The sequence below is a fragment of the Chrysemys picta genome, chromosome 3 (genome assembly GCF_011386835.1).
Source record: "Chrysemys picta bellii isolate R12L10 chromosome 3, ASM1138683v2, whole genome shotgun sequence".
Lineage (NCBI taxonomy): Eukaryota > Metazoa > Chordata > Testudines > Emydidae > Chrysemys > Chrysemys picta.
Window position 1 is genome coordinate 169853183 of NC_088793.1, and position 72089 is coordinate 169925271.

General features: G+C 40.9%; 1 protein-coding gene across 1 annotated transcript; it reads left to right on the forward strand.

Moving 5' to 3' along the window:
• The first annotated feature begins 3005 nt into the window (after positions 1-3005).
• On the forward strand, positions 3006-48116 carry PKDCC (protein kinase domain containing, cytoplasmic). The gene is made up of 7 exons (XM_005301259.5): positions 3006-4125; positions 20792-20914; positions 24004-24275; positions 28927-29006; positions 30360-30467; positions 43773-43946; positions 46844-48116. The coding sequence occupies exons 1-7, from the start codon at positions 3445-3447 to the stop codon at positions 46927-46929; spliced, it is 1524 nt and encodes a 507-aa protein (XP_005301316.2). The 5' UTR covers positions 3006-3444; the 3' UTR covers positions 46930-48116.
• Positions 48117-72089: the final 23973 nt, after the last annotated feature.

Below are 72089 nucleotides of genomic sequence, written 5' to 3' on the forward strand. Positions count from 1 at the left end.
ATTGGTTCCCCGAGTCTGAGAGCATTTCCATCCTAGGGGAAGGTACCGCCTCAGTTGTAGCAAGCAATGTGGCTGGATCCTTTCTATACTGAAGTCGAAATAGCTATGCACTTCAGTGGGAGGAAGATCTGCTCCAATAGGTTTGCCTTAGTAGTTCAGTGTTTTGTCCTCTAGAGAGAGATGAATCTGTAACGTTGAAATCCCGGGAAAACAAAGTAAGAATTTAGCCCACCCCTCCTAAACCTCACTATTTTCACCGGACAGAGTCTGTCTAGGCCCTTGAATGTTACTGAGCAAATTATAAACCCAAATAAAACTGAGTTGGTACAATTAGTATATACAGGGTTTCCTTCTGCTCTTCGTTTCTCCAGTTTCATAAACGCTCCAACTTTACTCATGTACTTACATCTTTGGAACAAATGGGAAACATTGGTTTAAAATCAAACCTATCATAAAACTGCGTAAAAATGATATTTAAAATATTTCTGGACGAATGTGAATTATTTCCCCATATAGCTCTGGGAGAGTCTTTTATTTCTGCCGTAGAGTGGGTCCAGAGACTTGACATTGTGGTCGGAGATCTTTGATTGGTGATTGCTTAGTGGTTATCTGATCCGGAATGTAGATGGGTCCAGGTACGCGCACGATTCTCATTTATATTATTCATTGCAATAAATTAGCCCCAGATCGAGCATTGTATAGCATCGGAGACAGGTGTGGCTGACAGATCAGAGTGGGAAGGCCCTGCATTAACCCAGGTACAATATATTTAGTTGTATGCGAGTTTCAGATGCCTAGTATTGTAATGTAATGTAATAAAAAGGAATGGATTCAAAGGTGCTTGTGGCCCGCACATCCCATTGAAATCAACGGGAGTGGCAGGCGTTCAGCGCCTTTGAAAATACGGCCAGTCGTTATTATCAGAGTTATGTTGCAAGACATGATCACGGGTCAAATTCTGCTCTCACTTACATGACTGGGAGCAGGCTGTGGTATCACTGAGGAGAGAATTTTGTCCGGGATGACAATCAGATAAGAATGGAAAGAATAAAAAAAATGAGATACATCACGCACCGTTGGGGTGTTTTATGTCTTGTTACTTGCCATCCAACCACACAAAGCTTCACCCCGTTGCTGTGTCCGGCAATAAGCTTGCCGCTGACTGAGGGTGTGTTGCTGGTTGAGCATTCAGTTGCAACGAACAGTAGGTGGCGCTTAACTGATACAGTATTTATCTGGCTTTTGCATGCGATCTCCTCCCAGTCTCCTTACACAGCTCAGTTCTGCTCACATACAAAGGCTGCAATGGCCACAGAGCTAACGGGACAGTATGGCATGAGAACACCGCGAGGCGTTCAGGAAATGTGCTGCAGGCTATTTAATGGCTTGTTAGACCCACACCTATTTCAGACAAGGTCTCTTTACTGGTAATTTATTGTCCTCATTCTGAGGCTCTCACCATGTTTGACATTAACTCTTCCATTTGCTCTTGGTATTATGTTTCAAGCCTGACTGTACAGCCACTATTAAAATATGTCAAAATTAGGCCTCATTAAAAGCCATTTGATCTGCTGGCTGCTTCTCATAAACTTGTAATTCACCCTCAGGACAGTTTTATTACAAGTGACTGACGGTTCTTAGTTAAACCAGTGATTGAAAAGATTACATTGTAAACGTAAACTGAATCTTTTAAACTCTCCCGATTATCTTGACTATATAGGCCTCTTATTAATATATCATGTCTCTTGAAAACAGTATTCCTTATGAGTCAGCATGCAATCATAGACTCAGTATCACGTGTAACACATGCAACAAAAATGGACAAACAACAGGCTTTGGATTTTGATTAATTACAAGTCATACAAAGTATATTGCTTTACTTTCTACTATCACCGAAAATAAATGCTTTCAAGCATCAGGCACACGCGCCTGTGAGGGTAAACGGAATTTTTGTAGCCGATGTGTATTATCTAAATGACTCGTGCTTTAAATGACCCCCTTCCTTTATTGGAAATGGTTCTTCTTTTTGCATCCCGGTGAACTTTAGCTCGCAGTCCCCCCCCCCCCGACTCTTTATGGCTTTTCTTTTGTTGATGTGCTTTTCTTTGTGACGTTTCTTGGGCCGATTGTATTTGTTAATTAGTTGCTAACAGCATCGTAATGTGGGCTTGATGGATAACCATGTCATTAGCACTCACTCCTGCAATTCACATCTCCAGCAGGGCAGGGGCTACCCCATGTTGAGACCATGATTTGTAGATCTAGTCTAGAGTGACACAGCTAACCTATCTCCTCCGTTGCTTCCAGTTTTCATCTCGAAATCACATCCCGCTGTTCTTATATTATCAGTAAACTTATGATTAGCCAGAGTTTGATCCTGCCAGAGGACACAAGGCCATTACTACTTCCTGGGTAATGTTGTACCATCTTATTGCGTTGAGAGAGAAAATATATACACCACCTCACGCAGACATAATGAATTAGATGTTATTTATCTTATTCAGATTGTTTTATTTGTAAGCTAACCAACTGCAAGAAAATATGTGGAAAATTCATCGGCAAAATCTTCCCTTTGTGTGCTTACCCGCACTTCTGTATTCCTGTGCGAGCTGCTTTCTGAGCTCCCAAGCACTGGCTTCTCAACATGTGACTGGTGTGATGCCAGTTCAGCCAGCGCTGTCAAACTGGGAGAATGGGAACGAGTGATCTTGAACAAACAATTAAGGGTGAGATTTTAAACGTCTCGCTCAAATAAACACCCACCAGGGTGGAGGGGCGGGGTGAGATAAGCCTTCATCACTAGCGGGGGAGATTTTACTAATGAATCCCAACATGAAGGCGCCTCCCTCCCACAGCAGCAAGGAGCCGCTGGCAGTTCTGGTTCCGCTAAACCTGCCTCCTCTGGCTCAGAGGCTCCTGCCAGAAAAGTGACTTCACTAATGCTACCCCTACCCCGGCCCCCGGGTGTGGGATCTTGTGTATAGCGCGGTTGGCCAGCCCAGCCCATTCCCCACTCTGCAGAGCACACCGTTATCATTTCGGTCCCGCCTATTGCCTGGCCGTGCACGGGAGCAGCGGCTGAGCCTGGGAGTTGTAGTCCTGACTTCCCGGCTATCAAGCGGCGGTGGGGAGCGTCATTCGAGAGACTACGTTTCCCAGGGCCCCCTGCTGCTCCGCCGGTCCACGGGCCGGGCTGGACTGTCAATCAGGGGACGTCAGCGAGCCGAGAGCGCTCAGGGTTATTATCCCCCCCCACCTCGCCTCCGGGTCCGGCTAATAATCCGCGCTCCAGAAGCTCATGAGCAGGGAGGCAAGTGTCAGGCTGATGTGCCTGAGCGGGGCGAGGGCCGGCGGGGCCACGTGAAGAGGCTGCGGTCCCGGGGAGCCTTTTCCGCCCAAACCTGAGCCCGGGGGGGGGGAGAGCGGAGAGGTTGGGGCGCTGCGATGAGGCGCAGAAAGATCGCGGTGGCCGCCGGCTGCTGCCTCTCCTTCTTGCTGGGCACTTTGCTGAACGTGTTGTTCATCCCGGGCTTTGATCCTCACCAGCAGCAGCCGCGGCGCGGGGTCACCCCGGCGTTTGCGGGCTCGCCTTTGTACTGGCCAGCGGAGGACCGCGAGAGCCAGCGCTTGGAGTTAGCCCGGCAGATCAGGGAGCGCTACGAGGAGGTGGTCCGCTACCAGAAGCACCAGGCGCCCGCGGCTGCTGCCAGGCGGCTGGTGAGACCGCTGGAGCGGCGGCTGATGGACCTTGCCCAGCAGCGGACCTCCTCGGAGCAGACTCTTCGGCTGGAGAAGGGGAAAGCGCCGCAGGCTGAAAGCCGCGGGGGCTCCTATCCCGAAGCCAAAGTAGACCTGGCTCTGAACCCCCCTCTGCTGGGGTGCCGAGACATCCACAATGTCACCAGCCTGCATTACTTGGGCTCCGGCTACACCAAAGCTGTCTACAAGGTCGTCCTGAACAGCACGCTGGCCGTGGCGCTGAAATCGGTCGATTTTGGGGGGCACGACATCGAGAACTGCGTGAAGCAATACGCGGCGTTAGAAGATTGCTACCGGCTAGCCTCCTACAAAATCGTCAAGGAGATGATCCTCTTGCAAAGGCTGCAGCATGCCAACATCCTCCAGGTAAGCCCAGGGGGCTGGGGCGCCATGGGGGTCGCTTGGGCTCTTTGAAAGGAATTACAGGTAGCTTTTGCAGATCGGCTGGACGTGACACGGTAGACAATGGTCATCTTTAGGGCTTCTTTAAAAATGCCTGGGCTTGTACCAGACAGCGAGTGAAAACCAGCCGACGTATAAGATAGGATGTGGAAAAATGTGTCAAGGGTTTATTTCTCACCACAGGCAACCTGTTGGCGCTCTTCATACCAAGGGAATAAAAGTATGTAGTAACCGCAGAGAGGGGTGTATATAGGGTGGAGCTGATTGCATTTGTGATCTGTATGAAAGAACAAGAAAGCTTTGATCTTGATATACCTATAACACTGCTGTTCCTGGCCTTGCGTACCGAGTGATTATAGTACATCGAATAAATAGTATTTGACTATCACTAATGTCAGCCCAATGGGTCGAAAAATGTTATCTTGTGTTAACAAGCCTCCCTCTAAATACAAATGTAACATTCTTTGGACAAGTATAGTTATAACATCCTTTGAGACTAATGTTTATCGAGTCAAATAAGTTACTTTAGTTAATGTTTTCTAAAGATTTGTAGATATTAGTTCATCACATTTAAATTTTATATACACAAAATCCCTTCTGATCTATCATCTATACAGATCTATAGATTCTGCTCTTTTCTAACAACTCTTTACTTATAATACGGAGAAGATAGGAAACCTTTATACACAAACACGCTCAACAGACATACCTGCACAACTAAAGATATTGACTTCCTCTCTGAAGTGATTCATTCTGCCAGATTTACCCTGGCCTGTATACCAAAGCAGTGGGGAAAGATTAGGAATATTATACATTTTCATTCTACTAATTGGTGCAGAAGTAATGTCATTATGGGAGAAGGCGTATAGCTACGCCTGGCCTAGTAGCCTTTTCTGATTGTTCTTTCACCTAAGAAAAAAAAAATAAAAAAAAAATTGTGATGTTGGAAAGCGAAGGAAGCGTAAGAAGATACATAAACTCCCTCAAAATACGTACAATAAAATGCTAACACTAATCAATACAAACGACAACTCCCCTCCCCCCCCCCCCCGAATATTATGGGAATGGAAACGTGATTGTTCCTAACCTGGCACTGTGGTCGTTATTTAGGTTTATTGTGTAATTTATCGTGTGAATCTTAAATACACAGAATCCTGGCAAATAGAAGATTAGAAGGAGTATTAACTGTAACAGGGCTCAGTATTATTCTTACTGTACACTGACATTACTCCACTTGCCAAAAATGTTGCATCGTGCGACTATTACACCTCCACATTAATTTCAATGTGCCCATTTGGATTGAAATTCCTGTTGAATTTCGCACAGTGTGTGGAACGTTGATGAAAAAATAAAACAATATTAGAACGTGCGTTCCCCGTAGCTACTTTTTAAAAGAAATCAAATAGGCAGTTTTTGATTTCTTCGGTAGCAAAAGGTACCAATTCCCCCATAAGAACTAAAGGTCGAAATGAACAGAACGGTCAATCTTCATACACTGGAAAGGCCAGATGCCAGTTTAATATCGCCTCTTCCCCATGAATACATGCAAAAATTGGGATTGGGAAGTCAATTTCTTTCTTGATTTCCTGGGATAAAACTGGAGAAAACATTTTTTGTAGCTCTAGAATAAAAAATCAACAACCAACTAAATAAAGCGTTTGCTATTTATTGCCTCCATGCTGCCAGGTATAACTAAACAAAACACATAATGAAAACAACATCTCGCACACTACACTACAACTTCTGTTAGAGGTTTTCAGTTACTCCATATGATGTAATACATCCTCATAGGAAGAAATTCAAACTAAGCACTGTAGTGCAGACTAGGATATCGATAATAGCTTGACAGTAGGAAATAAACTCAATTTTTAAACATTGGTTTTCAAGATTTTTCTCTTATTCCGTAGAAAGCAATCCAGTGTTTCTACAAGTTAGCAAAACTGATGATTTATATTAAACATGTTAGAATTGCAGATTCTCTGGTTTCCTCGATGGGTTTTAATGATCGTGCTGTATTCCTTTCACATGTTATTCAAATAGATACTTTCATCGTATGCAGAGAATAATTTGGAAATAATTAGTCATCTTCACAAAATGGAAACCAAACTTCTGTCCTGCATTATCTATGCAACGAGCAACAACAACAAACTTCAGTGTTTACACATGTGTAGACACTAGGGTTCCTTTAAACTGGGATAGGCATTATGGAACATCTTATTGAAAAATCTGCTCGCGATCAGTGATTGCTTTTTGTAGCAAAGACTAGAGGAAGCGCTGTCAGTTAATTCCCCTGTTTGCTGAAGGCTGGTGGACCGTATAATAGGTAAATGAAGTCAATCTTCTTCATGTCACATTTTCCTTGTGAGCAGTCACGTCATGTAGAAAGTGAACGAGAACAAACACATGAATAGACGCTTCTAAAAACGCCAAGTAGAAAATACACGCCCAGCCTCTGCGCTGGGAGAATGTTCTAATGAGCAAAAATCCCTTGTGTTAATTATGTTTTCATAAATGACATGCCATCTAATTACAGAATAGATTAAATTTAAATCAGAAACATGTTTTCCGTTTGGCTCCGATTCTTTCTTTATTATTATTTTGGCTGCCCGCTGTCTCCTCAGACACTAGCAGAATTTCCTTTTGACTTGGCTGCTCTGATCAGATTGCAAATGCGCTAGAAAAGAGAGCTGCGAAGCCACGTACATCGCTGCCTTTTTGTTTACCCTAGTCCATTCATTGCGAATAGCGCGGGGCGAGGTCACTGCCGTGAGTGAACACTAATGTTTAATAAGACCTTACCTTGCAAAGCGACTATTAAAAACCCGACAGACTTTATCTAGTCACAGCTGGGCAGGGGTATGGTCCAGGAACAGATCTGTAATGTCATACTGGGGGTCATCGGGGCACATACAACGGGGAACAGTGAGCGTTTTCAAAACCAGCCTGCTATTTTTTGTTGTGTCTATTCTAAAATCCCCTATAGGGCATGGTCCTGCATCTGCTGACGTCAGTGACAAAATTAACGCAGGATTAGGCCTCTAACGCTTATATGGGTTTAGAAATCACTATCTATAAATTTCTGCCGGAGACAGAGGAAAGAAGCTCAAAAGTCATCATACTTTCCCCAATCTATTCTGGTTTTTGACATAAGCATCAATTTTAATTAGAGGAAAAGAGTGTAAAGGACCCAAACCATTTAACTGATGTCAAATTCACTATAACACAACGGTGTGTATGTCCTAATAAGAAAAGCTTTTTCTTAGTTCATTTTCATCGGGGGTCTTCATCCGCTGTAGAAACACAATTGAGAGTGCTCAGTTTGTCCTCAAACGCCTTTCACTTTCTGCCTGCATGCAATGTATCCATCAATCACCGAGTTACTTCCCTAGCAAAATGGACAGTCCGTTTCTGCGTTAGAGAGACAAGGTGGGTGAGGCGAGATCTTTTACTGGACCAACTTCTGTTGGTGAGAAAGAGACGCTTTGACACCCACCTTGTCTCTCTAATAGCCCGGGAGCTACAGGGCTAAAACAACATTGCTGCATACAGATAATTACTGCGTTGCCAGTGCTACTTCAGTAGATCTTAATTTAGCAAAATACAAGACTTCTGCCTACTGTTCGGCTTAGTTTTTAAAAAGAATTTCCAGCTTCATCATCGCTCCCCCTTAGTCGAAAGAGTTGTGGAGACCACCTGAAATGACTCCCCAGCCAGCAGCAGCTTACAGTCCCTCTTGGGTAAGGAACTTTTAGCGATCTCAGACATGGGGAAAAATTTTTAATACGCCACAGCTTAGCCCGGCGATTCTGTTAGCTACCAGGGGTTAGCTGTTCCTGACGACTCAGATAGGCTCACACTGGGTTTTCAATAGCAATGTGTTTACTACGGAGTTTGACATCACTGTAAACCAGCCATAAAATATTGCACTTTTGTTTCTCAAACTTCCCCTTCCAATTATCCCCCCAACACACAGTGAACACTTAACACCCCTAAGCCAGCTGCGACCAATTATTAGCACGACTCGGGGCTGGAGCTGCTCAGTGCTGAGCTACTTCAACTCCAATTGACTCGCTCAGCCCTCTGAAACAGCGTCCCCAAATAGCTGTACTTTAGTATGAAAACAGAAGCCACCTTCACGCTAACTGCAGCTGGTGATGGCGGTAAGGGGGGGGAGGGGGGCTAGAAGGGGCGAGGGAGAAGAGAGATCTCCCCCTCTTTCATAGAGCCAAACACGGACCGATAAATAGCCCCCCCGCCAAAGAACCTACTCACAGAGATGCATAGGGCGGTGTGCAATGTTATTGCTGCTAAGTGGCTTTCCCTGCACTGTACCCTTAGCGATCTGGCACGGCAGCGCATGCCCCCACTCAGGCCTGTATGAGGGGCTATCTAGGGTGAATATGCTTGTCTTTCTCGGGGGAAACCCAGCGTTTCTTTCCTGGAGGTTCAGTCCCAGGAAAGGGGATTTTCCTGTAAATCTCTCGCAGCTGACAGCCTGAAGTGTAGTTTGTAAGATAACAGACTTGTTCTTGACTGTCTCTGCAGTTCCCATTCTAGCCTGTCTCTTGTCAAAAGCAGCTTTGGTCCCATCCCCTTTAAGGCATCCTTTTAGAATACCTGATTAGGGCACAATATACGTATGTGGAAGTTAAAAAAAAAAAAAAAAACCTTTCTCAGCTCGCAGCCCCGTCCTCGCACCACATATTGACACGTTCGTCATGCATGGAGCCTGTTCGGGCCAGGCGCCAGATGTGGCACATCCAGCTATCAAACGAAACGCTGAGAGCCCGGACAAGGGAGTGTGGGTTAGTGTTAGATACAGGGGTTAGCTGGTGTTAATACAAAGAAAACAGGAGGTGCCTGTCGCTTTAAAGTGTTTGTATTGACCGTCTCTGAGTCAGGCTTGGTTTGTCCGATGGGGCATTGCCTCGGGATCTGGGCAGAGGCGCGGATTCAAAGGGCAAGGCTGGGAACTTGTCAATTACACACACACTGCTCTAGATCGCTTCCTATACACATTCCTGCCGCACACCAGCCATTGTGATAGGCAGGTGCAGATGAAAATGGAACCGTATTTGGTTTGGAGAGGGAGAGAAGGGGCTAGTTCATTAAAGTTGATTTAATAATGAGGGGCATTGGGGAAGAGGGGGATTTGGGTCACTGATTTATTGTAACACAGGATTTAGCAGTCCACTAATTGCTTTGCAGTCGCTTTCTATCAAGTGCTGTGGCGGGTCTCCTCTTCCTTTCCCTCTCCGCGGTGGTTTCTTTTCTTAGAAAGTTAAGATATTTATTTCTGAATCCAGCTTTTCCGGGCAGCCGGGTTAGTTTGCTCTAATTCCTCCCTCCAGTCTGTCTGTATCTAGGGAAGGAAAGCAAATCAACCACCATTTGCTGTTAATTTCAGACAATGAATACGATTGGAAAGACCCTGGCAATGTTTGATTTACTGTAATAATATAATTACAGCCCTGTAGATCTGAATTAAGGGTGCTGCCATTCATGAGTATAAACAATCTTTTGACGGGTTCTCCCCTTACATTGCTGAAGACGAATGGAAGGGAGTGAAGGTTTGAAACTGACATACGTGTTTTGTGAAACCGCAAGATTGTCTTTGTAGGTTTTTAGGTATCTTTATAATCACTCATAGCGCAATGCAGTGTGTGCTACTGAAAAAGTCTCCACGTCAACCAAAACAAATCTTTATTTTATTTAAAAAATAATGAAAATAAGTGATGATACAGTGGCGGTGGGGTGGGGAGGAACAGCCTTGAATAGCAGCTGATAGCAAACCAGAGGCTTGTTGAATAAGACCAACCCCCTTTTTTGGTTTGTTTGTCAGATTAGTGTTAAAGCAAATACACTTTAAAAATTCATGATCCAGATTATGATTTTATCCCATTTTAAATCTGGAGTAATTCAGTTGTCTTTAGGGGAATTATTTTGGATTTACATATGGGTAAGTGGCCTTGATTATACTCTGAAGATGTATCATGTTAGAAAACATGGGATTAAAAGATTTTGCCTTTGGCGCGGACAAATCCAGTGGTGTTTGAAAACATTTTAGGTGGTCCTGGCATGGGCTATTATAACCAGCTAACACATTTTTAAACATTACTGGTTCCTCTTTTAAATAGGATGTAAAGTCACGTTACCATCGTGTTAGTTAACTTGTTTTCTAACATGCTGCTTTTCCTCAGCATAGACAAATCCAGTTAGCGAGGTCAAAAGCAGGACCCTTATTTTTAGTTTGAGAATTAAAATGTTGAGGTCTCAATATATAATCTGGTAATTTTATATGGAAGAAAATAATTTTTCCAAGTGGTAAATTAATTAAACTGCATTTCTAGCTTAAATGAGTTGACATGAATCATCTATGGAATCTTCAGGTCATATTATATCATGTTGCTTCATTCGGAGTCCACACTAATCTTTAATTAACAAAACTTGCATACTTGGCTAGGGTTGAACTGTAGTTGTGGGGGGAGGGTCAGATGCTCAGGAAATCCTTTGTTGTTTCAAGAAAGTGGGGTCCAGTGGAATCAGGAGCTCAAATCATGAAACACTTTTGTGCTGGTAGCGGTGGAGAATACTCGGTGATGAACTGAAGAGCTTTTTATTTTTATTGAAAAATTGAGCAACCTTCTGAGTAGACTGTAGTGTAGTGTCAACGAAGAGCCCAGGCAAGATGGTAGCTGATCACATGGGGAAACTGTCGTTATGAAATTTCGAGTGGGAGAGGAGCATAGACATTTTCCTTCAAAACAGAGCCCCTAATTAGAGAGAATTAACCTGCTAGAATGAGATCTTGGGATCTTATTATGTGCTTGATCTGCATCCCTAGATAAAGGGCACAATATAGCTCCAAGGGCCTATCTACACTGGGAAATTTTCTAACGGCTGTTAACCTGTTTTTATTAGAGCATTTTAAAGACATTTTAAACTGCCTGAAACCAAGTGCACACCAGGACTTGGATGGTTTTAAAATGAGTTTAGCTGAACAAGTTTTAAAACTGCTCAGAAACTTTTCCCAGGGTAGGTAGGTACTTGGGGTAACATTTTCAAAAGCATCTAAGTGACTTAGGAGCCTAAATCCCCAAAGTGATGCAGGTACATAGAAGCCTAAGTCCCAATGACTTTCTGTGTCTGGTTGGCTCCTAAGGATTAGTCCACAAAGGGACGTAGGCATGACAACACCTAACCTCTAGGCACCCAGCTGCCTAGTGGAATTCACAGCTCTAAGTTAGGAGCTCGGGCTCCCCTATACAAAGGTGGGGGGAGTTAGATGCCTGAGAAGGGGAGACTTGGCTTCTGGTTTGCTGGCTACTGTCTATGCTAGCCAGTAGGAAATGCCGAGGAGAGGGGTGGGGGTCTGAGCCCCATGTCTAGTTCCACTCAGGATTCAGAGCAGTGAATCCTCTCCTGGAACGAGGTTCCTAAGCCACCTCAGCTCTTTCTCAAAAAGAGAGAGAGACCCATCACATTATTGCCTATAGCCAGGTGGTTAGGGGGTGCTCACCTGGGCTGTGGGAGACCTGTTTCCAAACCCCTACTCTGCCTGATTTGGAGCAGGTCTCCCCTATTGTTGCCTTGGCTATGTGGCGTGCTGAGGTGGGGCTCTCTGTCTCTTCTGGTGAAGCTGATCTATTTTGTATAACAAATGAAATATTTATTGGAGCAGGGACCTACATCACAGGCACGTCCCCTAACCATCAGGCTATGAAGTCAGTCTCTCTTGAGCCCAGTTAATATTTATTTATTTAATACACAGGGGAACAGCTTCAGCACGACAGGTTGAGAGCACTCTCGCCCTAGAATACCCAATAGCCTCATGGTTAAGGCACTTATCTGGGAAAGCTGGGTTTAAGTTCCTGCTTCAAATCAGCCAGAGTGGGGATTTGAAAACAGGTTTCCCACAGCCTGCATGAGAGCTCTACCCATTGGGCTGTCAGGTATTCTGGGACATGCATACTCACGTCAAAAAAGTCTAGATTTGGTTGTCTTTTGTGCGGGTAAGGCATGCTCGGACAATACCTACCAGATTTGCTCACCTGCTCACCAACCACAATTGAGGTGCTTAGGGAATTTAGGGGTGAGGTGGCGTCTGAGTGGGGGTTTTGAGGCTCTCATTGGTGCCTATATTTTGTATTTAAGACCCTGAAGTGGGAGTTAGCACTAGATCCACAGGGAGATGTAGTGACGTAAGCACTTTTGAAAATGTTACCCTAGGTGTAATGTGGGGTGGCAGCACCGGATCTCTTTGTAGGGTAAAGAGGAAAAAAGCAAACAGTGCCACCTGTTGATGGAGACAGTTTGCTGCAGCTCCAGTATGCCTCCACAGCCCTGGGGAGCTCGGGGTGGGAATGGAGAAGGCCAGGGGGAGCAGACAGATGCGGCTTGGCGAGGAAAGATGAATTACACAAAGTACTTCTTTATTGCAAGAGTGCTTCCCAACAGGCCCAGATGTTATCCTGCACTTTTAAGAGCGAAGAAAGGATCTGTTAACAAGAACTCCAGTGCTGTTGGAAGCACAGAGCTGATACAATTGCAGACCAGCCATAACTATTCATGTCATTATTAGACAAGCCATATGCCTCAACTCTGAAGTGTCCAAATAATATTTTCTCCCATTGAATTGCATGGGACTGTAGAGGGGATTCAACTTACATAACTGTTGGCAGGAAGGGATTTCCATGAGGCATAAACCATAGAATTAGTTAAAGAGCTACACCCTCATTACTCACTTTCAAATACATCATTCATAAAACTAATCCCATTAATTTGTTGAATGATTTCTCTGATTGTTCCTCTGTGTTATGTGCCATGTAAATTACCCCAAAAGACTCTGTTTTGAATTTCTGGCTCCTTTATGGGAGCTGATGATTTGCAACCTCATCAGCTTTCCCTGTCTAGGATCTTGGCAGTCTCCTCTCTGTGCAGCATTGAACAGAGACCAATGGCACCATTTCACCTTTTGCAAAAATCACCTTTGCTACTTGAACTTTTCAGAGAGACACTGCACGTATAAAGCTGTTCAAGTTGGTGGGTATCCTGCCCAGGACACTATGTTTCAATAAAATATAACATTTTGTATAATGAGGATTCCAAGGGCAAACCTGCTTTATTACTTACCAATCGGGCTAATTTGTAAGGTAGGTAAGTACTATTGTCCTACTTCTTTTATTAGATAGATAGCAAGACTGAGCGAAGTTACATAACTAGCCCAAGGCCACACATCGAGTCTGCCCCAGCTGGGGTTAGACACAGGATTTCCTGGCTTCCAAGGTCCCATGTAGCCATGTTGTCTCTTTAGATCTGCATCCTGCCCTTGATCAGTGGGTGTGTCTACATTAAGTTGAGGAAAACTTGTCTCGTTCATACTTCCTGTCATGGTTCTGTAAAGGGTTTGGCCCTCCTACACTAGCAATTATTAAAATCCTTCTGCACCAGTTCAGAAGGAACACTTCCTGACAGCTGTTGCAAACAAACAATTCAGTTCCTTAGCTTCAATGGCACTCGATTGCACAAAATGGTTTGTAGCATCACCCATCCTTGCAATGGTTTAACCCACCCACAAGCGCTATTTTGATAGAATTGTTTTGGTGTATCCACGCACACCACACACACTGTAGTTGTAACAGCTGTAGTTCTAAGATGCCTGTAGGGCCTAGCCCATAATACCCACTGCTGCTGAGGGGAGGGGGTGGCTTTAGAGTAATTTCTGCATTACTACTTTGTGGGAGGGCGTGGGTGGGAATTAGCCAAACCAGTATGCTGCCACCCCTGTGGTAGCCTTGTCCACAATGGGGAGAGAGACTATTGTAGGGTGCACACTTGAGGAGCATTTGAGGAGACAAGGTGTTGTACATACAATGTATGAACCAACCAGTGATATTTTTAATACCTTTTCACTTAGGTCCAGATTGTTAAAAGCATTTTTGTACCTAAAGATGCAAATAGGCCTCTAGTGAAGTGTCTCAGTGCCTAATTATCATTTGAATTCTCCTCTTCCATGTTGCCTACAAAAAAAAAAACTGTATGGGGGTTAGGGTGCTGAGACCACAGCCTCCATCTGTCAATCTGTATCTGTCTGTTGTCTCTTACTTACTTAGATTGTAAGCTTTTGGGGGCAGGGACTGTGTACAGTGCCTAGCACAATGGGGTCCTGGTCCATGGCTGGCACTACTACACACTATGGCAATACAACTAATCAATAATAATAAAGGAGCAAACTGTTGTCTTTTCTCCAATCTCTGCCTGGCCACTCTAGCTAGGCAAAAAGAACTGCCAGTGGAGTATTTGTGGACCTAGGCCTTGAAGGCTTTATATTGTTTCTGGCTAAACTCAGAATGATCTATGATCGGAAGAGCTGCTTATTCTGGGACTTTGCAACTGCAGACCAACTCTGAGTTAAACAAAGCTCTCTTGAGGGAAGTAAGCCCAGCAGTGAAGAAGACAGACACTTAACTCAGTAGAATTATACTGAAGGGATCAGTTTTAATATGGACGGGTCTCATGAACATTTCAACAGCATTGTCTTGCTTGCTGCTTCAGAACAGAAAACGTACAGAGATTAATCATTTAAATAGTTGCATAATTTAGAGTCAAACTTCCACACAACCCCACCAAAGGGGATGGCAGTCATCACAGGTGGAAGTCAGGGTAGATATTCATCCCTATTATTTAAGGTATGGCTTCAAATTCTGCCCTCAGTTATACCTGTCCATTCCCATTGAAATCATGGTTTGATTAGTAGTCTCGTTGACTTTAATTGAGATCTTGGCAAGAGCTTACATGAATAAGTGTTTTCCTGGGCTGGACCCAAGGGTTGTGCAATGCAGTGTAAATTTACAGTGCTATAAAGAATTTTTTATAATAGAACTATTTCATTTTGGAGTTTAATTGTAATGAAAATGAGGAGAGAGAAAAGGAGAGAGAACTTTTGTAAGTCTTTTATGTTTACTGCCAAAATATGTGCCTTACAGGTTTTGTGAGTATAATATATACATATACACATGAATTTCATTTTTGTTCTGCTTTCTTTTGAAGCTATTAATATGGATGGTAGCTATGATGACATTTGTGTAACCTTTAGCTCTTCTAGTGTGCAGCACTGTTAATAATGGTAAAGTTATTAATAAAAAAAACCTCCTAAAGATAGTTGTGAGTAGTTAGTTTAATATATAAATTATCCACTGCTTGCTTACAATTTCCATCTCTAGCCTGAGGCAACAGGAAGAAATTTTGCCTCTTGTCTTTGACAGCCAGCTTTGGTCCCAATCCTACAAGATGCTGAATGCATCCAGAATGGTGCTGAGTGACCTCTGCTCCCTGCGATTCCTCTGTATGTTACATTTACCTACGAAGATTAAAATTAATTAAATAACCTAACCATTTGCCATGTAAAAGCACTCACCATGTTTACAGATGCTTTTGGATTGAGGAGGGGTGGCAAAAATATTTATAATATACTCCGTAAAGTTAGAACATGTTTAAAATGTGAGAGAAAAAACAGATTTTACACCAAAGTGAAAATCCTAGAGTATTTATTGCTAAGTAACAGCTATGCATCATGGCTGTTCTTGTATATCCCTCCTTGGAGGGACTGGCCTGTTGCCATGGCAACAGAGGGCATGGCCAAGGTGTAAGGTGCATGTAAAAGTTGATCCCTGATTTGTCTTCCTTTGGTCTGATGCCATTGGAATGTCAAAGCATTCTACAATCGGTTCCTCGTATTTAGCCACTAGGCGCTTGATCCAGTGTTCAGTGATGTCAATGGGTGTCTTTCTATTGGGTGAAATGAGTGTTGATTCAGGCCCTAGCTTACTACTAGACTGGCTTTCAAATGTCCAATTCTGGACTAATTTTCAGTTTGGCTAGGTGTGCATATATATCTTTGAAAATAAATACCTTCCGTGCGCACTGTGCCCACAAGCTCCTGTGCGCACTGTGCCCACAAGCTCCAGTATGCACATGAACAAGAAAATTTTTGTCAGTTCATGGCCAAACTCTGCTCTTACAATGGAATAAATCTGCAGTAACTCCAGTGAAATCACTGAGGTCTGAGTGAGAAGAGAATCAGAACTAATGCTGTTACTTTAGCAGTTACCAACTCTCACAATTTCATCAAAGGTGATTATTCCTTTTTCCCAGAAAGCTTGAGCTCTGGGAGTCATGTGATTATATGAACAATCTCAGCTTTTATTACAAAAAACAAGTAAATTTATAGCCCTCCTGGTTACAGAGGAAAGCTAAAGGAGGGGATCCTCAGGGCTCAAAAACTAGAATGCAAATCCATTTTATCATTTTTTTAACATCTCATGATTTTTGGGCCAGTATTCTCTTCTTGGGGGCCAGACTTCTGATCTTTTGATATTTCAGGCTGGCAATTGCTTTAGGTTTACACCAGTGATAGAACATAATCTGGCTTTATTTTGTAAGATTTTCAATTGTACCATTCCTGTCTGAGCAAATTGTATAAATGAAAAGTAACACTTTTGCTAAGGCTTTCTCTTGACTTTTTTTTTTTTTTTTTTAAATCCAGCTTTGGTGACTACACTAATGCGTGAGGGCCTGTTGTTTGCATATACTTACCCACTGATGACAGCTTAATAAGCTCCTTTATTTTGTGTTTTTATTCAGTAAGCTTGTCAGCTTTTGTGCGCAGTCTGACCTCTGCTCCCCACCACCCCCTTTCTTGTCTGAAAGGGGCACCTCTGTCTCTATAATTTGTAATAAAAGGCAATTCTAAAGGGATGTGAACTGACTGGCAGTACAGACATGAAATCTTACAAAAGAATATAACTTTCTCAGGGGCTGACCCTGTATTCTTTAGGCATCTAAAACTCCTGCTGAAGTCAGTGGGACTTTAGGTGCATAAGAAATACAGTCTTTGAGAAAATCTAAATAGTTAATGAAGAACTCAGTAAACACACCTGCTCTACAGGGATTATTGTGCACAATGTGACAACAGTTCAAAATTTCATATCCAGCTTATATTTTCCTAAGGAAAAAGAAAAGCATCCTAAGATAGTAACTGTTTATAGATTCTATACAAAATTATGTATTTGTAGTATTTCAATGTAATGGCTTGACATTTCAGACAATATTCATTGGATAATATTACTTTCCATACATTTAACTGAAACCATGCCATACTGGGGTATGAAAAAATAATATATTTGGAAAATCTAATATGTAACTAGATGATAGAAAAAATGCTATCCCTACAAAGAGAATTTCATTTGCTGACTTTCCTGATTCACTCTGCTTGCTCTACTTTTATATCTTTCCCATTTGGATAATCTTTTGTCTCCAGTTTCATTCAAATTGTCTGTGTGGTTATTTTTCCAAGTGCAGGTGGTTGATCCAAATATGTATGTATACAAATTAATTACTTTATTATTGGTAGTGAAAATGACATTGTCCTTTTTGGGACCTTTACAAACTAGATCGGACAAAAACCAAGAAAGTATACTTTGGGAAACAACCTTGCATTGACAGGAAGAAGGGCTAGATGATCTAATGAGCTAAATTTTTAAAGGAAACTACACGCACATCTGTATTCTGTGTGGTCATGCACATATAAATGGCCATTTTGGATACCTAATTATTTGTTTGCATCAGGATGTAGCTACTTTTTAATTTTTCAGTCACCACAATTGTACTCACAAATGTGGCCGTGTATTGCATTTGCATTTTTGCATTAGACCTCAGGCCTTCATTTAAAATATATTGAAATGTAGCTCAATATTTCCTTTCCATCTATGATTGCCATGCTCCAATGATTCTATATAACAAAACAGCAATTCCATAGCTAGAAATGTTTTACATAAATAATAGCGATAAAGAAGAGCTTAAGCCAGATGATCTATTTCTTTAGTTAGAATTATGTGTGATGAAGAAAAATATCAAATATTTTTTAACGTATTTAACTATGGACTTAATTAAGTTAAATGGACTTATGGAAGAAAATTTCCCATTGCGATTTGAAGAGAGAGTTTCTTGTGGAAGGAAAATTGGATTTGGCCCTTTAAGCTTTCATAGCAACTTGAAGCAACTAATTAGGCTCTCCAACAGCAGAGTCAGTACTAAATATAAACATCAGTCAGGAATGATTTTTGCAGGACTGCAATTGGATTCTAAATGGAGATAATTCAATTCAATGCCACCCAACCCCCGAGGACAATTATTATGACAATTGGAACCCGTACTTTGAGATTTAACACTTACAGAAGTATTCTGAATTTATTCTTATTAAATATATATTTTAATTAAAATAAATTCAGAATCTTTTAACATGCATATACATATGCTATAAAGAAACTTTGTCTTAATTAAAATTAGTTTGTTTTTATTGCACTCTTTCAGAGGGCTTGAATGGCTAATGAAGACCGATGTACTTGTCATTCATTATTACTCTAAATTGACATTTATTGTAGAATTGACATTTTTCATTACATTTGTCTTCTAAATCCCACTTCTGTTTTATTAGTTTTTTCCACTGGACAATACAATTTTATAAATCCCCTCTGTGATTCTATAGAACTAGACTTTAGAAGGATATAGACCTTCTTATTAGGCTCTGACACCAGAAATTAACATATTAAATATAATGGGCCCAATCTTACACTGTTAGTCCTCATCCATACGAAGGCTAAACTTTGTGAGGACTGCAGTATCAGGCATATTTAAATATATATAAAAAATTCACAGGCAAGTCCAGTAGCATTCTAGCAAAGATGCATATTCTATAAAATATTTTAATTCTCTTTATATGTGTTCTTTTTGGTTTTTAATGGTAATAATTGTGCTGATGTGTTCTTCTAAGATAGTTTGTGTCATGCTAAGTTTTTACTACTATACCTATATCAGAAACAAGCTTCCATAAAAAATTGTGTCACAGATATTAAGGGACAATCCCTGTATCTAGTTCAAGAAGTCCTAGGTCAATGTGTATTATTAAAACTATGGTGTATCCCTATTTAAATCCCATGTGTCTCTAGTGCAGAAATACCTGCCACAAGTACATCTCTCATGCCAAAGTATCTGTTGTATGTTTTTAAAATAAACTATTCTAGCTTCCATTTTGTTCGATGTACATGTTTTACCAGTTGTTTTGAAGTACAATGCTATTCTTTCACTGAAAGGAATAATTGCTTACTTCACTTACATTTTTGGAATATTTTCCTTCCTTTAAACATGGACAATGATAGAGCTAAAGGAATGATTCATCACAAATAATTTGCTTACTGAATTTAATCTCTTTTTCTGCTTGTTAAATGTTTGTGAGCATATTGCACAAATTTGCTTGCTATTCAGAGTAGTGAGTGAATTTGTTTGCATTGTTTTTTCCATTGTTAGTTGATTGAGAACATTTAATTGCTCTGGCTATTCAAATGTTGCTTAGTCGTGATCGATCACATAACACACAAGGTATTGTTTCTGAACCCAGAATGGCTGAGCATAATTCTTATAGGATCTGATTCAAAGCACACTGATGTCAATACAAAGACTCCCATTGACTTCAATGAGCTTTGGATGATGTCCATAATCAGGAGACGAATGGGTTTGAAGAACCAGGGTGTTTTTGAGCCTCTTAGGGTGGGGAGGAGACGAGTAGGATCAGGGGATTTTTAACCTTTTACATCATGCCAGCTCTTCTACCATAAGACTTATTTGGCTGGGGGTAGAGTGTAAAATTGTCCCTGCCTCAGAGTCTGTAATCAGATCTTTGTTCAGTTCATTTAACTGCCTCTCTGCCAAGGCTTTGGCAAGGAGTTTCTAAAAGCCTGTCTCTTGGCTGTGTAAAACAGTCCCCATCCCATCTGAAATAAGTCACTTCAAGCACAGGCTTAAAATGTTGTTACTGTGAAAGTGTCTGTGCAAGTAAAAACTGATCACTCAAGTGACTTTTGGAAAGCAAACACAAAAGGGGCTGGAGCATGGCTGAACTGCATTCATTTAAAAATATTTTTGCAGTATTCACCCCTCTCTAACATTATTGCACATGTAACTTCAACAAGTATTATTAGAAGCATTATCTGCATTGGAAAGGATATGCCTTGACATTTGCAACGGCTTTTTAAAGTTCATTATAAAGATATAGTTGAACCCTCTGTGGCATTTAAATACAAATAGACACTCAGTGCACTAGCAATAGTATTGCAAAAAATCTTGATCTTTAAATGAGATTTTTCTAATGCTTATTTTTAAGCACAGAATTATTATGATTATGCCAGATAGCACATATACTAAAATGAATTCCCTCTGGTAAGTCTCCATATCTACACATATACATATTTTTCCATATATATTTCTTGATAAGGGTCTTGATTATAAAAGCCTACCCAAAAGGATAGGCAAATACTGCATACCCAGCCACCCATGTGTGGCCTGTAGAGTCTGCACTGGGCAACTTAAGAGTTTCAATAATGGGCTTCAACAGGACCTCTCCTCAGATGGAAGGATACAAAGCTGCGACATGGGGCCTTAAGGGCAGCGTCCTAAAACATATAGGATTCAAATGTCCCAGGAGGATGCAGGAGACTGTTTCCCACATCCATGGAGAAAAGAAGAGCATGCCAAGAAGTATTCTACTAATCTCTCTCCCTTTGTGTACTTTTTTCAGCTCTATGGCTACTGTTATCAGGATAGCAATGACATCCCAGACACGCTGACTGCCATCACTGAGCTAGGCTCACCACTGGAGATGATTCAGCTTTTACAGACCTCTTGGGAGGACAGATTTCGAGTAAGTACAACAACCAGGGTATCAAAAGGACTTTTAAGGAGCATGTGAACACACAACTCCAAGCATGTGAGAGGAAAAAAAAAAAAAGAGGCTACATAATTTACAGCTTTGTTCACATTTATTAAACAACTGCTTTGCTTGGGAATGTTAAGTCTTAGTTTGTCTGTAAGATATAACACTCCCATTTTTCAGTTGTTAAGACACTGCGCTATTATGTGTGTTGATGGTATCTAATTATAGGCTGTTCTGTGCTATTCACATAATATCTTCAAAGGTTTCATACTTGTTAAAAACTCAGAGCTTGGCATTTTTGAACATTATGCTCTGTAACTGGAATTCAAACAATAGAAGGATGTGACATCTCTATCTTGATCATTATCACAAGCTGATTTTATAATTGTTTCCTACTGTTTCCTGTTATGTTGCCTTTTACTAGGGGAGAGTAAAGGGTAAAGCAAGGTTTATCAATGTACACAGATCCTAAAACAGAGTTTGCCCAGTGAAGCCCACATTGGCAATTTAACAGAAAAATGGAGGTCACCCTTAATTTGTATGGAATGGAACCCAGACTGTAGAGGTACTTTCATCATGATAGGGTATGCTGAGCTGTAGTCTCGGTGGGATGTACCTCACTATTAAAGATTAGGGCTGTTACAGGCTTCATTTAGAGCTCTGTGAACTGCATTTGGCCCATAAGTTGAATTCCACTACATTGTTCTAAAAGAAACAAAATCCTAATGATGGCTCAATCAGAGTTTTGAGCTTGTAATGGCCAATGAAGTGTACTGCTGTCTCCCTCACACCTCACCCATGCAACCGCAAATTATGGCACTGTGATGTAAACTGCAAAAGAGGCAGTAGATTATTGGCTTGACCATATTGCATAGGATGTGGGTGGAAATTCTCTTTAGAATGGGTATCCCTTACAGGGCAGTTAGAGGGAGATGAAGGAGAAATACCTTGGCAATGTTGGTTTGATTCATAGAGATGTAATTATAAATAGAATATTCCTGGAACTGCTGTAATGAAGCCTTAGGCAATGTCATAACTATTACCTTATCTAGTGTGCAGCTGTCATAGAGGAGAGGAAAAAGGATGTAAGTTCTCAGCTCAATACATGAGAATTGTTTATGTATCTGCCCCAGTTAAGAAAACATTAACATGGTTGTTTAACTTTATACCCTCAAGTAGTGCCTTTGTGCTTACAGGACAAGGACCAAATCTCCCCAAACCTATTGAAATCAGTGGAGCAGACCTGAGCCCTAAAATGTGTATTTTAATCTTGTTGTAAGGGATATACACACACAGCCCGTATCAACACTGAGGGCAGGCACATAGATAAAGGACTTCAACAGGGCTCAGTACAGGAACAAGGGTCTGTGTCAGTGGATCCATTTGCAGGATCAGGGCCTTGGTAGTGTTTGAGGAAAGAGGAATGATTTCAGATTGCAAACAAAAATCCCTCTTTAGTTTTTTGCAAAATTTTTATACTTTTATGCAGAGTTTTCCGTAGTAGTTTAAGAAATCTGTGAAAAGTGATTTTTCCCCCCTATATTTACCTTTGAGCAGTTAAAGATGTTAATTATAATTTGGTTCAAGCTTCTGGTAACGATTTTAGCACAGTGTTCAGCTCCTATAATGAGGTTCTGTGCAGTACTCCTGACCCAAGGAAAAAATCACACTGATATTCTGAATATTAAATGCTTCAATTTGGTCTACTTTCATTTCCTCAGCAACACGATATGCCTTTTTATATATAGCATCCTCTGGGACTCTGTATAGAAGATTTCTGTAAATTTCAAGAGGAACAAAAGAGCAGTCAGTGCAGACATCCCATAACCATGCTTGTATTAATTTATACCTACAAGTATCGCTACATAAACTTTTGATATTGCTTAAGTGGAACAAAAATGTTTTCGGCTGGTAAGGCAGGGGAAATGATTACAGAAGTGTTGGATAGTCCTAATATCTCACAGACGTAAAGTCTGTGAAGTATAACGTAAGCCATATTCAACCTCTATTTTCTTCTGAAGTATGCATTTAAGTATTTCCCTGAGTATATCATTTATGTCCTGAGACTGAACTGTGATTTGACTACTTTAATACATATGGTCTTAACAACAGTTTTAACAAAAAACTAGGGTGACCAGATGTCCCGATTTTATAGGGACAGTCCCGATATTTGGGGCTTTTTCTTGTATAGATTCCTATTACCCCCAACCCCGTCCCAATTTTTCACACTTGCTGTCTGGTCACCCTACAAAAAACAAAGCGTACATGTAAACAATAAAAAGCTTTCTAGCTTGCATAAGACATATCGTTAATTGAATACAGTGAATGAGCATGCAAATATTTAACTGCATGCATATTAATATTATTTTTGTTTTAGTGTGTTATACAATACATACAAAGAAATATTGTCAAGGCATCACATAAATGAACTGCAAACAGTAGTAAACACTATAGGGTTGGGTCCAAATTTGAAGGTTCCAAATATTATTCTCTTCTATCTATTAGCAAAGCCCAGATAATTCTTCACTCTATGGCCCCAATCTGATGCACATGTGCGGAGCTCCATTAACTTGAATGGGATTCTGTGTGGACATAAGAGTCCTACAAAGACTTAGCTTTATGCACTGTGAATAGTTCCAGTGAAGTCAAACTACTCTCAGTGTGAAAAGTTATGTACGTGTCAGCTTTTAGAAGATAAGAGAATTAGATTGCAGGATCAGGGCCTATGTGTGATGTTTTATTTAAAAAAATGCTTTTATTTCTATTAAAATAATAAAAACAAAACAAGAAAGCCTCAGCAGCTCAGAACTCATGAGCAACTCTACAATAATAGGGGAAAAATTGGTAAAGAAGCACGTTTTAGTTTCAAGCTTCTAAAGATTATTATAATTTACATTGAAAGAATAATGTTAAATTTTATGAAGAATACCTTGAATGTACTAACTTTGATTTTTATGATCAATTTAATGCCAATCTTTGGTCATTATTATGTGTGTGACTTAATTTAAAGCAGATGCATTTTTTTTACATGCTCCATACTAGACAAGTAACACAGGGTATCTGTGTTTATGTTTCAGATATGTCTCAGCTTAGTTCGGCTTTTGCATTATTTGGCTCACTCTCCGCTTGGCTCCGTGACGCTGTTGGATTTTCGCCCTCGACAGTTTGTGATTGTAGATGGAGAGCTGAAAGTGACAGATTTGGATGATGCCAGCATAGAAGAAAGCTCTTGTACCAGTAACCGTGACTGTTTTATAGAGTTTCCAGCAAGAAATTTCACTCTTCCCTGCTCTGTGGAGGGCCGATGTCGAAATATGAATGAAAAGAGGAATCTTTACAATGCATACAGGTAGATGACCAGTTATCTAAGTAGATAAAGTGAATAAAATTTGACAAGAATTCTGTATAGTCATTTATAGCCATTGAGATCAATGGAAATGTTGGATCGGGCCCTTATAGACTAATAACTAAAACAATGAATAATTTGTGTTGTAAATATTTCATTAATAATAATACATAACATTAATATCTTGGAAGTACTTTGCAAACATTGGGTCTGATTCACCACTAAAGTCTATGTTGGTATAACTCGATTGAAGTCCGATACACAGTAAAGATTTATAGCAGTGAAAAACTGGGGTAATATGGTGTTTGGGCACAATTGTTACATTATTAATGAAATGATTCACACAACACATCTATGATGTCGATTAATAAGTGTTATCATCCCCTTTTAAGTATGAGTCAACTGAGGCTGAGAAGGAAAGTGACTTCAGAGCTGGGATTAGAATTCAGACAGTTCTGTCTTCTAGTTCTGTGCTCTGACCACTAACCCATACATCTCTCTCATTAGACCAGGACTCTTTTCTGCTGATTATAAAACTCGCTGGATCAGTTGTTTGAAAGTCAAAAACCTGTAATGTCATTGTACTTCTTTAACGTAAACCGCTGATAATCTGGAGAGTAATCTCCCAGGGGTTATAATGAATCTTAACGTTTTTTAAAAGCCATCACTGCTTTGTAGTTCTCGCCTTACAATTTACCCCAGGCTTCCTCACACCAACAAACCAATTGCAGTTCTTTGAATAGGCAGTGATTTGCCTGCTTCTTGCACTACGCCCATCCATCCTCCTGTGCCTCCCCATTGAGGTCTGCATCCATAATTTATGGTCGTGCCATGCACATGACAGATAGGTAATTGGGTTATTATGTCGGCCAGTCAGAACACTGAAGAAAGTGTCTAGCTGAAATGTGTTTCTTAGAATTTTGTTTCTTAAGGTCTCTTCAGATTTACAACTGAGGAGTTTTACATGAGGGATTTATGTTTGTGGTCTTGGCTCTTCACTAACTCTGATCACTCAACTCACTCTTTGGGCCAAACTCTGATCCCATGGAAACTTTACTATTGGCTTTCACAGGATGAAGAATTGATCCTTAATGCACTGCTTCTAATTGTGCTGTGGCTTGATGTTCAAGTCCACTGGAGAGACAGAGAGGACGGTAGAGGGTCTCAAGGCAATGCCATAATGGTGTGCTCCTTTCTTAGGCTTCTCTTTCAAGTATCACACCACTCATTCCCTGCCAGGCCAGAACTAGAAGAGTCTTCTCTAGGGAGAGTCTTCTGCTTTTGTCCCAATGCACTTACCAGCATATGTGTAACATTATCTGACCACATTGAAATGTATTCCACTACATGACTGTCATGTGCATTTGCACAGTGCAATTTTTAGTGTGTTCTGCAAAATTTTCCATTTGCTTGGGTTAAAGATACTTCTTAGTGAATTAGTTTTTGATTAGGGCCATTTTGCTGGTCTGGCCAGAAAAAAACATTTAATATTTTAAGTGTGATTTTAGCCATACACTATCATACGTTCACTGAAGAAAGCTGTCTTTTTCTATCACCGTGGTTAAGATTTGTGAGAGTGCTATTGAACAATTCCAGCAGTTCTTAAATTGTGGGTCGGGACCCCAAAGTGGGTCACGACCCCGTTTTAATGGGGTCGCCAAGGGCTGGCATTTGCTTGCTGGGGGCTTTGGCTTTGGCCCCCTGCCCAGGGCGGCAGGGCTCGGGTAGGCTCAGGCTTTGGTTCCCCCCCCCCTCGGGTTGTGTAACAATTTTTGTTGTCAGAAGTGGATCACGGTGCAATGAAGTTTGAGAATCCCTGAACTATTCCATCAGCTCATCAGTTTCTAAAGATCTGTTTTTACACTTTGAAAATCCTGGTGCTTTTAGCACCCACTATTGCTTATTATTATGCTCACATAATAGGTCTTTGTATGACAGCAGACCTACACCATGGTAGGTTGCAGCCGCCCATATGAATACATCTGCAACAATCTCTATATGCTCACTCAGCAAGGACAAAACTACAATCTACTTGGTATAGACAACTAGGTTTTCCAGTTCCCAGATCCCCATGTATAGGGACACTGTGATGGCAGGTGACTGGCAGTACTACTTTTTGAAGCTTGGAAAAAGGGTTTCTTGTCCATATCTGGGGCTACTTGGTAGTCCCAACCTACAACACATTAACCAATGGTATAAATCTTCAGTAGTGTCTGAATTTATTAAAGCCACTCATGAGAAACATCACTGGGCCAGTCCCCTGGTTCCTTCTCAAGGTGGATTATTAGAGCTGAGCAAATATTACAAAAAAATTGTTGTGCAAGTATTGGCTTGGATGTTTAAACGATTTCCTTCAGTCACACATGCATCCTTTTGTGTACCCTCAAGATGCACATTTTTAACAGTGAGGGTAATGAACCATTGGAACAATTTACCAATAGGTTTGGTGAATTCTTCATTTACTGAACATTTTAAAAACAATATGGGATCTTTTTGTAGATGAGATGGTCTCGTTCAAAAAGGAATTATATTTGAAGAAATTCTGTGGCCTGTGTAATGCAGGAGGTCAGACTACTAGAAGCCCACAGTGGTCCCTTCTTGCCTTATAATCTACAAATCATGAATGCAGAGACATCGCATAATTATTGGTAGTGGGGGGAGGGCACAATTTGAAGGTTCTTCTGGTGCTATACAGTGGGACTCAGGGCAGGGCATATAAACCCTGGCAGAAATTGGGGTGGGGGGTGGGGGAAAGTGACTCTGCATCCTCCGCCCCACCCCCCCGCCGCCCCAAGGTGCTTCTGCATGAATGTTCCAGTTTGAAAAAACAACAAGGAGTCCTTGTGGCACCTTACAGACTAACAAATGTATTTGGGTATAAGCTTTCATGGGCTAAAACTTACTTCATCAGATGCATCAGTGCCAGTTTGAGTTTCACTGGCACTGATGTCGATGCACTTCAAAGTCGCATGTATGAGTACCGATAGACATGTGTGAGTGTTCATATCAAAATGTTCGCACACTCATTCAATTGAGGATCAGAAACAATACTATGTGACTTTTCTGTCCAATTGTAACAATCCAACCCAGTCTGAAAAGCAAACTGTGACCTTCGAATACTTTCAAAGAGCTGCTGGTGATCAGTCGCAATCCACTTATGGATTTTCCAGGTGCAGAAAATTTACCAGATGAATTCTTCATTGCTAATGATTTGCTTACCTTTAAAACACTATATGTATTTAGAGTGGTGCTTTTTATATAAAACTCTAAGACATCTTTTATAATAATCTTATTTGGGGATTTTGTAAGTATCCTTTTTAGAAGGGATGAATTTTACTCTTGTTTAAAAAAACATTAACATCTGCAGGAAATATTAATTGTATAAAGTGGAAGTATGTCAGCTGAATAGGCCACAATACTGGCTCCTGTAGCTGACATTTTCCAACCAATAACTTGATTTTTTTTTTAATTATGCTTATGTGAAACCTGCTTTATTCTCTCCAATGAATATGATTCACTACAGTTTCTCTGGCCGTGTGGGGAAGCTGTACTTTATAGGATGGACAAGGCAACTCTCTCAGTAAAATTTCCTATTTGTGTTACCATTCTGCTCATTACCTAATATTTATGTCTGATACTTTTGTTTATATTACCAACTCCTAAACTGTCCATCTTTATCTAATGTTCCCTCTGCAACAGGGTTTGTAGAGTTTAGTAATACTGGCTTAGCAACAGAAATTTAAAGGGGCACTGTGAAATTACGTCTACCTTTAAATAATAATAGAGAAGTGAAATCAGCATACCTTTAATTACAAAAAAAAAAATTATTGCTGTGCCCGCTTTTCCAAATCCTAGATGTGTTTTTGTGAAGCCATCACCATTTAACTTGCATTACCAGTTAAATGTTCGCATTTCAGTATCATCAGGCACTGAGCACAGGGCAAGAGCCTTCACAACCAGATGCTTGTTTCAAGCTTGTGAGAAATTAGGCTGGAAATTGTAGAATCTGCTTTACTTTTTGTTTCCTTCATTTTACAGCCGTTTCCTCCCTAGGAAAAGCAACGCAAACTACCTGAATCCCTAGCAGGCTTTTTTTGTTGTTGTTTTGATTTAGTAGAGAATGTGTATTCAAACATGGAGTCCATTCAGGAACATCACGAATGCATGTTAATGATGACCCCACCATGGGAATATTGAAGAGGTCCTGAATTCATCTTAAAGCCTAAAAATAATGCAGAACTGAAAAGGAAATAATTGGTGAAATGAAATAAGCATAAATCTGACCTGTATTTTTAAGGTTTTGAGGGGAAAAAACAAGACTTCAGAGTTTGACAGTGTCCCTTTAATAAAGTTTGTCCAAGTACAGACAGCTTTGCAAATAGTCACAATCCATAGGGCTTCACAGCAAATTTCTATGTTAATGGAACATTTACAGGTAGTTACAAGGCAGCCTTGTGTATAGCAGCTTAGTCTAGGTATGCCAGACAGCTGTGTGACTAGCCTCCGCTATATATTTATTTGATTATAGAATATGATTATATTTCCTGAATAGGTCAGGGACTTAAGGAATAAAATTCTAATAGTTTATGTTGTTCAGTGGTTACTAGACCCTTGCCAACTTTATTTTAAACTATGGGTTACTTTTCCATTGCAGGTTTTTTTTTACATATCTTCTGCCACACAGTGCTCCATCCTCCTTAAGACCATTATTGGATATGATAGTCAATGCGACAGGTAATCCCACTGTAAATATGTGATACTGCCAAATGTCTCCCTTTTTCATATCACTGTAAACTTGAGTGTTTGGGGGTAGAGGGGGGGGAAGGGTGTTACATTTACATGTATTGCTTTAAGGCCAGATTCTGCTTTCACTTAGGGCATGTCTACACTGCAGCTAGAGGTGTAAGTTCCAGCCTGGGGAGATGTACCCATGCTAGCTTTGATCGAGTGAGCATGCTGAAAATTGCAGTGTAGCTATGGTGGATGGGCTAGCCACTGGAGCATCTACCTAGTATCTCTGATGGGATTGTACTTGGGTGGCTAGCCTGAGTCGCTGCTCATGCCACTTTGGCTACACTGCTATTTTTAGGTGCTAGTTTGGGCAGAGCTAGCACATGCAAGTCTACCTGATCTGGGAATTACACCTCCAGATGGAGTGTAGACATGCCCTTAGAATTAAATTCACTCCTGATCAGAGGCGCTAAGATGAGGCCTATATACCATTTAACTCTCTATTTTGAGGTCTTAAGTAGTATTTAAGTAGTATGTGTCTTGTCCTGGGCCCCAGCACGGGGATGAATTCCACCCTTACATAGGTGCAGTTCCCACTGCAAGGCAATGGCAGTTTGACCAGAGCAGTATTTGACTCAGAATTTGGTCTCCTCTGCGTGCAGATCTCAGGAGGAACAAGCCAGCCCACAGAGTGAAATTCATCCTGACCAAAGGGCTCATGCACAGCCCTCTGCAAAATGTTAATCCCATGTTAAGGGATTCATTGGTGTGGAGGACCTTGAATGGGCTATCTCTACCGAGAGGAATTAGAACCACGGAGACAATTTATTGCATACATCTCCCAGATGACATTAGAGATTATTTTATGCTTTAGACTCCAGAGTAGACCATAAAATTATCTTTATCATAAAATGACATTCAGACAAGAGTAGCTTGAGTATGTCTTAACTGTACTTTTGATTTCACGCCAGAGGTTTTTTTTTCCTGCCTGGTCTTCAGTACATTTTATGGGGAGGTATAATGTGCCAGGCTATAAATAATTTCAAAGGGAATTCACTGGAAAGGAGTTTTCATCTCTTGTGGGTAACCCATCCTATCATATTCAGACAGGAAGCTGGCTGTCTCAGTACACTAGCTGCTCAGCTTTGGAGACACAGGGTTAGGGCTTGACTCATCGCATATATGAAAATCAATTTGGCAGTCACTTTGTAATGCCTCATGGACTTTAAGTCCACATCACAAAAACATCACACAGTTTGGCACAACTGAATCTTGATCCTTTGGACCTTACTCAGGTATAATCCCTATTAATTCCAAGTTCTTTGTCTAAATCACTGTTTTTCTGTACTATTAAAGGAGAACTCCACTGGGGAATAGATGAAACAGTGGCTCAGCTAGAAAAAGTTTTGCATTTGTACAAGAGTGGCACATACCTACAGAATGCTACATGGATGCCGAAAGCTGGTAAAGTATTCCTTTGACAAATGTAAAGCTATTGGCTCGATCTAGACTGTGAGGTGTGGAGGGGAGCAGAAATAAGGAGAAGAGACCAAAAAGGCCCCTGAAGTCATGGAAATTGAAGTCCACAGCAGGGCTTCCAGGTAGTCAGAGTTCCATGGGTACCACGGAAGGTACTAAGGCGGGTTGTTGATGCCATGGAGTGCAGCCATCAACCAGGTCAAACCTATGGGAAATCTGCATTATAAATTCATGCTGAAAGGTTCATCATGCCCAAAGACTTATCTCCCAATCTGCATTTTGGAACTTCCCTGAGGTGGGAGTTTGGGGCAGGCCAAAGCAGGGAGCCCATGAAGAGGGAACCAATTTATCTCCATGCTAATATCCTGGCTCTGCATGGATATCCTAAAATTCATGGGATTTCCTTGCAGATATTGCAGCTGCTGCAGGTTAGAAGCATTAAGCCTCCGATCTGCTCTGCAGGGGAAAATCCCTGCAGCTTGCAGCAGCGATACGGTAACAAAACTGCATAAATTGACAAAGAAATTGCATAAAGCTTACATGCTAAGGTTTTTCTTTTACATCTTAACAAAAATCTCTTGCATAGCACCATAAATGTATACAGTGCTTTTCAAACATACGCTGTAGAGAGGGATACATATTCTACCTCGAAGAACACATTACAGATTGTAACATTTGAAAGAAGGTAATAGGTAAATGTTCTTGTTTAGCCACACCACCAAAAAAAGATGCTGGGCAGAATTTATCTTTTTGTAGGTGCAATATCCATGTCAGACTTTGAGTTGCTGGGAGGGTGATAGGAAAATATGATGGTTTTGCTGCACATGCATAGCAGAGAGAAAGAGATGGGTGATAAATGAAGATGGATTTAGGGTAAAGAATTTGAAAAGTTCAGTAAAGCATTTCCCTTGTGACAGACCCATGAGTCAAATGTATTCCTGGTGTAACTCTGCTGACTTTAGTGGACTCTGACCCCAGGGATGAATTTGGCCCACTAATCACAAATAATTCAATATTTATTTTGTTGTAAAATTGGCAAGAAAATTGTTACAGGTGTTCATTTAACTTTCTAATGTTCAGATTTTCATCACAGTCTTTGCTGAGTGATACCTGTCAACAGTCAAATCATTCTCAGCAGCACAATCAACAGTACAAACAAATCCTTTGTTGAGGAAGTGCCAGGAAGGTTGAGGTTTTTCTGGGATGCTGGCTGATTCCAGATTTAGCTGCTATGTCAGGACAATATGAGCTTTTGAATTTTAAAGGCTGTCCTGCTTATAAAGAATTGCCGGGAGAAAACCCAAGACAGCAATGCTAGATGTAACAGTGCAAGGCTTCACTGATATGGAGCAGATCTGCACTCACATTAGGCTTCTGTATTTCATATGTGGTTTAGTTATGTATAATCCTGAATAACTGTGGCTCAGATTCTGCTACCCTTACTCAAGTTGGCTAGTGTCTTTGTTTGCAAGCAGTCCCATTAACTTTTGCGAAACTGCTCCGGGTGCAAAGTGCTACTCAACATGAGTAAAGGGTATAGACATTGCCCTGTGTAACTGCACATAGAGCATGTGAGTACAGTTTTATGCAATTCTAATACAATTCTAATTTAATGTAACATTGAGGTTCTTTAAATTATTTTATGTGAGGATTCAGCCAATGGCAATCAAGAGAAATCAAATATCCTCACAGAAATTACACTGAAACAAGATTTGACTACTTATGGGTAAATTTTCATACTTAGATACCATATCTTCAGAATGCATGGGCCTGTTTCTCATTTGCCATAAGGCCATTTTACACCACTACAGTCATGTAAAAGGACCTTAAAGTGGGTGTGTATATATAATGTATTCATATTTTAAGGCCCCTTTATCCTATGGTGACCAGATAGCAAGGATGAAAAATCGGGACACTTTTTTGGGGGTAGGGGGAGTATAGTTGCGTATACAAGAAAAAGCCCCTCATATTGGGACATTGGGTAACCCTACTTTATCCTCCCAGAGGCCCCAGTGCAAATGAGTGTAATCAGGCCCCATGTGTCCAGGCATATCCTTCCTTCTCCACACAGGTTCTTCTCTCGCAAGATTTCACTTTTAGCACATGACAACTCAGGCAGGGTGTGGTGGTTGGGGAGGATTGGGTGCTCAGGAGAATAGCCAAATGCTGGTCCAGCACACAAGGCAACACTACTCCCAAGCCATACTGGGACCACAGACTAAGTAGTTTGGGCCACTGGGCCACGTAATAACTCTTGCAAGTGGTGGTGGTGGGGGAGGGGGGCACGGATACTGTTCCAACCCATCAGTTCAGCAGCCGCAGAGGCAGTAGCAGTCACAAAAGCAGTTACACTCCCATGTTCTGGCCCTGCCTGGGCGGCGGGGGGGGGGGAGGGGCGGGATTTCACCTCCCTAATCCCTTGCATTTTATGTGGGTGAGACAAATTTCACCTTAAAACACCACTGAAAATGTTGTCCGTGGAAAGACAGAGAAACCAGCAGCACTTCACAGGACACTGTATAACTCTCTCCCAAAGCAAGGGGAAAATATTTTTGTAAGTTGTGGCTTGTTTGTTCTTTTTCTGTCTTGCTCTATAATATAGTGAGAGGGGGAGGAGGCTGTTTGTCAGATGCAGAGCTGATTTAGATTTGGGCTCGGGATTGTGGTTTGGGTTCAAGGCTGAATTGGAATTAGGCTTTGGTTTCAGGTTAAAATGAGGCAAGTTGCAGTGGGGGAGGTTTAGGTTGGATATTAGGAAAAACTTTTTCACTAGGAGGGTGGTGAAGCACTGGAATGGGTTACCTAGGAAGTGGTGGAATCTCCATCCTTAGAGGTTTTTAAGGTCAGGCTTGACAAAGCCCTGGCTGGGATGATTTAGTTGGGAATTGGTCCTGCTTTGAGCAGGGGGTTGGACTAGATGACCTCCTGAGGTCCCTTCCAACCCTGATATTCTATGATTCTATGAAAAGCTTACAAGGTTGTTCTCATAAGATTTCGGTCTAAATGGTGGAAATCTCATCAGGTGACCTGGTCTCACAAGATTTCCACCATCTTGAATAATGGAAATCTCAAGAAATTAACTGCTCATGTGACGTTACCTCCATTTTGGGCTGCAGTCTCACCAAATAACTGTTACCAACAGATTCCTGCTGCATCTGAAAGAGACCTAGAAAATAAGCCTGTTCTGGTATAGAATTTATACTGAAACCAAAGCCACAATAGTAGGTTCAGATCCAGTGAACTGGAAGCGATCTCCCTTTTAAAAAAAGGAACATTAGAAGGTTCAACTCATGGTGCTTCATAATTTGATTTAGATCTAGAAACTCAGAGTTATCCATTGTCTTTAATAGAGAGTTGTAAATCCTTACAAGATGTGATGGTGATCTCTGAAAATGGACTTAAGGAAAAAGCTGAAATCTGGCCTTTCATGAAACAGATTTCTCTATCTAAGCCTATGTTTTTGCATGGAAACCCTTTTCAAGTGAGAAAGGTGATATTGACCATCAGTAGGAAAGTGACACTAGGAAAGTTCTTGTCAATCTGAGCCTGCCCATAAATTAAATTTAAGAACATGAAACATGGTCATGTCACAGAAGGACTTGGGTCTTAAGCTTTCACTGTGTTTCAGCTGTAAAACATTTTACAGTGTTGTAAATTCTATTATACTCTGGACTTTGCTTCTAAATTATTGAAGCAAAACAGAGAAGGGGTGGGGTCAGAAGTCCTTCAGTAGCCATGTAAGTTTTTTGTAATTGTAAATAACACAAAATTGTTATACAGGTGCTACACTGTTTGGAATGACACTGTGTTCAAATGCTTTTATCTGTAATGAGATATTAGTCTCTTCTTCTTCGAACATTGAACAATGTGGATCATACATTTCCTTGTGAATTTTTTTTTCTAAAAATGATAGTAGCATTGCTATAACTGCAAGAATACTATACTAAACAAACCCATTGGATTTCATGGGTGAAATTCCTTCCTCCTTGAAGTCTACAGCAAAACTTCCATTGACTTCAAGAGTGATGCTGATTTACACCAACTCAGGGTCTGGCTCTGGAGTTTTAGTCTAACCTTCCCAACCCAACCTTTCAGTGAATTCTGGAGTTACACAGACATGTATGAGAGGCACTACAGCTAGTCAATCCTGTAGCTTTGTTATTCATTAAAGAAAATAGGTGACCCATTATTAAGTCTTGAGGGGTGGGTTAGCCAAAAGAAAGGCATAATTAGCAGAAATAAAAGCAGTTGTTTGAACCAAGTACATTTACAGGACTCAAGAGACAGAATGCCAGGGAGTAAGGTAAAAGACATTCCCTGTTTTCCTTTGTCCTTTGACATTTTGGCAGGGTTGCGCTGTATGTAAATATTTACAGTGCAATAATGTTTCTTAAAAAATACTATAGCAACCTGCTTGAGAAATTATAAATCTGCTCAAGAAATTTTAGTGGTGTGTGTGTGTGTGTGAGAGAGAGAGAGAGAGAGACTTTGGAGGGTGGGAACAGATTATATTCAGGCAGTTTTTATATGCCATATTAGGTTGAGCTACAAAAGACAATAAGCACTTTCTTGAAGATACTTAAAGACACACATGTTACAGATAGGACTACATTACAAACAATTCCCTACAAATAGTCTCACAGATTCTAAAATGAATTAGTTTTGGTCAGGATTATGCCCCTGTTGTGTCCTTTCGCACAACCATATAGGTCCAGATTGTATGAGGCCTTTTACTGAGGCCTGGCCTACACTAGAAGGGGGGGGGGGGGGAATCGATCTAAGTTATGCAACTTCAGCTATGTGAATAACATAGCTGAAGTCAACGTACTTAGATCTACTTACCGTGGTGTCTTCACTGTGGTAGGTTGACTGCTACCACTCCCCCGTTGACTCCGCCTATGCTTCTCGCTCCGGTGGAGTACGGGAGTCGACGGGAGAGTGCTTGGTGGTGGATTTTATTGCGTCTTCACTAGACACAATAAATCTACCCCTGCTGGATTGATCGCTCTGGAGGTAAGTGTAGACATGTCCTGAGTCGCATCGGGATAGAGGGGCATGGAGGAAGCCTCCCCATTGGCCATGCAAGGGCCTCCACTGCTAGCAGTCTGTGTGCTCCCTCCACTTTAGGGAGCACAAGGATTCGTTTTGCAGCCATACATGGGGCAGGAGACTAAAAATGAAAAGGGGAGAGGCATGGTCTGACCTCTACCTTTATCGGCCCATGGAGTGGGGCCAATCCACTAGGAGTGCGTAGTTATGGAACAGAGTGCTCGCCTCTACCATCAGCATGTAGCAGCCCCAGAGAGACAGTAGCTGACTTCCATAGGGTGTAGCTCTGACTCACTTTTACAGGGCTGTAGCATAAATATAATGACATAGCCCTGAGAAAATAAGGAGTTACTGTATTCCTTTCCCTCGTAGACAGTAGGATATACATCTCCACCCTTGTGCTGCCAAGGTACTCCTTTCCTCTCTGCTCTGAAAAATGACTCTAAAATGGCATCATGGAGTTTCATATTATTTATCTTTCCATTGCTCTAGGATCAAATTTGACCAGCTTAGTAATAAAATGTTTTTTCTAACTGCTGGGCTGGACCTTCAGACGTGTTAGGAGCCAGATTTTATTTAGGCTGCTAAAGATGCAGCTAGGCACCTAGTGGAATTTTCAAAAGTGCTGAGGTGCCTAATTCCCAATGGCAGTTAAGCCCTGTTGAAAATCTCACTACTAGGTGCCTAACTCCAACTGGGTGCTATGCACCTAGGAACTTCTGAAAATTCCACTATGTGTCTAGCTGCATCTTTAGCAGCTTTTAAATATGTTTAAAAATCTGACCCTATACATTTTCTGGCTTGTGCAGTATCACGACCATTTGGTATGTTCACAGCATAGGAACAGAGAAGTTAGATAAAACCATACAATACTTTTGAAGGAAGGTTGCATTTTAACAATACTTGATTTTTTTTAGAATTTAGATTAGAATAATACACAAGAATAATACAAAAATAGAGAGACAAAGCAGGCTGCTCCCTAAGACAGAGAGGCACAGGTCACCTCACTTTACTTTAGACTGCCTGTCTGCTGCCACACTGTTGCTCACACACTTTCCTACAAAGCTCCCTGCCTGCAAGCAGGACCTGGGAATTCCCCGAGCATTTAAAGTGATAGCTCTACAATTTTAATACAGTTTTTCATACACCAATGAAGATTTTGCTGGCCAAATTCTGCCTCCGTCATATCTGTGCAACCCCAGTCTCTGGTACAGCTACCTTCAATGAGGTTGCACTGCAGAGGCATAACTGCAGGTAGAATCTGCCACTGTAGTTGGAACCTGGTTAACAGTTCTATTGTCAATGCATGAGCCAGAAAAAAAACCAACTTTTTCTCCTGTCATGGTGCAATGTTGACAGGAGGACAAAATGCAAATATTTGTACTGCAGCAGCCCTGACAGGCTCCAATCAAGACAAGGGCTTCATTGTGCTAGGCACTGTACAGATACATAGTAAGGGACCGTCCCTGCTCTAAAGAGTTTGACAGTCTAAATAGACAGGACAGACAAAAGATGGAGCAGAAACAGAAAGGAAGTGTCTTTCCCAAGGTCATGCAGCAGGTCAGTGTCCTATCCAGATGCTTTTTTCACTGGACCACAGCACCTCTCCAAATGGCTGCAGTGATTTAGTGGAGGAGGGCAAGTGTGATTGGAAGTGGAGATAAATGGAATAAACTTGATGAGTAATTTTCCCTGCTATACTACCGTTTTGTTGCTGGCATGGGCCTGTAGCACCCCCCCCCCCAAAAAAAAGCTTTTGTATAATGCAAAATCACATTAACTTGGCCTAAGAGCCATATTTATGGGGCATTCTTTTTGAATGAATTAATATAGCATATGGAAATGTGGACAAATGAAAAATGTAAAATGAGACCTGCTGAAAGTCAAGCAAACAAATGTAATATCAAGAGGGCAAACAGTTGTAATAACAAAGTTCTCGCTCTGTTTCTTAATCTGAATGTATGTGTGAAGCAGTAAGTATATTTTTCTGTTATTTAGAGTCGGGTTCTACCGTCCGTACTCATTGGGAAATCAGTGGGACTATTTGTATAGCAAGGTATTACTGAGATTGATAGAATCAGGCCCTTTATGTTTAACTACAAGCAAGGGCAGTTGGGAGTAGGGGGGGAAGAAATCCAGAAGCAAGTTTAATTATTTTATCATTACAATGGAAGTGGGGGTGAAATAGGGAGTAACAGGATTACTTTGTCAAGGATGCAGCTGTGTCATTGACCCATGGTGTATTGGCAGGTGATAACTGGAAAAGATGACTGGGCAATTTCCCACTTGGTAGCTGTAGCTGGTAGTAAAAATTCACTCTAGCTGCTGTGGCTGAAATAAATGGTCATTAGGACTGATTAAAGTCAGATTTAAGGTGATTTAAGCAATTTAAAAGGGGGAACCACAGCCTGTTTATAATGTAGTCCTGGAGTTATTTATACAATTGAGTCTGGTACTGTGAAAACGAGCATGTTTATAGATTAGAGTCAGCACTGGGACAACACAGGTGATTTTTTTGCTAAGATAATTTTGGGATGTTAGTGCCTTTTAAGCTTTGCTATTTTGTTTTTAATTCTAGTATTTGGTCAGTGATTTGTTAGTTTGCCGTGAACTGATTTCAGTTTTTAAATATATCACTTTATCCTGTGAAATGGTACATGGTCAAGATGTCTTTTCTGCAATATAGGGGTGGGCCAGAGCCTTTAGGACATTTTGGGCCTGATCTAAATTACTTGTCAATTTACAGCAGTGTAACATAAATTAATGGGCTTGAGTCTGATCTTGCTTTACACTTACTTTCTCCCAGTGTAACGGTCCCAGTTTTGCTGGAGTGAGTTACCTTACATCTAGAGCTTTTGGGGAATTTTTCAGCTAAAAATCTTTTTGTTGGAAAATGCCAGTTAAACAAAGCAAACTTCATAGGAATGGGTCCGTTTCAACTAATTTCCCATTTAGAAAGAAAGAGAGAAAGAAAAAGTTCTGAAATGAAACATTGTTTGTTTTTTAATTTGAAATGACTTTTTACTTCAAAATTCAGGTTAATTTATAGATAATTAAAAAAAACCTAAATGAAATATGATTTATTTAAAAACACATCTTGGATTTTTGGTTCATGAACAATTTTTAGATTTCAACTTATGATTTGGGCTGGGAAAATGTTTCGAAATCTCAAATTTTTGTAGGATGGGCAAACTGTTTCCTGCCTGGCTCTACTTACATCAGTGTGAATAGAGAATTTGGTCCCAGAGGTTAAACTGGTATGAAAATGGTATAAGTGATAACAGAATCCGGCCTAGTGTAGTTAAAGTTTATTTGTTTCAACATTTACAAAAATATGTACAAGTGAAAAGGAATATTTTGGGTAAGGAATTATTTATGAACACAGTGTAATTCTTTGATCTATTCCTTGACTTTACAGTGATAGACTTTAAATATGCTATGTCAGATTGTGTATATGTATGTGAAAGTGTAAATTTATGGCTGCATTTATAGTATTAGGCAAGTATTTATTGGTTTTAAACACCATTAGTCTGGAAATCGACCAGAACTTTGACCTTTTTATGATGTGATTTACTGCTGTGAGCCTTCAAATTCCATGGACTCCATTTAAGTAAGTTTCAGGTTTGGGAAGGCAAAAACCTGAGCTAAAGCTGTCTTTAAATCAGTAGGGTATTTCTAAATAGAACAAGTATATTGAACCATTGTGATCAGGATGAACATTTAAAGTAGTTGTTTGAGAAATGCACCTTAGATTTCTTAAGCCATATCACACATCAGGTAAAAAGTCCTGATGTGGCTACAAATCTCATTCAAACCTCTCTCTTTGATACATACAACAAAGTACAAGTGAGCTATGTAACATTTTTATCTTGCTATATCCTACATAGTGAACCACTAAAGCTAGGTGAGTGACATGAACATAAAAGCAAATGGATAGAAAGTAAGTGACTGGAAAGTTACCACTTAGTGGGTTTATTTTTCATCTTGATAGTTTATCTCAGATTGAGCAAGTTTTGAATAGGAGAGGAATGCTCTCTGAACCATTGAATTAGTACCACGTTTATCAGTATTTTGATTCATTATGTATTTGAGTGGTTACATTTGGGCATATCTAAAATACATAGCTTACCTTTTAATTGGACATACCAATTAGTGTTGTCAGAACTCCTGTTAATTAAGTAACTCTCCAATTGCCTTCAAGTAAGGGCTTCTTATCCTGCTATCCCTATTTAAGTGAGTAAAGTGTCTTGGTTTCAAATACTCACAGCACAATGGGATTACTCACACAAGTAAAGGCTACGGATCGGACCCTTGATTTGAAGTGATATACACATGATATTCGCATGATATTTTTCTTCATTGTGCAAATTACAAAGATACTAGATCATCATGTTCTGAGACAAGGTGAATCTTTGGAAAAGGATTCACTTCTCAGACCAGTATTCAGTTGTTCTTGTCATGAGTTAGAGTTTTTTCTAGGTTTAGGTACAAGCAGTTTAAGATATTTTCTATAACCCAAAAAAGCACATGGGCCTGACTGCCCTGGGGCGGGGGGTGGGGGGAGGATGTCTCCTGGAGATCCCTAATTGAGGAGGAGGAATAATTTGTGGCACCAGTTTAAAGGGGTACAGCAAACTTGTTCCCCTGCAAGGCTGGAAAGCCCTGCTGGCAGGAGAGAGGTGGGGGAGGGGGAAAGGAGCTACATTTCAGCCTACTCTTCATCCTGCCCTCTTTCAGGTGAGATGCTGCCAGGGGACCAAAGCCTCTTGACAGCAGCCCCTACACTCAGGGCTATGATTTAGGCTTTCCTGTTGTAGGCCACACAAGTAGTGGCAAAGGCTCCTTTCCTGTTCCTCCCCTGCATGGCCACTTATGGCAGAGGCACAGCTGGCCTTTAGGAGCAGCTCACCCCCTCACATCTATTTTAAAAATAGACATGAAAAAAATGATTAAAGGGAAAATGTAGTAAGGGTTATTACATTCGTGGTAAGGGGAAAAGTGATGTATGGAGAAGGAAGCTAAAGTGTGTCTTGATGTGGCTGTCGAGGTTGCCATATGGTTCTCACTTTGACAGCAACACCAGTTGGCAGTTACTGTACTCATATGTTAGGGACCCGAGCGTGGTGCCCCTGAAGCCAATGGGAGATTTTCTGTTGACTTCAGTGGAAGCAGGAGAGGATCCATAATGATCTAAGTTTGATGCAAAGTCCAGTTGTAGATATCGGATCAGGATTTCTGTCGGAAAATTTAATGCTTTTAAAAAGTAAACTGCCCATCTCTTCACATTGTGCTTGCTGAAATGCATCATGCTCAGGACATCAGCCTTTCCACAGGAAAACCCACACAATGGAAAGGGAACCCCATGACAATCCCCTCACATTTCCCCTCCCCCCTACACTTTCACCATATTGGAAAACATAGGTGCTGGAACTGGGGATGCTGCCGTAACCCCTGGCTTGAAGTAGTTTCCATTATAAATAAGGTTTAGAGTTTTGTTCAATGGCTCTCAGCACCCCGCCACTATAAAAATTGTTCCAGAACCCCTGCTGGAAAACCCAAGAATCTGTGGGTGTTTTGAGAAATGTGCCAGTCTTGGGGTTCTGCCAGAGCTATCCACATGGAGGCCCTGTTCCTCCACACTTCCCATTGGCCTCCTATGTCTCTACCTCTGCCAGGACTGTGCAAGGAAGCTTAGTAACTTCTCAGCCAGGGAATGTATCAGTCTTCCTCTGTGTATATTTTTGTGGTTTGGATTATCATTTACTAAATACACTGCGATACTATTTACATTAGTACAGAGCTCAGAGACTTTTGCAGACCATTGTGGCTTCCCTGCTCTAGGAACTGGACAAAGAGGTCACTGCTGCACACCTCAGAGCTGCTCCAAGTAAAAAGACTATCTTCACTCTAATGTTTACATGAACATGACCTAGGTACCTTTTTGAATTTGCGCCAGCAGGGTCTACATGGGATAGTTAAATCACAACACATTAGCACAATCTATAATTCACACCCCTCAGTCAAAACAAGCCCCCAGTCTCTTTGAAAGTGAATGAAAACTGCTTTTTTTGGATAGATGTATGAATAAAGGAAATAGAGCTTCAGCTGCTCTGGCTCACTGTGGTTAAAGAATTGTAATGGTAGGTAGGGTAGGGAGCAGGGCCGCCCAGAGGATTCAGGGGGCCTGGGGCAAAGCAATTTCGGGGGCCCCTTTCATTTAAAAAAAAAGTTGCAATACTATAGAATACTATATTCTCGTGGGAGCCCCTGCGGGGCCTGGGGCAAATTGTCCCACTTGACCCCCCCCCCCCGCCCCCGGGCAGCCCAGGTAAGGAGTGGGGGAAACTGTTGAGAGAAACATTGAATATATAGTAACACGTTAGAAATGAAACAATGTAATATCTAGTAGAGAGACTTTTAAAACATATTTGCCTGTAGGAGATTTAAAAAAAAAGTAAATTGCAGTTTGATAGGTGGGTTACTCGGAGACAGATTTCTGTTTGTATAGTGAAGATATATCACATGATGTTGGGGTTGCTATGCAGACTTCCTGCCAAGGCCTGCTAGAGTTTGACCTTAGACGCTGTCGTCAGGAGCTTGGCAAGCTCTGAGGAGAGTTCCCTGTAAGGGCCCAAGGCTTGATCCCTACCGGCATTCCAGCACTATAGTAGATGTTCATTTTCCTCCGTTACTTAAAAAGTATGTCCAGCTTGCAGATGTCCGTTTAGGTGTACTGATTCACCTTTGCCTGGCACCTTTTGTAGTCACACCGGTGCAAGGTGATCATTTCACATCCACTTTGCATTCGGTTGGCACTGGTATAATTGACTACATAAGGAACAGGGCAATGGTAGACTGGACCCGTTGTTCGCCTTACATGGAGTGTCTCACTGACCTTAGAGTGAAGGCACAAATCAACTCAAATCAGTCTCTCTGCTGTAGCTCTGGTCAAATAATTCCATTACATTTAATACTAATAACATATGTCTGACCAGTGACCGTTCTTATTCATGCAGCAGCTTTTTAAGGAGACTTTTTTTTGGGTAATTGTTTCCCATTTTTTAAATCCATTCTGGGGTCTGATCCTGCATCTACAGTAGTTAATGGGAGCTTTGTCATTGACTTAAATGGGACATGATTGGACTCTTATTGTGTTTCCTGTTGGTGTATGTCTTATTTTTGTTTTGACCAGGGTCATAAGAGCATATTGACTATTTCACTCACTTTCCATATAAATATTATGGAATGTACCCTAAATGGTGAGTAATTGTGTATGAATCAAACTGTTGGCTGTTAAGTCTATAGTAAACACTGTCTGTTGGACTGGAAGCATCCTTACAAAGCTCTCTCTGAAATATTAGCAGGCTGAAACGTTGCAGTTTCAAGCAAAAGATCCTTGAACTAAAGTGACTAAAGAAGTAGGGCACGCAGCTACAATTTCCGTAATAGATGCAATTAGAATAACTATAGAATGATTTTTTTATTTCTGTGTTCTGGGAGCTAAGTAGAAATATTTATAAATGATTAGTTTAATTTTGCTGATGCATTCATCAGAGAAGCCCAAGAGCAGCTGGGAGACTGAGAGGAGCTGTGAACAGAGAACAAGAGGGAGCTCATAAAGGCAAGAGAGACTGAACGGCAGCCAAGGGAGCCAAGTAATCCACAGGGCAATTGCAGAGGAGCTGGGCAAGAACCAAGCTGACATGCTTTATGGGCTCTTTTTGTCCCTCCTTCCCCCTCCCACCCCCCCGAGACCCATCAAGCAACTCCCCTTTTGTGTTAATCTGAGCAAGGAAAAAAGTTTGCTTAATTAAAAGCCTGTCTTTTCTTCATGTTCTAAAGAAGCTAGAGTGAAATAACATGCTCTCCTGGCTGAGAGGGAGGGGCAGGAGTGCCTGATCAGGTCTCACCCTGACAATCCCATTCAGTGTTAAGAACGAGGACAGGGAATCAGTTCATTCAAGTGGATGCTCTTTATTGAATGGGACATTCTCCCAGTAAAACCCCATATAAAATCTATCGTGCCTGCTCAGGAAAGAGGCAAAAACATCTTGTGTACGCACAGTTTTACGGACAGATCCTTTTCTATAAAATAAATAAATAAATTAGAGCACCAGAGGTGATGAAAATCTTATGTGATAGATTATGAGAGATGTCCCTTCTCTCTCCCACCCTCCCAGCACTTTGACAAACCCTTTCAGAAGAGCTTTCCAACTGATTGTTTAGCTCTGGTTTTTGCAGAGTACCAACAGATACCTGAAGCTGCTATTCCCGATGAGAACTACAGGTGCTGGCCTTCTTACCATCACAAGGGCTGCCTCCTCTCTGTGTTCGATGTCGGCGAAGCCATCGAGGTCTGCGAGAATCACTCCCAGTGCAAAGCTTTTGTCCTGACCAACCAGACAACGTGGACAGGTAACCGGTGCTATTGAACAAATGCAGCAGCTGGTGAATGAGTTACACTGGAGTAGGCTCATGGGAGAATAGTTGCTAGAGATGGGAGGATGTCTCTTAACCCTCAGTTGGGGCTGAGCAGAGGAGGTGGGCTAGGCTGTACTTTCCTTGTGCTCCATAGAGGGGGGGTCTGTGCACTGACTCAGAAGAGCCTGGCATGAAGGGATCAATTGGGGGCAGCTGGACAGGGATCACAGGGACTTGACCTCCCTGGGAGTTTTCACATGAGTAAGATAGGCAAGATTTGGCCCAACATTTGAATTTGAAAGAAACATTCAAGTCCATATGATCTGGTTTGAAATTAGGCCAAACAAGTTCTCTCCTCCCTCCTTCCATCACTTAGCTATGACCCTCTGGCAGACAGAAGAGGGTCCTGATCCTGACAGAAATACTGTGCTGTCGTCAGCTATAATAAATAAGCAGCTGATGTTCTGGTTTAGATGCTGTTTGTTGGTAAGGAGAGTTGGCACAACCTTCGAGACAAAGGATAGTTCAGTTGCTAGGGCACCATCCTAGGATTTGGGAGAGCTGGGGTTAAATCTCTGCTCTGTCATAGACTTCCTGGGTGAGCTTGGGTAAGTCACTTCGCTTCTGAAGAAATGTCTACAGTGTGTGTGAAAATCGGTGGCAGTGAATTTTAGACTTGTGTTACATCGCTAAAAACAGCTGTGGAGATGTCTGGGCTTGGGCAGGAGCTCGGGCTCTGAAGCTCGGTGGGGGATGAGTTTTGAAGCCTGAGCTGCGCTATGTACACAGCTGGTTTTGGTGTGAGCCTGTCGGTAGCCCTAGTAACTGAAATTTGCTGCTGCAGGTTTAAAAAGCAGTCTAGATATACCTTCCCTGTCTCAGTTCCTGTCTGAGGGGACGATAGCCCTTCCCTACCTCAGAGGAGTGTTGTGAGGGGCTCAGATACTGTGGTAATGGGAGCCATACAAATACTTGAGTCTGTAAACCCCTAGTTTAAAGAAGTGATAAGACTACATAATAAAAATCTCCTTCAGCTTCTCTGTACAGTAGTGCTCTGCTCTGGGAAAATCAGCTCTAATCTTCAAAGTCATTGTGTACTAAGATCTATATGTAAATGATGGTACAGTAGTGACACAAATCATCAGAAAGGGAGTAAAATGGTTAAGGCAGAAATGTAAAAATGACAACACTACCTGGGCATAACATTGTGCTACTTTAACTGCTCATGCATTGTGCCCCATTGTGGGTAGATAGCAAAGATGCAGGCCTACATATTTAGAAGTGGCCACTTAGTTTGGTAGCTTAGTTTCTGGTGTCCAACTAGAGACACCCTAAATCTGATTCTCAGCTAGTGTAAATCAATGTAGCTTTGACTTCAGTGGAGCTATGTTAATTTAGACCAGGCCAAAATCTGTCTCTTTATCTCACTCAGGTACCCCAAAACTGGAGGCACCCACAATAGACACCTTTTTTTAAAAAAGGTGTCCATAGGATGGTATTAGCTGTAAGGTGTGGTATGCAGCTGTGGATCTTCACATCCATTGTGCACCCCAAAGACATGAACAGAGCCTACCTAGAATGAAGAATATATATCACAGGTTTATGCAAGCCTTATCCTGAGGAGCCAACACTTTCTAGCTGATCATCTCATACTGTCCATTACATGACAATCAGATTTACCAAATATACCACTAAAAACACCTTCTTGAGCTCTGGTGAGATTTGCAGGAAGAAAGGAACAGCTCCCTTAATTGAATAGCACCATCAAAATAATTCTTTAAAATAATACTTTAATTCCTGCTACATTATCACTTGATTTTCAGGCATTCTGATGAGTTATTGATTATTTAAAACCATATGTGTTGGCATCCAGATCAGCATGTGATAGGTTTTTTAGGGAAATGTTATCCAGCTGAAGAGGCAGGATTTGTGGGAATATCATTTGGCTGTATTACCTTGAGGCAGAAGGTGGGGAAGGTTGAATTACTGCCTAAAGACACAGTAGCGTATATTCCAGTGACTCAACTTTATCAATTACAGTGGGTGCCCTAGGGATTTCAGTATGCTGGGATCACATCCAGATAGAGGGGATGTAAGAAAGATCTTAGTTCGACAAGCATGATGAGAGCAGAAAGGGCTAGCGAGGCACCAGCAAATACCAACAACCAACCCCTTTCTGAAGGACAGCCTTAAATGAACTGTGGCTTAAAGGATTAATTATGTAATGGAAACTGTACAGGCTGCCCATCACTCAGTGTTTTTTGTTGTACTAGTTTGTTGGTAAGAGTGGAAAATCTGCTACAGTTGACTTAAAAATCTGAACAACAGGAGATGACTTATTTAGCATCTGTGTTTCAGACTAGGCCAAATTTGGTGCATATATACATTTTTGAGGCGGTTCAAGCAGGCCAAGAAGATATTCTTGCATGATCTAGTGAGTGCCCTTCATTTAAGTTGTTATCCAGAGCCCATTAAAATCAATGGGATGACTTATAGAAGCTCCTTCAACTCTATAAATAAATCAGATTAATACAATTTTAATCTTCAAATGCTTCTCTTAGTTACACCTGGGCAACCCCAGAGGGCCAAATCTTGACCCCACTTATCCTAGCATATACCTGGAGTAGCTCTGCTCTTAGTGATTCTGGTTTGAATCCATAATAAACCTATGGAAATCAATGTAGTGTTGGTGTAGCAGAGTGCAGTTTGGCCCTTGTGACTTCAGCAGAAAGACTCCAGATTTATACCAGCTTGAAAGAGGGAAGAATTTGGCCTCCTGTGTAGTTTAAAGAATGCAGAGAAAGAATCAGGATATGAGATTTCAGTGTTTGGAATAGACCAAAATGTTGGTAATCACTTCTAATTATTTTCTTCTTTCATGTTCCGTTTAGGTCGGCAGCTTGTCTTCTTCAAGATGGGCTCAAATCATATCGTGCCTGATCCTGACAAGATAACATATGTGAAAGTGACAGGCTGACAGCTTAAGTGGCTTAGTCTGACTTGTAAATGACAGGAACTGTTTGTGTATAAATATAGACAGCTGTTATGTACAAGATGTCTGCGGGAGGGAGAGATAATTGCACTATTACTCATTCTAATCTAGAGTGCTAAGCAAAACTTTAAAGAAATGACCTGCATGACCAGGATGAATGTGCAATACAACAACATTTTCAAAATGTGATTTTTAAAACAAAACAAAAAATACAAAATGTGATACACTGTTGGAATATAAGTTGGGTTTTAAAGCAGTAGGTAACTCTAGCCTTTCTAACCAAGGTTAATGATCTGTACACATTTGCACAGAGTTGGAAGTTCATAATTTCCATAGGAAGTCTGGGTCCTCTGCCATGATATTTATTTAGACAAGTACAATCACTACAGAGTTAATGAAGCTTATCAGTTACAAAGCTAAATATCAAATGTTATAGAAGACAATCAACATTTGTGTCAATGTTATCAGATATGCAAGACCAAAAACATTTGTAGAAATACTATGGGCCTATCATCAATGGAACTCAGCCATATTTATAATTTTAAAAATTTAGCCAATTTTCATTTTGTTTGAAAAGTTTATGAAAACATTTATCTTTAATTTAAGAAAGCCATATTTCAGTTGTTTAGGCCCTGATCCAGCAAAGCACTTAAGCATATGGCAACTTTAAGCATGAGTAGTCCCACTGAAGCCAGGGAGATTTAAGTCCATGCTTAAGTGCTTTGCTGAATAGGGATAGCTTTAAGTATATATTTAAGTGTTTTTCTGAATCAAGGCCTTAATCACTGTCCAAAATATTCCCTAAGGTATTTCACTGACAGATCAGCAAAGCAATCCAGCAGTTTGAACAACATAATTTTTGATGAAAATCTTGCCATGGAAAACTTTCCATTTGTAGTATCCTCAAATCCTTGGTTTTCTAAGGTGCTTCTTACTAGTTCTTAGAACAAATGAAATGAAAAACCAACACTAGCCTTAAATTCTATATAAATAGATGCATTTTATAGGCATAGTGTGTCTAGAGAATTTGCTTTCAGTGAAAGCAATAAACTAAATGCTAAAAGTGACCAATGTCATACTGTTTTGTAGTTTGTGCATTCAGAAAATTTTGTACTTTTGTTCCTTAAATTGTTTATTTTTGTAAAAAAAATAAAATTTAAAATTTGTCAGTTTTTTTCTGTGCTTCACCCTAAGGCCTGAACCCTGTGAAGCTGCATGTAAGTTCTTAACGTAGAATATTGTAAGTCGTGCACAATTCTGCCTTAGGATATACATGACTCCCTACTGACTTCAGTGGGAATCTGGTGTGCGTATCCAAGAGCGAAGTTTGGCCCTGTATGTGTGTTTGTCTATGCTGAAATAAGTGACCTTTAGGTCGAGAGACCATGTTTCAGTAGCTTCTCTTTCTTTGTGACTTCAGTCATGTAAATATAGCTCACTGGTGTTCAAACAGTTTGAATTAACAGCGGATTAGAATAGAATCTGAAGTAATTAATCATAGGACTAAATTCTGTTTGTCCTCACTGGGCTCTGCTCAGGGCAGTGGGGGAGAGGGAGGAAGGGAGCTGCCTCAGCGAAGCAGAAGTTCTCTCAGCTTTCTGACTATGCAGGAGAGGATGTTCTTGGGGTAGCACATTCAGCAACAGTCCTTACTTCACTGCAGTTTCTCAGAGATCACTGATATTGTAATAATATCTCACAAATCACTAAAATGACATGCTATAATTCACAGATTAGCATTTTAGCTGCTGCAATAACTGATTGTATAATTAGGAGTCCATCATTCATTTAATGGTGATAAACACACAGGAAGGAGTCCTTTAAAATTCATTACACATCACACCAACACATACTCTACTTAGACGGACAGATCATTGAAGTGATACACCTTATTGACATTGAGGTATCAGTACATACTTCGAAAGCCTTTAACCCTGGTTGTGTGCCTTCATATTAAACATTATATAAAATACTTGGCATTTTTAAAAAAGTAATATATTTTATAAATGGTTGTTTAATTAGCCATTTTACTAAATAAAAAGTATCCAACAGTTTTTTAAATTTCAAGGGAAAAAAAGATATCCAAAGGCTAATGATCAGGATAATTTCATTCTACCCTTTCAAGTTTTCCTAAAAACATCTGAAACCGAAAACCAAAAAACATACTGCCCTGTGGAAACTGAAAAACTGCCAAAACAATTCTCACCAGAATTTGCAAAAAGAAAGAACATAGCTTTGAGCCAAAAGACTGGATAACAAATTTCTGTGGTCATCAATTTTATATAGACCATTTGATAACTCTTTGAAAATAAAGGGTTTCTTATGGAAATGCTGATAGAATCTTAACAAGAGAAGCACTTTAGTACATTAAATAGTTCTAATAGCCTGAATAACTACTGGTAACAGAAGTATATTTACTATCTAAGGCAATGTGTCTTTGGCAGCTTAAGATCCGATTCAGCAAATGCTCAGATTGGTTCTTGTGGCATTTATTATTTATTTGGTGTATGCAATTCGGTCAAGCCAAGCCACGATGTTCAAGGCACGAAGACCTCCAGGAAGTGGAGTCATTTTGCAGTCCTCAACCCTGTGTCATGGTTTGTGGCTGCCCACATTGACACTGACTGTCTCTAAAACGCCACTGAAATTCTGCTGCTGAACAAATTCATGTCTGGTACGAAACTGGTTCAGAAGACTGCATTGCCTTTGCCGTAAATCAAACTCAGGTAGACGTTGGGTAGGGTCTGAAACAAGATAATTTTGTCACTTTCTCTGTGGACCATGAAGCTCACCATGCGTCCACTCCTGTAAATCCCTCACCTGTTAAACTTATCCACAATGGGCGACGTGAGGGCAGACTATAATGTAGTGGATACTTGTGGCATGGAAACCCACAGTAGAAGAAAACTCACAAAAGCAATTTGGCAGGTTTGATCCAGTCAGACCCTTCTAGACTTGGAGCAGCAATCATATACCTTTTTCCACAAAGAAATTGTATTTTTATCTTTTCTTGAAGGGTTGGACTGTTTCTTACATTTCCTTGGCATCGTCAAACAGCTTCCTGCAGCTCCAAAGCAGGAAAAGGAAAGACGACACCAACTAGGCTCTACATGGTTGATCCTTGGTATTAAAAAAGGAATAAATCCTGAGATCTGAATAGAGATTTACTCAGTGCAAAACCAACAGACTACATATGAAATGAACTGCCATCAATGTACTGAATGGGCCTGGGGGAAGTGAGATCTATCAAATAGTGAGCATTGTTCACAAAAGGCTCTATCTGATCATTTGTATAAATCTGACAAGGCGTAAGGAAGGCCTGATGACTCTTGGAAAGGCTTGAAAGTTTAGCGGTCTGTTAAGATCTGCCCATGGTCCCTTTGCTACTGGAGTTAATACAAGAAACTACAGGCTAGAAGTGATTACTTAGCAGCTAGCCCTACTCCTGCCAGACACTGATTGATCAGCTGACAGGCATCAAAAGGGATGAAGTAGAAGCCTATTTGAATGAACCTGAATAAGCAGTTGGTGAAATGTGGTGGACTATTGTTACTACCCAGGGAGGAAAAGCAAAGGGGATACACTGGGGGAATCCAGTGACAAAAAAGACTAGAGGGAGTCATGAGACAGAGATTGGTATTGCCAACCTTAAGCATTTGAAAAATCACTAGTCAATCCTACAAAAATCATGAGATTTAAAAAAAAAAAATCCCATTTTTCTTTGCTGGCTGGTTTCTGAGGGAGCCCTTGGGTCATATTTCCAAGCTTTTCTCCACTACCAGAAGGGATAGAAACTTACCTTTTCTAAAAATGAACATTGACGTTCTCACATAAATCCGCAGCTCCTTGAATCAGCTGACTAAGAAAAAACACCAAATATGATGAAAATTGCACGAGAATCGGCAATAGATACAGAGGTACTCAAACTCGAGTCCAGAGAACCCTTCCTTGTGTCTTTTACAATGAAGAAATAAGTAAAACTGGTCAAAAATTGGGGGAAAATCTTCATGAATATTTTCTTAGAAAATGGTCCTCATTTTTGGGGGGCCAAAATTTGAAATTCTAATGAGAAAACTGAGGATTTTTTAAATAAAAGTTTGCTAAAATACTTTATACTGTGTCAAACATCTGTGGAAACAAGCAGAGAGAGATTGGGAAGGGTGGGGGGATCCATGAAAGGGTCTCTCTCTTACAAAGTGTCCCACAGAATGGAAAAGCCAGAGAACCCTGGCTTAATAAAAAACAGAAAATTATGGAATACTATTAAAAACCAATGTATATGCAAACTTAGTGGACCCTATTTAGTAATTGGAATGTATCAAAATGTATTTTTTTTATTTCCACATCTTCTACGCTACAGCAATAGTGATTAGGTAGGCAGGAGCCAATTTCCCTTTTTGTAATTGCAGCATAGGTCCAGTGCCACTTACAGCTCTCCCTGTGTGGTCAGGTGCTCTGTCCTCCCCAAGACAGACCTAGAACTTGAAATCTCTACGTTTTCAGGTCTATCTTTTGTAGCCTTTCAAGTCCTGTATTTTTATTTTATCTAATTGATTTTCAATCTTTTAGGAGATGCATGTGAAAGAGTGTTGGAAAAAAATCCTAAATCCCATTGTCCCTTCATTGTGTTAGCAGTTGCTTTGGGTCAGTAATTGCACCTTTACCAAAGGGAAAACTAACTACACCTCTACCTTGATATAACGCTGTCCTCGGGAGCCAAAAAAATCTTACTGCATTATAGGTGAAACTGCGTTATATCGAACTTGCTTTGATCCACCGGAGTGCGCAGCCCCGCCCCTTGGGAGCTCTGCTTTACCACATTATATCCAAATTTGTGTTATATCGGGTCATGTTATATCGAGGTAGCGGTGTACATTAAAAAGAAGTCACCCTTGTTTTGAAATTGCCTTTGATTTAAAGCCACAGGGAAAATAACTTATTTAATGGAAGCTGCATTCTGTAAACAAACAGGCTTGTTCAGCAAGTGACTGTGAGGCTACCAGGGAAGAAGAAAATTTCAATTCACCACTTGAGATGTTAGAGCCTGAATCCGATTTTATCTATCTGGGTTTCTTGGTATAACTCCGTTGATTCCTGATTTACATCTGTGTAACAGATCAGAATCATGCTCTTAGAGTTCAGAGTGGCCATATTTTAAGATCTAAATAAAATCTTTTTCTTGACTGCAACTGTTTTGACCATGTAAATGTGACAAAAATGCATTGTCTCTCCCCATCATAGTTCTTGGTGATCCTGTGGGATTCCAACAACTGACTGACAAAAAACATTAATGAAGATAGCTTTTGTTTTGGTTTTAAGTTGGACTTTGCCAAATCTGTCAGAGGGGTAGCTGTGTTAATCTGGATCTGTAAAAAGTGACAAAGAGTCCTGTGGCACCTTATAGCCTAACAGACGTATTGGAGCATAAGCTTTCGTGGGTGAATACCCACTTCGTCAGAAGCATGTGGTAGAAATTTCCAGAGGCAGGTATAAATATGCAGGCAAGAATCAGTCTAGAGATAATGAGGTTAGTTCAATCAGGGAGGATAAGGCCCTCTTCTAGCAGTTGAGGTGTGAACACCAAGAGAGGAGAAACTGCTTTTGTAGTTGGCTAGCCATTCACAGTCTTTGTTTAATCCTAAGCTGATGGTGTCAAATTTGCAAATGAACTGAAGTTCAGCAGTTTCTCTTTGGAGTCTGGTCCTGAAGTTTTTTTGGCCAATGTACATAGCAGAGGAATATTGCTGGCACATGATGGCGTATATTACATTGGTGGACCTGCAGGTGAATGAACCGGTGATGTTGTGGCTGATCTGGTAAGGTCCTGTGATGGTGTCGCTGGTGTAAATATGTGGGCAGAGTTGGCATCCAGGTTTGTTGCATGGATTGGTTCCTGAGTTAGAGTTACAATAGTGCGGTGTGTGGTTGCTGGTGAGAATATGCTTAAGGTTGGCAGGTTGTCTGTGTGCGAGGACTGGCCTGCCTCCCAAAGCCTGTGAAAGCGAGGGATCGTTGTCCAGGATGGGTTGTAGATCACTGATGATGCATTGGAGAGGTTTTAGCTGAGGACTGTAGGTGATGGCCAGTGGAGTTCTGTTGGTTTCTTTCTTGGGCTTGTCTTGCAGCAGGAGGCTTCCGGGTACATGTCTGGCTCTGTTGATTTGTTTGTTGACTTTATCTTCACACACAATTATTTCAAATTTGGTGACAATATATACCTGCAGACCAGTGGCACAGCTATGGGCACCCGCATGGCCCCACAATATGCCAACATTTTTATGGCTGACCTGGAACAACGCTTCCTCAGCTCTCGTCCACTCACGCCCCTTCTCTACCTATGCTACATTGATGACATCTTCATCATCTGGACCCATGGGAAGGAGAATCTGGAAGAATTCCACCACGATTTCAGCAATTTTCACCCCACCAGCAACCTCAGCCTGGACCAATCTACATGGAAGGTCCACTTCCTAGACACCACGGTACAAATAAGTGACGGTCACATTAACACCACCCTATACCGAAAACCCACTGACCGCTATGCCTACCTTTATGCCTCCAGCTTCCATCTCGGACACACCACACGATCCATTGTCTGCAGCCAAGTGCTGAGGTATAACTGCATTTGCTCCAACCGCTCAGACAGAGACCAACACCTACAAGATCTTCACCAAGCATTCTCAAAACTGCAATACCCACACGAAGAAATAAGGAAACAAATCAACAGAGCCAGACGTGTACCCAGAAGCCTCCTGCTGCAAGACAAGCCCAAGAAAGAAACCAACAGAACACTGGCCATCACCAACAGTCCTCAGCTAAAACCTCTTTCATGGGGTCTACTTGTGGAGTACAGTACTACCAGTGTGTCAGCTGTGGAAAGAAATTATACTTAATGTTGCCAATTCCCATGATTTTGATATTGGGTTTTTCTTAAAGTCCTAATTCCTGGAGTCATGTGTGAACAAAAAGCTGCTACGTGTTCGTAATACTAACCAGTGTGGATAAAAAAGCCATAAGTGATGCAATTCAACAGCAGCTCCAGTTGTGAGGCATTGTGTATTGATGCTATAAAACACTTGTAATCAGTGTGCAAACACTGGCCTACTAGAATTAACTTTAGTCACATGAAACTCATTCACAAGGTGGATGTGGGTACTGAAATCCCAACTGCTACAAGATGACAAAGATCCAAAAAGGCGATATAGAAAGAACAGGGGCACAGAAAAGGAGGCATAAGAAGAAATACATGGGTCAGACTCAGACCTGAACAGAGAGAGCACTGACATAGCAAATGCTTGCACCATGTGCCAAACTGCTTGTGGCTGCACAAGGACAATACCCAATCCACTCTGAGTTTCAGGAAAGAATTCCCTGAATTCTTAATTCGCTGAAGCCAAATCAGAACACAACACAGCCCATAGCCTTCCCTCCCAGTTGTTAGCTTCTCAAGAATTTCCTTGGTTCCCTTCACAGTCTAGATCTAGAGTCTTCCAATTCCTGATTACCAGTGAACCCCAAACTCTAGGTGTTTGATACCTTTTATATACAAACAGGACAATGCTCAGTTAGTGATTCTGACTGACTGCTCAGTCATCTTTCAAGTCCTCTTTCTCAGGTCAGATTGTGTTTCATCCCATAATTGCACAGAAAAATGCCCTCCAGTTGCCCACTTTATGCCTGAATTGTGCTGGAATAAACTTTTAAACAGCTAGAGAGGTAAAGAACTAAACTCCAAATCATATACAAACTATCAACCCAAATAAAATAGCCAAAAACTATGGTAAAAATTACATATTCTTTAACACAAAGCAAGATTACCCGGCATCACCATCTAATGCCATTGACAGATTCTTATTTAAACCTAGCTTCTGGAGCTTTGACAGGGACTATTACAGCATGGGTCCCCTGCCTTCCGAGCAAAGCTAACTTTCTTCTGAATAAATCATAGCCTATTAGAGCAATATAAGTCTTTGTCCCCCCTCTGGTGGCTAGTCAATATAAGAGGTCACTTAGTCTGGCACAGTAGCTAGTTAAAAAGCTTAGTGTTTAGCTCAACAGGTAGAAACTCATGCTTTAAGCGCTGTATGTCTCTGGTTCAAACTCCGCTGATGGTTAAGACCGGTTGCATTAGCATAGATGCTCATCCTCCCAAAGCTTCAGCTACCATGCACTGGCCTAACTGGGTCCTTACGTTTTTTTTCTGCTTAATATTTAGTGTAATGGACAAAATATAAACACATTATAAAACGTTCGGTTGCCACTACATCTCTGATCTATTCAGACTCAGAGCGATAAGATTTCATATTGCTGTAGAGCAGAAAATTTGGGGGATGTAAGATGGGGGGAGGGATGGAGGAAGGGATGGAGGAGGGAATAGCAAATTTGCTATTTTTTCCGTATTGGACACCATCTGTATTTTATTCAAATAGGGTTATATATTTTGTGAAAATAAAAACCAGCCTCATGAGTCAGTATGTGCATGGCCGTCCCTTGAATATCTATAATGGGAAACATGTTTTAGGTTGGAAGTTGCAAAGGGAAATCAAATGTTTGAAGTGTCAGAGTTGGAGAAATATAAAATATGCCTGACACCAGAGCGATTGAAGCCAAAAAGAATAAATCATCATCTCAGGAAAGAAAAACCCCACCAAGCTCCTGGCTGTAACATGCATTTTCCTACACTCAAATAAAATTACATACGACCTGATAATTTAACCAGACTTGTCAATAAGAACTGATGGATCCAGCAGACACTATCACTGCATGCTCCAGAGTAGACTTCAAAAGCATCTAGTACGTTAGCCAAAATTTTTAAATGGAACCTTAAATATTAGGGCTGAAGTAAACTATCTCATTTTGCAGAACATTTGAATAAAGTAATTAATGCCAATTTAGTAGTTTAGTCCCAATGTAATGTCTCTCCTAAGCTGTTATATAAGTGTCTGTTTAAGTAGGGCAACCAGAGCATCCAAGAAGGAACTTGAGAAGAACTCTGAGGTTGTAATAATAAGAGTTTGAATGCACGCTCATTTTTGTTATGCCCTTTGTCGTGATTCTGGCTGAGTTTTAACCCATTTTCTGTTCACATTATGCTCATTGTCAGAATGATGATTTACTTTAAGTTTTACACCTAATGTTGCATGTTTTGTGCATGGTACTGCTACAGAATGTGTTCTGGTTTGAGCAGTATCTAGCTCTACTTGAAATAATTAGAGCAGTTCAGTGAGGAAATGAAAATACTCCCTTTAAACTGTAAATTCACATGCTATAATTTGGCCAGGCCAGTGATTTCCTTTTGCTGTTTAATAAACATTGATATTACTTTTTTTCAAAAGGAAACTGCTCCTTGCATGTCAAGCCAAGGTCTAATCTTTATTTGTTTAAAGAATAAACTTCTGCAGTCGTATTCTCCGCTGTGTCCAGCTTAGGCTGAGCGCAGCTGCAGAGTTGGAAAGGGAGCTCATGATTCTTGCCTTGACCCTGGCCCATGGTATGGGGTAGAGCAGCCTGGGGGGAAGTCTCTGAAGCGTGTTGGCTTTCTGTGATTCCCTAGGGACCATATGCCAGAATGCATCATGCTCCAGCCACCTCTCCTCACCTTGACTCCCAGACCCTATCCCACCATGACACAGAACATGGCAGGCAGCTCTGCCATTTCTGGGCCTCCTGGGCACTTCCTCATGCTGGGAGCGTCCACTGCAAGGCACCTGAGGGAGCTTCAGGTCCTTGGGTGCCACTCAAGGACCCCAAAAGGAGGGGAGAGGGGTTGAGAATCTGGCCCAATATAGGTTTTATTTTGTCCAATCAAAAATGCATCAACCAGTCAGAAAGCTGAATCACTGTTATGCTCTGATAAGATCTGAAAGAATATATTTCAGCCAGACACTAGCTTAATTGTTCATTTCACTTTCGAACACCCCTCCCCCACCGTATGTTTATAGATGAGCTGTTCTCTGATTGGCTACAGCACACAATAAGCCTCTTTTACTAATCAGTGAGCATGAAACTGTTCAATTGTGATACAGGGCCAGAGTCTGGTTCCTTTTCTCCCACTGAGTAGCAGCACCTGGCTTTAGAGGGGCCACTTGTGGAGTAACACGAGGAAGGGTATTGGAATCGAGCCCACAGTGAGAACCTGTCACTCTACTGCACCAGGGAAATTATTAAATCAACATCAGTCACTAGGTATAAGCAAATCAAAGTCACTTCACTCGAAAGGGGTCACAGGACCAGCGTCTCCTGCTTTGAAAATAAATGCCTTAGCTTTGCCTCACTATTTACAGAGCAGCAGGAGACCGTTATCCTGTGCCAGTGCAATGCTCTATTGACATGATCTCCTAATTAAATCTACAAACGGAACTCATCTTTTTGTGTTTCCAGTATGTTTTTTCCCCTGCAAAGTACTTTCAATATTTGTTTGTTCGCTGGCCAGAAATCTATTCCAAGGGAAGTTAGAAACAGTGTTCAGTTTAGTACTTTCATATTAGCACACGGAGCCAATACAGGATGGTAAAAAACATGCATTTAATAAAGTGGCATCGCCAAGACAGATGGCCTTTTTCATTGGAGACTAAGTCAAACCTCTTTCAGTGGATGGCACTGATAGATGCAGGCTGGCATTGTCTGTCACCCTTCCTTTGAAAATCTGTATTTGGACAAGTTTCTTGAAGTAAATATTTAAATCAATACTCACCAATCAGAAAAAAATCAATAGTAGAACATTCATTTCCATATAAATTATTATGTAGATACGGGATCAAACATCTGTGCTCGGTTTGTGAATAACCTCCAAGTTCCACGGGGCTCGCTCCATCTCTATCATATAAAGACTGCCCCCACAATTCAATTTGGCCCATACTTCAGCTCCTTGCCCTAAATCTTAGGCACTTATATGTCCCCCCACTACTGTAGTATCTTGGCACCTCCTAATCTTTAATGTATTTATCCTCACAACAGCCATGTGAGGTAGGACAGTACTGTTATCCCTGCTTTACAGATGAGGAACTGAGATTCAGAGATATTAAGTCACTTGCCCAAGGACACATAGGAAGTCTGGGATAAAGCAAGAAGTGCCAGGTTAAGGCCCTAACCACTGGATCAGCCTTCCTCTCATATTCCGAGGTTCATGGATTTCAAGGCCAGAAGGACCACTGTGATCCTCTAGTCTGACTTGCTGTATAAAACACAGGAGTACAACCTTTATTATGGATTAAATGATGAAACTACTCCTCTCTTCCCACAATTAACTACTGCCTTCCCCATTCCCTGTGACCTCAAAAAGGTCACGTACTCACTCCCAAGTATCCACCATAGACACCTCTCTAGCACTGAGGACCTTCTAGAGGGGTGCAGCAGGTCTGGTGGTCTTGCTGCTGGGCTTTTCATTCACAATATGAATAGCTGCAGTTCCATTCAAATGTTGAGTGCTTTAGATGTTGGTGCATAATGCACTTCCCTCTGAACTAGGAAACCCCAAAGTCAAAGGAGTTTAGATGGGGGAGGTTTTCAAGACAGGGGGTTAATGTGGGTGTATAATCCCACTGGTGGAAGGGACTTTGCTCCAAATCAAGTGGTTTCAAACTTTTCCAGAAAGTTTACCATATGTTAATAATATAAGGATCACCTTGAGAATCACCTCTACTCTCATTCCCAACAGCACAGGCCATCCTCCCCCTCCTATTCACAATTGCATCGTATTCCTATGGCAATTAGAGCAATTGCTTTAATGAAAAAATTAAATTAGGAATGCATTTAATGTTTGTTTAGCTGCCTTTTGATATGAACTTGATGTAAATAAGGAGGAGTTTTCCAGGAACCACCAGTAAGTGCTTTTTGGACCACATTTGCCTTACACAATCAAACAGCTGGGAAGGACCATACAGAGCACTGGATACATTATTTAAGGTAGTCTACAAAGTGCAAGTAGAGAAGTAAAAGTTTCTCTTTTCTACTGGTCTTATGGCTCTTGGTCTGTAGGGTACAATGAAGTGTCAGTTGCTGACACCATTGTATATGTTGGCTGAACATGGTAAGGAACAATCAGTGATACAATGTTTAAATTCTAACCTGTACCATTTGCCAGTGGAAATATACTTTGGAGGGAGAGGGAAAGATTAATCCCTGTTCATGTATTTTTCCAGTTCTGTAATATAAGGTGTCATGTTGGCAGCTCTATGTGGAACAAGTATGTACCTTATGGTTATAAAAAGGTTATTCCTTTAAAAAAAAAAACTTTCAAAACTTCCTTTACTCCAAGACGTTAAGAATGTAATTTTCAGTATAGATACATAATTCCTTAAATATTATCCCTCCATACATTTTGAAGTGATTATGATGACCAGTGGGCTACTGGCTCTTGGTAAAGCTATTAGGTGTACATCCAACCCAGGGAATGCCTGTAAAACCCTATGCACCCCTTTTGCCCTCTGCCAGTTGGTGGCCCTGTGCCCCAGATAGACATACAAATAGCTTACATGTACACAGCATTTTTCATCTACAAGGATTCCCAAAGCCCTTTATAGCTTGTACACAGCATACAAGGATCATTTGTCCACCACAGAAATTCAGCTGTTCTTTGGTGGGGCTAAGCAGTCCTTCTGTACCAGCAACGCTACACAATAGGTTATTTTTCACTTGCTATAAACTTTCTAAACCGAGACTGCAGGGGAAATTTTATATAGGCAAGAATGTACTTAACCAAGCTGGAATTTGCCAGGATACTGGCAAACACCCCCACTGTTCCCAGCATTTTAAAGCACTTACTGATCCTCAGAGGAAAGGCGCTACATGAGTGTAAAGTGTTATCGCTTTTCTCATTCTGACAAATGCCAGGGAATCATTTGATCACCTGGAATGTGAGTGGCGAGGGCCTCAGATCTCTTTCGAAATGTGGCACCTGCAGCAGTGCAGTTCCCTTTTCCACATTATGCTGGGGGCATTGGTTCAAAACAGGATCACTCATCAACACTGCTTAATTTTCACCTAGCAACTAGAATTCCTTTGGAGGTCTCCCATCTAAGTACAGACCAGGTCCAACCCTGCTTAGGCCAAATTGGGCCATTTAGCCACTGGCTGAGATACTGGATTGGTGCTGAGCTGTGCTGCTCCATTAGGAATTCAGGGAGGAATAGTGCCTCAAAGTGGCATAACCTCCCTGTGAGCAACCAGGCATGCCAGGCAACTTCATAGACTGCACTGTCCTTTGGAGTCATGCAGCCCAATTCCCCTGATGCAGCTTGTCTGAGCTATGGGCCAGGGGAGAGGGGAAGGACAGAGTCATAGCCTCATCGCCTCCATTCCTATCTCTGCCTCCTTTGAGGCACCATTCTGCCCTCAGTGCAGGAAGTACAATTGTGATGGCTCTGTCTGCAGGCCACACAAGATACTGCAGGTCTACACCATTGTTTTAGTGCCTGTCATAATCTGACTCCTAAATTTGCAGGATGTGATGAGATCGCAGTCCATGGTGGCACATCACCCATCATATATCTTACCTATGACCAACCAGAACTGGAATCTCTAGAGTGCATGTCCAGTTGTCCCTTTGAAGGGACAGATGAGATGCAAATTTCAAAGTGTGACCAGCACACCATCCCCTAGGTCATAAATTAAATCAAAGTTACTTATCAGTAGACATTTGCATGTATGAAGTTATTGATCCATAGTTTCAAGTGCATTTAATATGACAAAGTTACTTGAAAACCCCACAAAAGCATTATCATGCTGTATATACTGAATGCCTCTGCACATCACAAAAAGAGATTTGATCCTCTTTTCAAACTACATGAAGATTTAGCCACAATCCTTTAGTTTTCCAAATGTCAAAGGTACTGTTATCCAGTTTCCCAGTACAGTGCGGATTAGCTGGAATACAGAATCCAAAGACTAAGACTAACATTCCCCTTACCATTGAGGGCTACTCATGTGCATTCCCAAAGAAAAACATGTGGGAAATCTCAGAATATTTCCTGCTAGAGAAAGAGAGTACTTGCAATATCTGTGAACTATTACATCTGCTCATTGGATTCTGCACATAAGTCTTATTGAGATCAGTACTAAGTGCATGACAGCCAAACAAGTGACTTTGAAAGCCCTAAAGGCGACTTCAACTTACACTTCTTACTCCTTCTTTCTATTCCTTGCTGTGTAAATTACACTCAGATTCTCCTACACATCAGTAGAGCAGGTGTCAGTAGATTTAGAGGAGCCTGGGTGAATGTAAAGGCACTGAAGTTAACTGAAAGGGGTCAAACTTACACCACCTTACCCATCACTTTGAATTTGACCTTAAGATGAGAGCTCAATTCTGCATCTCTTACTCACCCTTCTCTTACCCACACAAGGAGTCCCATTCATTTCAGTGTGACTGCTGGGCTGAATGAAGCCCGCAGGATCAGGCCCCAAAACACCAAACTGCCCACCTGTTCTCTGCATTATCAACACCACAAATAAATATCTTTAGGAGGCTTTGTGAATGAAACCATTCAACTCCTTGCCCTTCCAACATCTAGCAATATAACTGACTTCAGAAGGTATTGCCACTGTTTTTTCCTCTATACTGCCCCTCTGTAAAACAGCCACTTGTTCTCTGCATTGTTTCCTCTATACTGCCCCTCTGTAGCTCACTGAAAATGTATGTCTAGTCTGCAATTTCAAATCCCACATTCCACCCCGGGAACAGTGGCTGAAGAGCTGAAAGGCGATGGTTTGCCTTTGCCATCCCCAGCTGAAGCTTGTCCACTGAAATTTCAAAAGTGGAAAATGACAATGGTACAGGGCACATTTTGTCCATTAACTCACTTGCTGAGAGGACTGAAACATTGCACTGAATGCTCATTTTTCCCTATTGTGAAATACTGTTTCACAGGTACGCTGCTGAAGTAGGTCAGAGAATATATTTGCATAAACCGTTTGTTAGAAACAGAATGTTCTTTCTAAGGACTATTAAGAAACCACATAATATACTTTTCTGTTCTTATGCGAATCATAGTCCCTTGTAAACAGTGACTAGATACACATGCTGGGTATGTTTTGTCTGCAATCAAGATTCCACAAACAATAAATTTGGTGTTCAAAAATGAATGTACCCGGAATTGGTTATTGTAATGTTAATGATTTCCCATTACTATCTGAGAGCCTGGAAGTTTAGCTACTAGTACCAAGCAGTTTTGATTTAATTGAGAAAACACAATCTAAATTCGATTTGGAGATGGTCACCCTAATACGACTTTTTTCCCCTAATCAATCAGGATCAATTCTTGATTCAAGGTAGTGGGAAAATTCACCACCTTCCTTTTTTCTTTTTTAAATTAGCACTTCTGCTGTACAGAAGAGGAAATTCGTCCTCTACATTCAGTTGTGGATTTTAATAAATCATTTCACTTAATTTCTGTTTGTATCGCTTGACTGAACACTTCTGTCTAGAGAGGTGGCTGCAGAGATTGCTTCTGTATGATTCCACCTCTCCTTCTTCACGTTTCATTGCACTTTTCCAGTAGCTGAACTTGTGCACACTCAAGGAGGACTTCTACCACCTACATGATCACACAAACTGGGATAAGTAAGCCAGATAAGTAAAGGCAAACAAAGCCCAAGTGTGGCACACTGAACAACCAAAGAGATTACCGCTCATGCGATTAACATCTTTTCATGCCCCTACTCCCACTGCAAGATGGTCTTGTTTCCTTTTAATTGGACAAAACATGCTCAAGTATTTCCACATTGTGTTTCACTGTGATGAGTTTTTCAGGCAGTTCCTCCATTATTTGGCAGCATCTACTGCTATTTATCAGGGATAAACATTGGAGGAGAGCTCATAAGAAACACATAGGCAAATTCACTTTTGGACAAATTTCCCAAGGCAATGCTTTGCAAATAATATGTTGCTGTAAATGTACTGATTGGGGTTTTTGTAAAAAATATTGGATAATTAAATATTTTATATTAAAGCAGTTGCAGAAGTGACTTTATTTTGAATGAACTAGGAAACTTGTGTGGATAACATATGCCTCCGGTGTTGACTATTAATTGCTTGGACTAACAGAATACAGCCAATTACCCACAATCATTATCATCAAGAAAAATAGTATGTTCTATTTATATAGCACCTTTAATCCAGAGACTCTTTCCAGACTACTGTACCTCTTTCAGGAGTCGGATATGTCTTGCGTACCCTGAGTTTTACCTTACTTAAAAATTACTTGATTACAAATCAGACATAAAAATACAAGTGTCACAGCACACTATTACTGAAAAATTGCTGACGTTATCGTTTTAACCATATAATTATAAAATAAATCAATTGGAATAGAAATATTGTACTTGCATTTCAGTGTACAGTATATAGAGCAGTATAAACAAATCATTGTCTGTATGAAATTTTAGTTTGTATTGACGTCGCTAGGTTTTTTTTAATGTACCCTGTTGTAAAACTAGGCAAATATCTAGATGAGTTGATGTACCCCCGGGCCCTGGAAGACCTCTGCAAACTCACAGGGGTACACGTACCTCTGGTTGAGAATCATTGCTTTTAAATCTAAGCATCTCAAGATGTTCTACCAACATTAATTTATTAGAGCCCAATCCTATAGGGTACAGAGTGCCTCTTAAGAGGTACTGAACACTATCAACTCCCAGTGAAATCAACGAGTGTCAAGGATATTCATAATCTCTCAGGAGGGGCTGGATCAGGCTTGTAATCCTCACAATACTCCTGTTTGGTGGGCTAATTTTTCTAACTGGTTACACACAGGAATTCTGGTGGAAAATAATTGAACAAGAATGTCATTATAAGGCCATCAATTTTTTTAAAGTTAAAAAAATAGCAAGGAAAGTCGGAGGGAAGTGGTGTGAGGTGTCTACATTTAAAAATATTCGAGAACACTTTGCACTTATCTAGGCCTTGATTCAGCAAAGCACTTAAGCACATAAGCATATAAGAATGGCCATATTGGGTCAGACCAAAGGTCCATCTAGCCCAGTATCCTGTCTTCTGACAGTGGCCAATGCCAGGCGCCCCAGATGGAATGAACAGAAGAGGTAATCATCAAGTGATCCATCCACATGCTTAACTTTAAGCACATAAGTAGTCTAAATGAAGTTAATGGCACTACACGTGCTTAAATTTAAGAATGTGATCAGGTTTGCTAGATCAGAGTCATAGTGACATTCTTCAAAGACTGTGAAGTACTTTGCAGTTATTTGCTAGGTGAATATAGTCCATATGCACTTTACAGATGTACAAAGAGCTCTAGGGGAAAATTTTCAAACATGGGTACTCAAAATTAGGCACCTAAATCAGTAAATAAGTGGCCTGATTTTCAGAGGTGCTGAGCACTACTTCCTCTTTCACTTCAGTAGTGGCTGCAGATGCTCAGCCCCTCTGAAAATAAAAGATGAGCTTTTCAAAGCAGACAGAGAGGACTGAAATTGATGGGAATAGTGTGGCTAAATCCTTGATCTGATTTGCAAACCTAAATCAAACCACTCATTGAGGTGACTTATTATGGATTTAGGTGCCTAACTTCAGGCACCCAGGTTTGAAAATGTTGGCCCATGTAGCTTGCCCAAGTGTCTACACAGCAGCTGGGAGGTGTACACATGCTAGCTTGGCTCAAGCTAAAAACAACAGTGTCACTCTGGCAGCACCGACGGTGGTTCAGATTAGCGGAGTTAGTACATATCCTGGGGTTGGGCAGGATTGTACTTGGGCATCTAGTCAGCCACCACCCATGTTGCCATGGTCACACTGCTATTTTTAGGGTATGTCTACACTGCAATGGAAGCACAGGATAAGTGGAACTTGAATCAGCTGACCAATGTACCCTGGGCATGAGCATCTACATTGTATTTATACCCTATATGAAGACTTTTCTAACCCATGCTCGAACCTAGGGCTCTGGCATCCACACTGCAAGACCTGAGTCAAAGTAACTACCGGTATATCCCAGAGTCCCCAGTACCCCCCCTGAAATGTGGCCTCTCTAGCCCTAGGACCGTGTTACACTGTAGGAAAATTTTACTGCCTGCCCTGTATGTCACAGGAAGTTTGAACAGACCGCCAAACTCATTGCAAACACAGGAGACTCTCTGATAGAGTGTTTGTGTAACCCACACACCTTCTGTCCCATCTAGTGGCACTGAGACCACTTAGAGAATGAATCTGCTCTACAGCCTTAGCTAACAGCCAGTTGGCTTTCAGCTCATGCGGTAGGGGCTCATGCACTAAGCTCCAGCAGTCCCAGGTTTGATCCCGTCTGCCGATGACGGGGGTCTGTCAGTGTTACACTTGCAGATCAGTGATCAGAAGAGAATGCTGATCTGACCTGAGCTATTGCCGTTCGCCAACGTGGTGGGCAGCTTCTGTTTTCAATAGAGTGGATTACAGATTGTTGGGATAGAGAGGACTAAGGAAGTGGTCCCATGGGATACTTCTGAATAGCTCCTGGGATCAGAGTCAAGCAGGGCTGCATCTATACTGCAAAGCAATAGGGCTCAGATCCTGGGGCCTTGGGTTAGTGCAATTGCAGTATAGATGCAAGGGGGGTTAGGCTCAAGCCTGGGCTTACATTGAGTGTAGACATACCCAAAATATGCTAGCTCAAGCAGAGCCAGTCCTGCCAGCTGCTGAATAACACACCCTTAGTGACCAATAGGGCATAGAACCCTGGGCTCCTACTCCAATTGTGAATCAGGATCTGCAGCTAGAACTGGATGAATAGTGCAGGTATTCAGAGTTTTACATGAATTTATTTTAGCTGAGCTCACAAAACTGTAGTGTTCGCTTTCCAGGACTGTTCATGTGATCTAGTTTTACTGGCACAAATGTTTGCAGGAAGTGAAGATCAAAGTCTGAGGAAATACATTTTAAATTTCAACATTCATGACTCATCCAATGAGGATACAAAGTCAATATCATAACTATTCTGTTTCAATATCAATCACATCTAAACAGCACAGCTTGAACCCAGAATATTGATGATCAATTCATACAGTAAAATCAATCAAAAAAATAGTTCTGAAATCAGTTTGAATAACGATAACTGGAGCAAACCAGGATCTACTTGCAGGATCTACTTCCACAAGGAGAAAAGAGGCTAAATTAATCAAATAGAAGCCGATACAAAGCCTGATCCAAACCCTTTTGAAGTCAATGGGAATCTTTCCCATTGAGATTCCCAAATGGGAGTCACGTTATATGCTAAACTCTAGTAAATAGTTTATCAAGCATTAACTAACAAACAAATAAAACTCCTAGATGGATATGTCAGACAGACAGCAAAAAATAGGTTTATAGCACCTGATAAATGATTAATCCTCTACACCAGACCAATGCATAAAGAAACACAAAGTTATTTGGCGAAAACAGTACTTAATTTTAACTTAAATTCAGACTGGGTTTGTGAAACTCTGAAGAGAGAGAAAAATCAGATTAGGAGAAGAATGTTTTATTCTTTCACTTGTGTCATTTGGCCCTGTGGCCAAGTGTAAGGAACGTAAAGAGAAGACTTCTAAGTGTTTCAACAGCAGTTTAGTTTTAGGCATACTTATTTTTCTTATCAAAATATCCCTTTAGTCAATACTACAGTACATAACAAATCATTCATTACTAGCCAATAATGTCTGAGTTGATAACCAATGGCACACGCAGAGAACTGAAATAACGATTGACTCCAGATTTTGATCCAAGATCTTGAAAACAGCTGTGTGTTTTAGGCAGATCATTTACTTTTGGTTAAGAACAACATTTAGCCAAGTGGGTCATTCTTAAGTGCAGACATGTGCCAGGTGGGTCTGTTTTGTTTAGACATATGCCAGGCCTTGGAAGTCATTTGGGTAGCTTCAAACAGGGGGCTATCTGATGACTTTCTGGTAGTGTGGATATTATAATATTACACTGCATGCTGTTCAAAGATTATGTTTGAGAATGGGCATTCAGTACATGTGTGTGTCAAGTTTTGGAATACAATCTCAGCAAAACAGTAACTTACAAACAGTGTTTAGGTGAAAAGTTCTTAACTGTGATATTCAAATTGCCTCTGAAGAGTTCAAAACAGATGCATTTCTTTCTGCCATATACCTTATACTTCTGACTAGCCTCTGGGCCTCTTAGACTGAAATTTTCAATTGGGTCTAATGCAGTTAGGAACCCTGCTCCTACCGATATTTGGTGGGAGTTAGTCACCAAACTTCCCTAGGCCCCTTCAAAAATCCCAGGCTTAAGCTATACAATTGAGCCTGGCTCTAAACTGGCTAGCTACATTATACACAGGCTCCAGGTCTGTGCACACTGAATAGGTAAATGCATCCCTAACTGCTTGTTTTGTGCACAACTGTGAGATTGGTGCAATGATTTAGGCAGCCAGTTTGGAAACTTTGCCCTGAACATTTAATTAGGAACAAATTCATGTTTCTTTAAAAAAAAACCACAACAACCTGACAACAGATCTTGCCTCTTCTATACTTTGAATGCATCTCCTTCATGTGAATTTTCTTCTGATCTTTATATTTTATTTATCTACAGAATTACATCCATAGTATTCTTCAAACATATTCTTTCCCTCATAAACATGTTATTTATACATGCATAAAACAAGAAAATAAGGAACTAAAAAACCCCCTCCACAAATATACTGTTCCTGCATCAAACCAAAGGGATGGCACATTTTGTATCATACACAAGAAATGGGCCAAACCAGAATCCTTAGACAAACCCCCAAACTTTGTGGGTTCAGATAAATGGGACCTGAAGCCAAGTTAACCTCTGGCTTTTGCCTTTGCAAAACTAAAACCTGGCAGGGGAGATTTTGCAAAATTAAAACCTTCTCAAAGCCCTGGTTTTGCTCAACTCTCCCAATCACTTTCTGTTTCTACTTTAGCTTACATCCAAAATCAGGTGCTGGAAGTGTAGCAAGTGGCTATGTATCATGTGGAAGCACTACACTGTCAGCTGAGTGACGACTTCAGACTCAACATTCCATCAGTTCTCACTCGCACCAAAGATCCCCAAAGCCAGCGGTAAGTTAGATAACACTGGAAGGAAAAGGTAAAAAGTACCCCCTTGGATTCCTTCTACATTTTTGAGTGGTGACACATCATACAGCATTATATTCTTTAGATTGCATTCTTCCCTAGTGGATGCAGCGTCCTAGGCTAAGTCATTATTTCTAGCCTTTTATATTCAGGGGTGGAATGAAACTGTTACATATTAGGCCAAAATTTAAGATGAGAGAGTTTTTCCCACCTGTCACCGGAAAATGTAGAAAAGGCTAAATTTTGTCAGTTTGGCTTTAGATGTAAAATTCTCTTCAAATGTCTACCTGTGAGGAAAGTATACAAGTTTAGGCAGGACTTGTGACAAGCTTAAAAAATTCAGGCACATGTTTTCTTTTCATTTTTCTTCAGTGGATTCTTTTCTCACCAAGAAGTGTTCTCATTGTGTCCCTTTGGAGACATTCAGCAACACCTGAGGTATGACAGAAAATAAGTTTAAGGAAGTTGGCGCTAGTGAAGTAGGGTAGTAGGGCAAGTTAGAAGCAATTGGGAAGCAACTGAGACTAATGAAAAAGGTGAACACTTCCTTAACTGAGACTGATTCTAGGTTGGCAGCACTGCCAGTACCCCACAGCTCAAACTTTGGAAGAACCTCGTCATCTGTTTAGCCCAGTTTGATCTTTGCAGTGAATTGGGTTTAACCAGAGAAAGATTGTGTCCAGAGTGAAAGGGTGCTTTTTTAAAAGCAGCAGTCATAGTGTCCTTCAGTTCAACATAAAAACAGGGCACTGGCTTCAGGCAACACTACATTATAAAGAGAGGCAGTGTTGCCTAGTGGCTAGCGCTCTACCCCCTCCCTTTATATTTTTGAGGCTTTATTAAAAATCTAGACATTTCAGAGCATTCCTTGAATCTCAGTAATAAGCACTTGTATAGTGCTTTACATGCTCACAGCCCTTTTCAAATACTAACTAATCCTCTAAACATCCTGTGCGAGGTAGAACAAAGAGCACTAAGACAGTAGAACCAGTAGCTCCCTGCACTTCCCTTGCCCTTGATAACCTTACCTTGGATTTAGTTCTTAACATAAGCTCAGATACCAGGCTGTACCTGAAGAGCTCTTGGCATAGCTCAGGAGGAGATGAAGCAAAAGTGGCTTTTGAGGCATCTTTGTTATCCCCTGATCCTGAGTATGGTAAGCACTGGACAATGTCAAGGTATAACTTAGAGAAGGCATAGGGTGCTCTAAGCTGTATGGGCTGCCAATGACAATCAAGGGCCATTCCACTTGTAGGAGACAGCTGTATTGTAAGCATGTCCTAGTCCCACCCACTTTCCCATGGGCATGCCCTCTGGGCCAGCAGCTGGAAGGGGAGGGTGGTTGCTACTGCATCTTTGTGCCCTCTGAGGATCCCCATTCTAAAGCGACTGGATCTGTCGGGTTTAAGGTTGCTTTGTGCCAGAGAGGAGTGCGTAAAGCAGACCTAGCGCCGTGGAGAACTGGGCCATAAAATAAAATATAATCTCAAAAAGGCTTTGTTAAAATCATTAACAGAAAAAATGCAGCTAAGAGAATTCTACTACAAAGAATCTAAGATGGTGGGAATCTTTCATAAGGAAGTGTTAGATATTTTTATTTGAAAAAATATCTAGCAATCCCAGAGGCCTCTGTGCTGTTTACTATCAACCAGAAGAGTAAGACAACTGCACATATTAAAGAATTCCCTGACATTCTGATTTTACCCTCTCTGTGGTTAAATTTATTTCTTTTCCTGCCATTCATCTATCCAGGCATCCCGTTAAAAATCAATGGGAATTTTATTAAAAAAAACAAACAAACCCTGATGATACAACATGGCCCTATTAAGCGAACAGGGTGTCTTCTTGGGAGACTTTTGTTCTATTTAGAAACCAAATCATTGTGGAGAATGTATGGGGAACTTCACTAATGGGTTGCAGAGGGGAAGGAAGGAGGACATGCTGAGTTTTACTTTGACAGATTTTCACAATAGAAATGAAAATATTTCTGACACAGAGATTGCAGAACTGCCCCACTCAGATGCAGCGTGCTGCCAGACTTCCAAAAATGTAACATGCAATCAATTTAGCTTACAAATAAAGTCTCTCTCTTTCCACTCCCTCTTTCCTTTGGTGTGTCAGAGAAGATAAATGAAAGAAGCAGTAAGAAGGGCAAACAACAGTAGCACCTAAAGCAGAAACTGCTTGTGTGGGGTGAGTCATAGTGCCAGCCAAGGGCAGAACCCATGGTTACAGGACAAAACACAGAAGTGAATGAAAGATCCTTTTGAAGGAGCAAATGAAAGACTCCAGTGACCTCTTGGTAGAAGGGAAAACTTCAAAGGGGATATAACAGTTAAAAGACACAGCCATCCTGCAGCAAGGGCTGCTGTTGTACTTGGTGCTAACACAATGAAACCAAGCAAGCTACACAGTGGCTGTGGATGGGAGAGTTTTTCCCACCAGTGATTGGAAAATGTGGAATAAGCTAATTTTGTCAGTTTGGCTTTAGCTGTAGAATTCCTCTTAAAATCTCCATGTGAAGAAAGTATGGAAATTTAGGCAGGACTCATGACAAGCTTAGGAAAATTCAGGCACATGATTTATTTTCATGTTTTCTTCAGTGAATTCTTTTCAAGAACATTCAACAGCTCAAGAAATATTCCCATCGTGCCCCTTTGGAAACATTAAGAATCACCTGTAAGGAAGTTGGAGCCAGTGAAGTAGGGCATTTAAATACAACCTTGCCGAATGCCATAAGTACTGGATGTTTTATATGGAAAATACACTAGAAAGAAAAAAAATGTGCTGATTGCCAGAGGATGATGCCTTCTGATGTTTTTCCTCAGCTGGGGCTCAATTTTGCAATTTGCTGAACACTTGATCTAGCAAAAATATTTAAGCACACGCTTAATTTTAAGCATAAGTAGTCCAATTGGCTTCAGTGAGATGATCCCTGTGCTTAATGTTAGGCAAGTGGATAAATGCTTTGCTGGATTGGGGCCAGAATGCTCAGCACCTTGCCTGATCGAACCCCTGAATTCCAAGGATTTGAGAGCAAGTGAATCACAGCACTTCAATGAACAAAGACTTTGCCGTTTAATCTGTCTTTAGTTGGAAAAAGATAAGGCTCCAAATGGAATCTACTTCAAGACTAGATTACACATTAAGATAAGCATAACATGATAAAGACCGACCAAGACAGCTTCTGTAAGGGTAAATTGTGCCTCTGTAACCTGCAAGAATTCTTTGAAGGAGTGAATAAAGTAACGGATAGAGTGAACTTTGTGGACACAATTTACTGGGATTTTCAAAAGGCTTTTGACATGGCCCCTTATAAGAGATCTTGAAGGAAAATAAATAAATTCTGTTGTAAATCAAAAGCCATAGGAAACAAGTAGTCCATAATAAACAGTTGATTTTTAGTATAGGCAATAGGGTTACCTATGGGAAGTGGGTAATTGGAAACAAATATGATAATGATGAAATTGGCCAAATCTGAAATGTAGTAAAAGTTAAGGACGATTGCTACAAACTCCAAAAAGATGTAGGTCCAACTAAATCTCTGTTCATCCATCTTAACAGCAAATCTAGTGTAAAATTGCACATTAGAAAACATAATAAACTTCTCGGTGTACTAGTGGACTCTGATTTAGCATGGTTCCCTCAGGAACTAGATAAGGATCATTGTGGATACGATAGCGCAATGAAAATGCCGGTCTAAAACAAATAAGCAAAGATGACTTGAATGCATTAAATATTTTACATAATTAATACTTCCCAAATATTAACTATTTCATAGAAAACTATGATACATCTTGACCAAAAGTACTTTGTTCAGAGCTGGTTGTCTCAACATAGGATGGACATGGGAGAAATTGAAAACAAAAATGGTTCAAGATATATAGGGGATGGCTCAGCTAATGAGAAAAAAAAATGAACCTCCTCATTAAACATTGGATTTGACACAGAAATAAGATGCTAATGACTACTTGTCTGCCTTGCTGATTATGTATTTGTACTTGTAAGTGGACAGGAATAAATGGTACATACTTCAGCCTGTTCACTCACAGTCACTGATTATATGTTATGCAAATAGCTGTAGTAGCATGAAGATTGATTATACTTGTTCGTAG

Excerpts from the sequence above, each read along its gene's own strand:
- PKDCC (XM_005301259.5), top strand. The coding sequence starts at position 3,445 with ATGAGGCGCAGAAAGATCGCGGTGGCCGCCGGCTGCTGCCTCTCCTTC. Across the intron at positions 30,468-43,772 it reads TACATGGATGCCGAAAGCTG|AGTACCAACAGATACCTGAA; the intron begins GTAAAGTATTCC and ends TGGTTTTTGCAG. Across the intron at positions 43,947-46,843 it reads CAACCAGACAACGTGGACAG|GTCGGCAGCTTGTCTTCTTC; the intron begins GTAACCGGTGCT and ends TGTTCCGTTTAG.